Source organism: Pinus tabuliformis, chromosome X, assembly GCF_031772625.1.
Source record: "Pinus tabuliformis cultivar Carrire ecotype Pingquan chromosome X, CPIR1, whole genome shotgun sequence".
In the NCBI taxonomy this organism is placed as follows: Eukaryota; Viridiplantae; Streptophyta; class Pinopsida; order Pinales; family Pinaceae; genus Pinus; species Pinus tabuliformis.
Genome location: NC_142308.1, coordinates 1,418,386,527 through 1,418,458,615, shown reverse-complemented (window position 1 = coordinate 1,418,458,615; position 72,089 = coordinate 1,418,386,527). Strand labels below are relative to the sequence as shown.

At 36.7% G+C, this 72,089-nt stretch overlaps 1 protein-coding gene across 2 annotated transcripts; it reads right to left on the bottom strand.

Annotated features, from left to right (window-relative positions):
* Positions 1-21,684: 21,684 nt before the first annotated feature.
* LOC149145352 (RNA-binding (RRM/RBD/RNP motifs) family protein) lies at positions 21,685-54,217 on the bottom strand. 2 transcript variants are annotated; one of them, XM_089453230.1, is made up of 9 exons: positions 53,964-54,217; positions 51,282-51,461; positions 51,091-51,166; positions 33,202-33,319; positions 32,985-33,093; positions 23,093-23,184; positions 22,860-22,929; positions 22,512-22,594; positions 21,685-22,417 (listed from the first exon to the last, which is right to left on the bottom strand). In XM_089453230.1, the coding sequence occupies exons 1-9, from the start codon at positions 54,072-54,074 to the stop codon at positions 22,294-22,296; spliced, it is 963 nt and encodes a 320-aa protein (XP_089309356.1). In that variant the 5' UTR covers positions 54,075-54,217; the 3' UTR covers positions 21,685-22,293. The 2 variants fall into 2 exon arrangements, with proteins under 2 accessions (XP_089309356.1, XP_089309355.1); XM_089453229.1 differs by having other exon boundaries at positions 33,202-33,325; positions 53,964-54,213.
* Between the last annotated feature and the right edge of the window lie 17,872 nt (positions 54,218-72,089).

Below are 72,089 nucleotides of genomic sequence, written 5' to 3'. Positions count from 1 at the left end.
ATAACCTTCCACTCATTACATAGCTATCAAAAGAGAATCTTAACTACCTATGAATCCACTTATAATAAGGGCCTACTAACAAAATCGGGCATTATTAATAAAGAGAGCATTTTCACAATTGGTGATTTCACTGACTATTTAGTGGGCCTTATTCAAGTAAGGTGACCTCATATATTAATGAAGTATCTTAATGGGGTTAGGGAAGGACCCTAACATACCCTCCCAATTCTAAAGCCTTATTATACTTAAAAGTAAATGGAGAAGAAATTATTGTCAAATAACTACCAATTACCATGACACATCTTTTGGATATGTATCCTTCCTCTGGATTGTACTTCCCCGACCATGCATTAGTGCAATTGATGATCTCTAGTATCCAATACTACCTCTTGTTGTAGTCAAAGGGGAACCTTCTTCATAAGGTTGTAGTAGGTTAGTCTACATTTTGAACCCTGGAGCAAATTAACAAATCTAACTTGTAGTCCACCTATCCAATGTGTTGTATGATATGACAAGGACCATAGAACTTGGGAGCTAGTTTCTACAAAACTTTATCTTTTAGCAATGTGTTTATGAGGTTGCAAGCAAATAAACACTCGATCCCATTCAAAAAAACAATGTTTATATTTGTATCAATCATCTTGTTGTTTCATTCAATTTTTCACCATAACCAAGTTGTCCTTGAGGGTACAAAGAATGGATTCTCTAGTGTGAATCATTATATCTATTTCATGAATCCTAGAGGTAACTAGTACATAGGATACGACTGGAAAGGGGTTTTCCACATAAACAAATTAATACAGTGTCATTTTGGTAGCTCCATGATAAGTGGTATTGAACCGCCATTGGACAAGGGCAAGTCATTGTGCCAATTGGTGCAACTTTTCGAAAGAATATGGTCTCTAATATGTTTATAATCATCTATTGACCACTTCTATTTGACCATTAGTTTGGAGATGATATGCAATGCTCATATTTAGCTATGTGTTGAAGCTTAAATAGCTCCTACCATAATTAGTTGGTGAATGTGGGGTCCCAATCTAAAACAATGGAAGTGGACATACTATGTAATTCAAAGATATGATCCATGAGTACTTGGACAACTAAGTAAAGAGTAGAAGGATGAGATAGGGTACAAAAAATTGCATTTGTTGAAAGACATTCAACAACCACAAAGATTATTAACTTGCTTTTAGAAGTCCCACAATAAAATTTGTTGAGATGTATGTCCAACTCCGTTTTACGATTTGTCGTGACTTGTTATTGGTGATGAATTTATTTCCTTTAAGACTCATTTATTTAGGGCTAACTCTTTTTCCAAAACAATGATCCCTTTATACCACAATGTATCTTATTTCCATGCATTATCTTCAAGTAGGCTTGGATCTTCCTCAAATGACTTGATGAACTGCCTTAAAAGTATTGTTTTATAACCATTCCATGCAAGTTTCCTTGAGTCATATTGAATTTGGTAAGAATAAGGCAAAGAGTGATCCATCCTCCTTGAATTGTTTGAATAGAGTATTTGCCACAATAATTTATTTACCCTTCTATATATGATATTATAATCATATTGTAGCATCTCAATGACCCACTTATGTTGCTCTGGTGAATACAATCATTGTTTGAGAAAGTACCTCAAACTATGACGGTCAATCTTGATCTACAAATGCCTCTTTATGAGATATGGGTTTCAAGTCTCCACTGCATGGAGGATAGCCATCACTTCCTTCTTATTTTCCCAAATTGCAGACACAACTACTTACTAATCAATGTCAAAGGGAATACTTCTTGCATCAATACTACTCCAAGGCCCCTGCCTAAGGCATCACATACCAAGACAAGTCTCACCAAATTCAAGGTTTGCTAATACTAGAGTAGTGCACATAACATCCTTTAAAGAAATGAAGACTTGTTCTACTACCTCACTTTAAACAAAGGCATTTCCTTTAAGGAAAAAAGATAGAAGAACTACAATTTTGCCATAATTTTCATAAATTTTCCATAATAGCCTATAAATCCTACGAATCCATCCAAGCTCTTTAGTGGTTTGGGACAAGAGCCAACATTGAATAACCAACATGTTCTTGGGATTGACTCATCCTCCAGCTTGACTCATATTGTGGCCTAAACATTCAATCTTGAGCACTACAAAAGTACATCTAGAGTGCTGCAAGAATAATTAATTGTCCCTTCAAATTTGCAAGGATTTATTGACGCAGTTTACATGTGATTCCCATCCTCTATTGTAGATAAAGATATCATCGAAAAAGACACATAAAAATTGCATAAGAAGGGTTTGAAAATCTTGTTCATGAAGCTTTCGATGTAGCATTACAACGATCAAATGACATCACTAGAAATGTTAATAACCTTGATATGGTTGTCTTAGTAATGTATATCTCTTTCATCCTAATTGGTGATATCCTAAATGTAAATCAAGCTTAGTGTTTAATTATCTTCGTGATGTTCATAAAATAGATTTAATTTTGGAGACCTAAAATTAAGACACGTTCTAAGTGCCTTCCTTCTTTAGCACCATGACTATTGGAAATGAGGAAGGGCTTGTACTTCAATGTATGACCCCCACATCCAACCATATCTAAATGATTTTTTTTCTATATCACCATTTTGTGCAAAAGGGTCTTGAAAAGGATGTATATTGGTGGTTGACTTATTGGAATCACTGGAATATTGTGGTCATGCTCTACACAAGAAGGAATTAAACCCTTTGGTGTCTCGAATACCTAGTGATGCTTGTTGAGGACTAGAGGTAAGTCTAGATGGATTTGTTGTGCCAGATATTCCATAAGTCTAGATGGATTTCTTGTGCCAAATATTCCATAACCTATATGGCATTTTATTGGCAAATAATTCCATAGTGACATTTTTTAATAACTTCTCCATATGATAAGAGCTTACTATTTCAAGAGGGCTTCGTTGAAGCCCTTAAAATTTGCACCCCTAATCTTTTCTGGTGAAACTAATCTATAGTTCCATGACATCCATGGCGATCAATCCTAATGAGTGTAGCCATTCTACCTCTAATACTACATCACAACCCTCCATGTCAATGGAAAATAGATGGGTTTTCGATGACAGACTCCCATCTATAGTTTGACATTTTCACATATACCCCCACATTTCATCATACCTTCATTGACAATCATCATTTCAAAGTTGAGCAATAGTGAACAAAACAATGGGTTTCTTATGCCATTCTCTTGTGAATGAAATTATGAGTACTACCATTATCAACCGCAACTATCACATTTCTATGCTTGATATATCTTGTAAGTTTCAAGGTTTATGGAGTCGAAGTGCTTGATAGTGCATGCAAGAATATTAGGGATTCTTCCTAAGGAAATTGAAGTTCATTAATCACCTAATTCGGAGGGTCGACGTCTTCAACCAATAACTTCGATGTCTCTTCAATATCTATGTCTTTAGTCAAGGCCAAAATGGTCATATCGATTTGGAACAATTTATGTTCTACACACTTATGACCTAGAGCATATTTTTTATCGCAATTACAGTAGAGTCCATATCTCTGTCAATTTGCCTTTTTTCTTGGGCAAAATAAGATGGGAAGGGCGACTGCAAAAAGTGAAAGAGGGTTTTTTGGTTTGTCGATTGATCACCATCTCTACTTTTAGAACCCTATAAGACATTTCCAACCAAAGAGAGACACTACATTCCGACTTGTGCTTGAATCTCCTCCATGAGGCCACCAATGAAAAATTACTTATAAAAAGGATTTGTTTAGTCCTCAACAAGGATGACCAATTGTTCAAAGGTTGACATAAAGATTATGACTAACCATATTTGGCGTAACTTGGTAAGCCAACCCAAATAGTGAGTATCTCTCTCAAAAAGTGAATGGATAGCTTTAGTAAACTAATGCCATGTGATGTAGCCCACATAGCTTAATTTATGTCATTCACACCATTGTGATCATTTTGGATCTAAATACAATACCCCATTCTAATTTTCATCATGCCATCAGTAATGTCGAGGATGAAGTAATGTTCCATCTAGGTGACTCATCCTAACGGGTCTAAGGCATCAAACTTGTTTAAGTCCACTTTAAAAGTAAACATTGTCATATGTTATCATCTATTATTTGATGGTTGTGAGGATCAAAAAGGGCTTTTGGTGGATAAATAATCCCTAGTGAATTTGTTTTTCATTTCAAGGTACTTCTTCTAGTATGCCTTGAGTCGGCATAAATGTAAAATTCTCATTCAACATATTCTCAAAGTCAACTAGGGCCTAATAATTTGTATACTCCAACTTCTCATCCAAATTCTCATCCCAGCCTTTATGTTTTGTTCAAATTGTTGAAGTTAAGTTTCCAAGGTGTTTGACTTGCTAGAAGTAGAATAGTGATCATATTGTCTAGGGTGTTGGTATGAAGTGGTTTATAAAGCTCCACCATAGCTGAGCTCATTGAAAAATGTTTACAAGGTCCCATGGAAAAAGGAGTTTCAGGTGTTATAGTTCTTTCAAATAGGTGCACAGTCCAACAATAGTACTAAACCCAATATCTCAAGGCATTAACTAAGGAGGCTCAACAATGCCCTTAACCATAGTACTTGACTACTAAGGTAGTGGAAAGTGGTCTTCGCAAGTGTTATTCTTAGTGTACTATAGCAACAAGATAGTCAATTAGTTTATTTGAAGTTGGTTTTAGGCATACATAAGAGACTTCATATATACCTAAAGGTATGTGAAAGTGAGATTCCATATACAAGAATTATCTTATGCAGAACTACTCGAAGGGGTGCCGATAAGTGTTACAAGAATTTCAAATAATGTGATTATGCTTGTATTTGTTGGGTATATTCTTCCCCAACCATAATGTTACCCATTAATAACAAATAATTATATTATTCAAAAACGTCCAAACGTCTCTCTAAAAATTCAAAAATTAAGGAGATTTTTCACCTAATAAAAGATTTTAAAATCACCTTCTTTTTAAGGTAGGGTTTGAAACAATGTAAAACAATTGTAGCTTCCATTATAATTATTATGACCCCAATTATAAAATTTTATGGCTCTCAAGTTTGATTGAAATCCTTGCTTTCTATGACAGTATATCCAATTCATTGAATGCATTGCTATCATAAAAGAAAATTTTATATTAACTTTTAATTAATGGTATCTCCACTTCACAAACTATATTTTGGATAATTTTGTTTTCTAAACTTGGGTATCTTTTCAAGAGGAATTCAATATATGTGACTAACTTCTTTAAGTTCAACACAAAATGTTCCAAAAATAAATCTAAACTATATCCTCCTCTTCTTCCTATCAAAAAATTGCAAAAATATAAAAGAAAATTCATCCCTACATTAGCCCACAAAAGAGCTCCAATACTACTTGTAATGCTTTTAACCATAAAAATACATATAAGTCATATAGACAAAAAAAAAATGACACGAGAAACTAGTTCAACTCTATGAAAGATCTATTATATTAATGATAATCAAAATAGAGAACCATGTTCAATTGCATCTTCAAACAAGCAACCTCTTAAAACAAAGCTCCAAATACAACAAAAACCCTCAAAAAAAAACATTACATAACATTCTATTCAATATATAAATATCAAAAGAGAAATTTAACTACATGCAGTCCACTTACAATGAAGGCTTACTAATTAATTTGGACCTTATTAATAAAATGGATGAATTAATTATATAGTGAGACTTATTTAAGAAATGTGGCCTCATACATCAATAAATTATCCTAATTAAGGTATTTTTTCAAACTATCACTATTTAAGTTGTCACTGAACTTTGGTATTTGTGAGAACTCCACATCTTAATAGATCATGTACTAGTCTTTCGCTTTATGGTGATGAGGAGATATGTATGGTTTAATAGTAACAAGGGTCATGACAAGTCTTACCTCAATCATGTGCTCGATTCTTCTTGGTGGTAATTCCATGGGTAGGTCTTCTAGAATATTCTCTAATGTTTCTAAATTGGACGTAAAATCTCTAGGTTTTCATAACATTATTTCTTAATCTAATTTAACTTTTCTACAATTTTATATGCCTATAAAGTAATGAGTACTCCCTATATCTAAGTATCATGGCATTGCCTTTTCCACACGCCCTCATAGTTTCAATCTTTGTGGTTGTGCAAAACACATCATTGCAACAAAATATATTTTACTTATTACCTCTTTGGATTCCATATTGGTGTCATCGTTTTCCTCTATGCTTTCTTCTTCATTGAAATTATTAATCGATATGTATATTCCCTCTTAGCTCCACAATATCTAATTGTTTAGTTGTTTATCCATATCTGACATTATTGTTTTTCATCCTCCCTCATGTCAAGTGGTATATACTTGTTCACTCTATGGAGAATTACTTGATTCTTCATTAAAATACTTATTGATCTTAATAGGCTTGTAAATGACGCCTCGTTGATTCTTTTTGTTCAAATAATTTGTTGCTTCTCTAACCTTTTAGGTAGTGTTGAATCTCCAAGGTTTTAATTCACTATGAATGTGATCCTTCAACCCATCAATGTATATCTTCAACAATTGTTCATCAAGGAAACCAATTTGTGTTGTTTATAGAACTTCTTATTAATGTGTATAGTTGATTGCATTTTTTTGCCTTAAATTAGTGGACTTAGTGTAATCATTAATTTCGTCTGTCATAAAACCTTTTTAATAATTTAACAGTGCAATTTTATCGTTTGAAATAACAAGTATTATATTTTCTAGACCACCATAAAAACCAATCATAGTCCTCTCCGTCCAAATTATTTGATGTTGTCATAAATTTTATTCTCCATATAAAAGATCTATTCAAAAATACCCTTCATTTTGTTGATCCAAATGTTGGCACCACTATGATCTTCTCTGAAACTTGAATTTCGTGTCACCAAAGAGAAACAATTCCTATACTCTTTGATCTAGGCCATTGTCTAAAAAGATTATGTTCAATTTTTCACCATCTTATTGATCATAATATCATTTTTTAATCAATCGTGTATTTCTTTTCTCTCATCATTTTGTAATAATTTAAGATAATTTATGTGATTGTTTGATTCATTACTTGTCTCATCATTCATCCCTATCATTGTCTCTCTAATCAATGTGTTCTTTGATTTAGTAAGTTATGGGCCTTTAATCAAATTGAATTTTATTTTCGGACATGTTTAACTAGTACAACCCTCTATAGTTGGTACAAAAATATGGAATGGAAATTGAGTATGACACTTAATGTTGTAACATTCTAATATACAACTAGTACGAAATGTGGTGTAACATTGTGACAAATGCATATGACCATTATGACTATAGTGTAGTATGCTAAGAACTTAATCAACACAATGTTATTTGATATGATATCAAATAGAGCAAATAAGTTGAATATCGAATTTTGCTCAAAATGAAAAGCAATAAATATGAATATAACATGATTGAATAATAAGATGGAAAAAGCCCAAACTAAATAGTCTTGGGGGTTACCTTAAAGGGTTTGTCATTTAATCAAATTATTAATTCATTTATTTTATGTTTCTCTTTATCTTTAATTGTTTTCATCAATATGTATTTATTTAATGTTGGAAAAACTGAGAGGGGGGATTAATCTGTATTTCCTTTTACAATTGTTATTTATTACCATTTAAGATCACTTAAAAACAGAACACAAAATGAACAACAACATCAACAAAAAGTATTACTCAGAAAAACAACTCTAATCCTCTTTTACAACAATTCAAGTTCCAATCAGTACAATCACACCTATGATTTCTTTAGGGCTCCAACCCTAGATGAACACTGCAATCTTTCAATCAACCAAGCTCCAATCCTCTCAACTTGAGGACTCTGATCATCTCAACTTGCTAAGGCTTCAACCTGGTCTTCCATGAGGCTCCAACCTTGTGTGAGGAATCCAATCCTCAAGGGCTCCAATCCTTAGCTTTAGTGCTTCAAGATGTGTTTAGTTACTTCATTAGGACTTCCAATTTTCTCTTCAACAAGTCTAAGATTTGCTTCAACAATTCTCCAACGTTCCAACGGCTAGCCCATCAAGGTCATCTTCAACATGGCTTCGTATGTGTTTCCAATACTCTTCATGTCTGCATGAACAAGTTTCTTCAAAGACTACTTCATGAGGACTTTAACAATGTTGCTACTAATGTCTTCAAGTGCTCTTCAACTATACTTCTGCAAGTGGCCTTGAAGAAAACCTACAATAGCCCTTCAACCATGCTTCAACAATTTTCTAGCAATGTTCCAAGAATATCTTCAATATTGTTTGCTACAATACAATCTTCAAGAACTGCTTGATCTTTCAAAAAATTCCCAATATGTCTTTACAAGGATGTCTTCTTAAGAACACCTGAAGGTTACTTCAAAAAGTCTCTTCCAAGGTTGATCAATCTTCAAGGTCTTCAAGGTCTGCACAACAAACTTACTAGAAGTTGCTGCAACAAGGACTTCAAAAACGGCTTCCAAAGACTGTTTTAACAAAGATTTCAAAATGCTCCAAACAAGTCTTCGATGTTGTCTCCAATAGGGCTTCAACATGTCTTCAAGAGTAGCTCCAAAGGATCTCCAAGATTGCTATGGAACTTTGCTTCACAAGGGACTTTAACTTTTTAGATCACATGTCCAAGCCTTCATTGTTTAGGTCTGAGATTACCAGGCCAAAATTCAAAGATTTTTCATCCTCAAACTTAAGTCTTTTATGCTCCACAGGTCAAGGTCTTCCATTACATGATCGAGACTTTTCTCCTTTCTACAGGGCTGAAATAACTTCAAAGGAAAGATTTGAATCATGAAAGAATTTATGTTGCAAAGGAAGCCCTTCAAGAATTGACGTCCCACAAGGTTTGTTAAAGAACAACTCAAGGTATGTCTTAGACTACAAGTTTTGTTATAAGGTTCTCTCCATACAAAAGGTATGATCATTCTCTTTTGAAATTTGTTTTACATTACTAACATTCTTATGTCTAGGGTTTTGAATCATAAAAAGATTCTTATTAGGATGATAAATCATTAGATTGAATCTACCCTTATCATATTATCTCTTGTTTGATCATTTTTGTGAAACCTTAACCCTTAGGTTCACTATAAAACCCTTGAACGTCTTTTCCTCAAATCTGGACTAGTGTACGCTTTGTAGCTTATGTTGTTTGGTTAGGGCTTTTAACAAACCTTGTTAGCTCTGTCTAAATGCTCCCCAAGTCCTCCTATAGTTGTACCTTCACTCCTCTATGGATCTGAAACTTCTAATCACCAAAATAAGGCTCTCATCCCTCTTGAAACAACCCAACTCAAGCTCAACCTACCTACAATCTAATCAGAATTCCTGCAACCCCACAATAGAGAGAACACATGCCACAAGCCCTCACCAAAATCAACCCAAACCTACTCCTTTGGCCTCAGCGTACTTGCTCCTGTACTCGGCCCTCCAAACAATCATGAAATGTCAAAAATATGTGCTCCTTTTCTCCTTCAATGGGGTTCCTTAGCTCTGCAACCTACTTAGATCAAAATGCATTCTTTTTCTTTGTACTTGCTTGACCGAATTGGTGACTCAGAATGACAAGTTTAGTTTGGTATTTATAATTGTTTGTGTATATGAACAGACATGCGTGTTGATCGTGGGGCCGACTTGTGAAGAGGAATATTGAGCTTACTCAAGTAAGCCAACAGACTTTGCCCTTTTTAACATACATAAATTTCAAAAATTAATATCTCCCCAACGCAAGGAATTAGAGGGCAAGTAGGTACTCGTTAGAAAGGTCCTAGAGCCCTCTATCAAATAGTGTAAGAGGCATATCAAGATTTTGTCTCTAATGTCACAAATAAATTGTTCTTTATGACTATCATTAGAATTTTGTGACAATCCTTAAGGATTTATGGTATGATTATCTAGAATAGGACTTAGGATTTGGATATGAGGATCAAGGCTAAGGTATCATTATCATGGACCCAAGTCATTAGGGGTAGGGCTTCTTCATCATATGGATATAGGGTATAAGGATTAATCTATTAGGGCTAGGGCATCATCAAGAGCAAGGTTTCATTGATGTACAAAGGAATTTGTCATCATATCAACATACCTACGGTTTCATCATATGGCTTGGACAATGTTAGAGCTTCTTCCATGCTAGGGCTTCCAAGATAAGGGCTCCTAGGATCAAGGAATTTTATCCATTCGGCCTTATTTCAACAAAACTAGGGTATCATATAAAAATCTAAGGTTTACATCAATCATATTGATAAGGCATCATATATTGCTAGAGTTTCATCATATGCATTTGGCACCCAGGATTATCATCTTCAACAATGCTAGGGTTTGCACTTAGGGTTTTGCACCTAGGGGTTTTCATCATAATGACATCAATGACAACTTTACCAACAAATAATTTACGCTTGTAACGCTACAAGGCTTTAATGCTCCTCAAGCAAGCTCCAACACTCCTTCATAGGCATCCAATGCTCCAAGGCACCTCCTAAGCCATATATACCTCTAAGTCCACCATATCTACATGATCAAGCATCAACCTCATTGTCCTTAAATCAAGGCCAAGCCTCCCTGTAAACAATAGTGGATAATTAAGGCAAATGCATGAGCAAATTTACAAGCCCTAAATCAAGGAGATGAGCATTTTAGTGATAACTTCTTGCATTTTTCACGTCTCATGTCATTGCTTAATAAAAACCAATCCTCAACAAGATCAACTAACACATCAAAGTAGAGCTATGATGGAAATGGCTCCTTGTACATTTTGTTCAAGTCATATCATCAACCAAAGATTTTATTGTGAATGATGATAAACAAAAATCCCTTACCTTAATCAAGGTCATCAAAAGATTGAAATTACCAGCCATGCCACACCCCTCACCATACCCTATCAATTTGTTGACCCAAGGATGAGACATATGCAATAACGAGCAATTCCCCCCACCCTAAGACATCAAGCCCTTCAAAGATGAGGTTCCATGAGATGTTCCCCAATTGAAATTTATGGTATTCTTTTAAGAAAAACACATCTGACGAAGCATCATGTTGTTTACGAGTCTCGACCCCATAGCATCATTGTTACTTTTGAGGAGTCAATACTACAAAGTCCCAAAGCCAATTCCATCCACTACAATTTTCTTGATCTTAGCAAAGGCAACGCAAAGAGGTTATCTCTCATATTGACATATTCATCATCTTCATAACTCAATCAAAAGGTGAACAAAAGATTGTTGCAACTACCAAGGACTGTACACAAGGTCTCTCTACATAATGGAAGTATGTGCACAAGACCAAGGAAGAATACAAAGACATCTTTTTCTTCACCTGCAAAGGTATCTCTGCACTGCCAAGTCATGCATTCAACTATTTTGATATATGGAACTCCTTTACCTATGGCATAGCATTTAAACACTCCCTTCACAACTCAATCAAGCTCCAAAAACTTGAAGGGGGGCATTCGAAGGATTGAACATGGCTACCCTATATTGATTACAAATATCTAAACAAAATCATAATCAAAACCCAATATCCAATTTTCCTGAATCGCTAATCTTCTAGATCAACTCAAAGGCACTGACCTTTTCAATAAGATTTATATAAAATCAGGTTCCCACCAAGGACTAATTGACCAAATTAATATATGGAATATAGCTTTCAAGTCCTAAAAAGGCCTTTTGAGTGATTGTTCATATGTTTTGGCTTGAGCAATACTCCAATAATATTCATTAGAATGATGGACAATATCTTATGATCTTTCAAAAAAAAAAATTGTATATTTAGATGTTAGTGTTATCTTCAGAAAAAGTCAAACATAACAATTGCAACATATTTATTGAGACGTTGTCACTCTTTTTATGCAATTACAATTGCTTCATTCTTTTATGCAACTTCAAATTTCAAATACTCAAACTCTCTACACCCTAGATATATTGTAGTGATTTAGGATCAAAAATTACAAGCCAATGCCTATTGCTTCAAGGATAATTAGCGAGCCAATTGCCCTTCACAAATGTTTGATGCACTACATTATCTTTTCTCAACAATGTGTTTTATCTCACAGAATCTCAACCAAATATACTCTTTGCATTTGGCATGTGTCCTTGCTACATGCTTAAACCTCATGAATGTCACTACCAAGTTGTGCAATGTATTTTGTCTTACATATGGATGCCTTATATAGGCATTCTCTACTCAATTTGCACCAACATTCATCAGCTTCGTTTTTCTAACAAAAACTAGACAAGTGATCATAAAGAGCAACCCCTACCTTAAGATACTTTTCTTGGCTTTGTGTTGATTTGTCAGTGTTCCAAAATCTAACAAATTGTGGATCTCTCTATTAAAGCCAAATATGCTAGTGTAGTGCATGCCAAGAATCATATTGCCTACATATGGATGAACTTAATCTACTAAGTCTCCCTCAACAACCTTCTTTCAACTTATTTCACGATAATCTTAGTGACAACGAGTCAATTTGCAATCTCACGAATCATCAAAAGCCAAAGCAAATTTATATTTGGATGCATTAAAATCATCATCTTCTTGCTCAAGGACAACCTTTGTCAATCTTTGTCACTTTCATAGATCAATGTGTCAATATCTGTTAAAATTGGCAACTAGGGCCAAACTCCATGTGGGTCATCTTATTTATGGCAACTGATATTTTTATTGGATCCCTCTCATCGAGAGGTGTAAGATTGCTCTAAAGATCATCCGATTTCATGGAGTTATGAATTTATTTGTGTTATAAAACAAATTGTCAAGACAGTCAGCATCTTATGTAGGCTCAGAAGCTCAATAGTCATGTCTATTCATCATCTACAATTTAGTATAAACAGAAGAGGACTTCAAGTCATTTGAGACATACACTCTTCATGTGATCTCCTCCTCTCCACGTCTTTGGGTTTTTGGTGAAGGAGAGAGACACTAAGAGTATGCTGGGCTAAGTAGATAATGCCCTAGCCACAGTCGCTGATTCCCTATCGTAGGTCTAGAAGAGACCCTAATCCGTTGTAAGGAGAAGCCCTAAACGCAGCTAAAGAAGAGACTTTTATCCGCTGCTCTAAGAGGAATAAATCTGCAGTCTATTAGACCCTAATACGCAGCTTCAGGACGAGACATAATCTGTTGTCAAGAGAGTCACATACGCAGTTCTTAGAGGCTTCTATTTGTTGTCATAAAAAGGCCTTACACAGCACACCTAGCCGCAATTTGTGAGGCCCTAAAAGGAAGCCTAAAACCGCAGTTAGAAGAGACCTAATCTCAGCTTGAAAGGGACCCTAAGTAACAGCTAGAAGGTTGGACCTAGCCACAGCAAAGCAGTTATACTACAGCGTGAAGGATCCGTGTTAATGCCACGTAGTTGTAGGTGACAGCGTGGTAAAATCCAAGGCTATTTATGGAAAGAAGCAGTCTTGACACCAGATCTCGATGGTTCTTCTGTAGCTGCTTAAGCATATTGGATAGCAGTATGAAGATGATCCAAGTAACGTATCTATTGCATAATACAACAGTGATCTGAATTACAAGAAGTGACAAGGATAACATCCCTACATCTATGTCTCAACATTCGGATCTGTATAGGTATATCACATGACATGTGCATACTTGTAAGGATCTCGGTTGGATGAAAAACTCAGACGAAGGGGCTGTGTTATTTCACACAGCAGTCCTACGAAGGGGCTGTGTTATCTCACACAGCAGTCCTGAGATATAGATCTCAGTGAAATCCTTATGGCAGTACAAACATCTTGTACAGCAGTGACGTGGAGTATTAAATGATGTTCCAATATGCAGTAATGAAAGAAACAATGATCACCTCAGTAAAGAGTGTCAGTCTCATCAAAGAGACTAGGATCATAATCATACAGTACAGTAAGGTGCAGTTATGATCATTACAGTCCTGGCATAACTCTGATAACGAAATAGGTTTCAATGATGGTCAAGAGATCCTTGAAAGGACACCGTCTCAACACAATGAAAATGATAAGGATGAACAATCTCAGATCACGATGATGAAAGACTCAGCATGATGGGCATGTTAGTAAAGGGCAGCATGATGGGCATGTTAGTAAAGGGCAGCATGATGATGAATGAGACAGCGTGATGATGAATGAAGCAGCATGATGGGCATATGAGTAAGGAGCAGCATGATGATGAATGAGACAGCATGATGATGAATGAAGCAGCATGATGGGCATGCTAGTAAAGAGCAGCATCATGATGAATGATAAGGATGATCAATCTCAGATCATGATGATGAAAGACTCAGCATGATGGGCATGTTAGTAAAGGGCAACATGATGATGAATGAAATAGCATGATGATGAATGAGACAGCATGATGATGAATAAAATAGCATGATGATGAATGAGACAGCATGATGATGAATGATGCAACGTGATGGGCATATTAGTAAGGAGCAGCATGATGATGGGAGCAGATGGGAGCAGCTCAGTGACTAGGTGCAACACAGTGACGGGTGCAACATGAGTACAAGCTGCAACACTATGTTAGGCGAAGCTGTCACCTTGGAGAATCAGTTGAAGCAAAATGTCTTCAACTGATCTCATGTATCATCATTATAAGAGATGATCTATGCTCATATCTAGATAAGTCAAAGTGTTGACTTTTTTGTAAATGTATTATCTCTCTCTCTGTTGAACTTTGAATAACATAAAAGAAGAATTGATCAAAGGTTCCCCCACATTGGTCCCTGACTGGCGCCACATCTTGTGTCCTCTTGTCTTGGCTTGTCTTCTGCGATTTATGTTTATGTTTTATCTGCAGTTTACTTTAATGCTGATGTGATTGCTAATCTGAAGAATAAAGATAATATATATATATATATATATATATATGAAGCTTACTATGAAAATTGAAATAAATTGCTCTAAGCAAAACATACCTAAAATTAACAATATCTTAAACAAATCTTTTCTAGATCCCACATTCACAATCCTAAAAGCACAAACAAATATAAGCAAGATACAATTATAGGTTGAAACATGACATATTGTATTGTCCTCTCTTTGTGGCTACATGTTTTAATAAAGTGGGTACAATCCATTATACTCAGTTTACCTTTATGGAATTTACATGTGGACACCTAAACAACCCATTAAATCTACTTTATATATTTGAATAAATAAACTTATCCTCCTAGTAAGATATGACCCTAGCCCCAAATGATGTTTACATAGAAAAAGATACAATCCTCATTTGGATCATCTCATTGAAGTGAACTCATTCATTTTTTAACCAACACCACCTCTACATATTGTGCTATACTTGTGTGCATTTGCTACATTTATGCCACTTATTATTCTAAGATGAAAATATGACAGGTTAACATCTTTATTGTAATCTATATTAAGGGCATCTATAAATATATTGTTTTGATTATTGAAATAGAATTTCTTAAAGACATTAGTATAAGTCTACCATGTGCTCCTGATTTCAAGGCCCAAGGCCCTTCACCATTCCACTTCATAAACTTACACCTATAACAAAACTACAAACTATATATATATAATTCTCTCTCTCTCTCTCTCTCTCTCTATATATATATATATATATATATATATATAGTTCTCTAAGAAGAAATTATACTTTGTTATATTTTCCATTCTTCCCCATATACCAAACTGCATTGAATTTTTTACCACAACCAATCACTCCAATATTTCTTTCTACAAAACACATGCTCAAGTTCTATCATTAAGTTATAATCTCATCTATCAATGCAATTGACAATATAACCTCTAATCCGCAGACCTTAAATCATAACCTAACACTCTTAGTACCCATGCAACCAAGCTCCTTAACCAAATTGTCCACCATATCTACAACTTCTGTGACAACAAAATACTTATTAATTATAAAGTTATCACAAATGGTCACACCATCTAATTATTCATGAGAATTTCATCTCCATTTTTTTTAAACACAAAGTTTCAAACAAGCAACCAAGTTATATCAAAGAAAAACAAATTTACAAAACATTTGTCAATTACAAACGTCAAACCACCAACTACAAATTGATGAAGTCGACATGTTAATAAGCATCACACTAAAAACCAGAAGTTGCTGACAGTCGTTTGTATTTAAAGGCATGTAAGGTTATTATCACTGCCCATACATAATGACCAAATATACGACATTAATAATTTCCTACCAAAAGACCAAACATACTACATTAATAATTTCCAAATTAAATAACATAATTACTTAACAAGATAACTACTCAAATGATCCTATGTCCACCTTTCAACATATAAACCTAGACCATAAGAGAATATAACGACCTTCCAATAAATAATTACAGTTCACATTTACTTTTCTAGTCTTCGTAAGTCTTCGTAGTTTTGCAATGCTTTTCTTTGAATTAAGGCACTAAGCAGCTCTACAAGGTCGTTAATTTGGTTTTATTATTTGTATTTTAATGGTCTATTACAATGTCTTTCATGTACCTTGGCAATTTTATCCTAAGCCTAGTATTATATCATTAACTATTCATCGGTCCTCTTGTGTGAATTGGACCTTCAATATTATGTAAAAACCATATATCCTATCAAGGTTAACATTGTTGACATCAAAATTAATTAGTGCTACTCAACGTCCCCGAAAGGACATCTATCATACTATAATCTCCAACGTTGGTTGAATGGTTGATTCCAATTTAACACACTGGACACCATCCACGCCGCAATCTAGACATTGGTTGTGATACAATGTAGTTTTACATCATTATTAGCTATATACTTGGTATGATATGATAAAACAACTCCATTTATCGTAAGAATTGGACACGTTCATGTAAACTATAACTCCAATACAGAATTACACATAATTGCTCACTTGCACTACACAAAAGCAAAACTATTACGAATTACTTCAGACTGAACTTTCATAAAATATAATCAACTATCAATGCATTTGAAAAAATATGCCATATCTCAGCATAATTTCTGTTCGATACATTTTTGTATCTTTGATTATTCAATTCATAAAATTACAAATTTTATCCTATTATACCAACAGTATTCACCTTTCAACAACACCCATGTTCTACATAAAGAGGTATGGGTAATATTTTATGCCTTGGACCTAGCCAGCATGACAGATTTAGCTAACGACACCCTACTTTGGAAACACATTCTCCCCACCAATTTTTCTTGTCTTCAACTATTTTCGTCCTCCGACACAACACCTACGTTGTACATAACACGAAAGGGTAATATTTTATGTCATGGTCCTCGCCAGCATGACAGATTTGGCAAATAATAGCCCCCGGCCCCGCTTTCCCTTCCGGGACAGTCTCCCTACCGTGTGAGTATCAACCTAGTAGCATAGACTAGGGATGAAACCATACTTCCCAATCAATCTACACCCTCACGGGTGATAATGGACTATAATTCAGTAGTAGTGACGAACAATTGATACCGACATGAAAAATTTGTTAGATCTCAAGCTCTATTTTGGAAGAGTGTGAATGACAAGTATGATGACAATTTTGGACTAATTCTGAAACCCTCCTAAAACTCTATTTCGAAGCCAAGTATAATGAGAACTGTTAAGAGTTCCAAAACCCTTTTAAAATACAAGAGCATAACTTTAGTTGGTTTACCAAATATACCCTAACCACTGGAGATGAAAAGTTCCACTCAAACCATCAACACAAAAAGAATGATATTTCCACCCTTTCCATCAAGATCCTTTTCATCCACAACAAATAAACAATTGCCTACCCAAACCAAAACAGGGAACAATTTATCACATGCTTATATATTCACTGTACCTAAAACACAAAAGAGATGGCAATGTTCAACAAGACCACAATAATTTTGCCCAGATGGCAAAATTCTCACTAAAATCTCGCGAAATTTTTTTCAAGAAATCCAATCCTGGGAGTGTTTGCATCAATTGTTTTGATGGTAGAAATGCATTAAGCACCATCAAGAACAACCCCTGGGCACCCAAAATGCTTAAGCTTGACAGCTGTAACCTGGATTTCCAAAAATTTCTGCCGGAATTTCCATTGTTTTCCAAGCGAAAATGTGACCTCGTTAGACTACAGCCAAAAAATAAATTCCAATAATTGAAGATTATCTATATCGAATTTGAAAAAAAACACAGGGCATAACAATTTTACCCTATAACTCTAACCTTTCGAACCTAAAATTTCAAATTTGCCCCACAGTATGGTTTGCAAAATCACTTTTACACAGCAAACATTCTATTCTCCATAATGATCAGGAGTAAGATTGAAATTCCAAGGTTTCAGGTAATTCCATTGCCCATCACTAGGAAAGGATAGAAAGTATCAAATCAATAACGAATTCACTTTCTGAAAGTATCCCATTTAAGGATACAGACACTATTTTTAGTTCTTTAAATAAAATGTTTATCATCCAAGTTTTTGCCCACTAGTATATGCAAATAGATTCCATCGACTCTACCCTTACAGGTTCCGATTTCAGCTTCACCACTGCCTTTTGCCATGCTTAGTAGTTTTTACTGCTGACCATCTGTAAGAACAAGACGAATGCTTCCATCTAACGTGGACTGTTAACTTGCTATTCACTAGAAAATCCAACATTATTCAATATACTTTTATCCTCATTTTTTGAGCCAAAGTTCTCTGTTATCAGGATACACATGCATATCCAGATATGGGAACAGATGCAGATTAGTCATTTTTATTAAATTGTGGATTACAAGCTAGATATAGTTCATATACAAACACACATGCATATGTAAATCTGATTGTATAAGATAAAGCTCAACTGTCCTAACCTTGATGATGCTCAGTTCAACCAAACATTCCAGAAATAAAGAAAATTAAATAGACAAAGTGGCTTGTCAATTAGGTAGTTGAGGCAACTTTTAGTTTGTCTAGTTTGAGGGCTTTACAGGTGTTATCCAAATCAATTTGACCAAATCATTTTTCTGTAATGATTAAAGTTGCTTTCTGTGTTGACAGTGGTTTCCAATCTCCATGGTTACTTGAAAACATCTCAACTGCAAGCAAAAACCTAAATGCAAACTAGACTGGGAACTGCTGTTCCAGGAGACATAAAATAACTAAATAGAGTTTCATTAGAATTCATCCTTCATGAACATGCGATTTACTTTACAAATTTTCATGGGAATAATACCTTATTTTACAGGTAACAACATTTAAAAGACTTTTATTATCAGAAAATATTCACTGGGCATAGTTAAACAGCTCCATCAATATTGAAATTACCCGACATCCTTTGAATAGCTTCTGCATTTTGTGCTCATTATTGTCTAGAAAAGAAAAATGGAAACAATCAAAACACAGCATACTTCAACAGCAGTGAATCTCTAACAGACTCCTGCACTTTCACTGTTTGCCTGGTAAAAGCTCAAGCAAGTAAATTTTTGCTCATTAGTAAACCAATTTGATAAACTTTGCTTTCAATTGATGTTTGCTTATTTGAAAACTACAGACACTGAATCAAAATATCACTTTTTAAAACATCAGACTTTTGAGTAGTTACAGTTGCACCTACTTTAATTTGAAACAAAAAAGTGGACATGAAAAGCTCAATCTAAAAGAAACCCAAATTAGCAGAACACTGAATCTAATACTAAAATTGGTGAACAAAGACAAACATTCAAAAGAAAGGTTCCATTTAAATAAAATATCATATGCCTGACTACATCACTAAATCATTAATATCCATGTACGAGTAAAGTACAAAGGTCCTGCTAGCCCGGATAATTTCAAGTGTCTCAATAGGCTTCTACATTCAGAGCTCAGATGGGTAGCTAAGCACTAGCTAAACTTGCTTGAAATTGTTTAGCATAATCATGACCTACTAATCTACAGTAGGTCAGAATAGAATATCCTATCATGTGTTTTCCCGCAGAGTCCATAACTTGGAACTTATTATGCCACGAATCAAACACTAAACCTGGTAGATAAATTCAGCATTCACACCTTAAGTAAAACCCATGGCTAGAAATTAAAGAAAAATGAATCCATAAAACAAGATGTTAAAACTGCATCATTCTAAATCAACCCTTCTGATTATAATAAACTATGTTCCTAAATCATTAGTTGCAAATCGACAGAACCCTAAAATTATGAAATTTCCTTAGTGGTTGAAAATTTAAGATGATAGTGACACCTATTAACATTTAAACATTCAACGTAAAAAGAGGAAACTCGTAATCAACAGCCTAACCACCAAACTTACAGAACAAAGAAATATTACAAGAGTGGAGTTATCTCTAGCATTCAATATTTAATTGGAAAATCACCTATTTTGACCCATTATTAGTAGAGCATCATCGTCAAAGACAATTTCAAATTCTACCATATACGCATTGAAACAGTCCTATGGACATGATGTGCTTTCTCAAGTTGTTAATACAAAAGTGGATATTGCTGAACGATCTCCAAGGTTCTGGTTCATGAATCAGAATATGTCTGAAGGCCAAAGGTGTGATTAGTTTTCTTTCAAAAAAAGAAAGTCAGTTTCTTTAATGAACAGGCAAAACATTTTCAGCGTGCAAAAAAAGCAGAATCAAGGAGCACACCTAGAAGCGCATAGAAACTTGTAAAACGTATAGGATCGTTCAAATCTGACCATAAAAAATTAAAATGAAATATGTGAAAAATGGCATGCACAGAAGTAGAAACTTACATAAAACAAACAATGTGGATTACGCTTGCAAACAAAGATAACAGACGGATAGCTTTGTAAAGAAATCAAAGTCCAGACTGTTGAACAGGAAAGTAAAACATATCATACAAAAATATTGATCTGAATCCATATTATACTATGTGAACTGGAATCCTACCTCTCAAATAACCAAAACCTGGAAACACAATTATGCTTGCAAGCAAAGATATATACAGCTGGCTTTCTGGGTAAGCAAATTATCATTGCTCAAACAGGAAAGCAAAACACAACATAATCATATTATATTATGGGACCTGGAAAACCTACCTCTCAAACAATCAAAAAAAAAAGCAGGTAGAAAAAGGTAAAGCCTTCCACTTCTGTTACAAATGAAGGCACAAACAATCTGAATGTTGCATTAAAGCCTTGCAGAAAGTCTAAGTACAAAGAAATCATATAAACCAAAAAGAAAAATACAAGTTAAATTCAGTAGAATAAATAGCATGGAGGCAGAATGTTCCAAGCTTGCTCACCATAAAACAATCCATAATGAGGAACAGCTACACGACCTTTTATAGACAGTTCAAAACTCAAGAGTCAAGACACAATGTTGCCTAGAATGAGCTGGAGACAGATAGATAAGTTACCGTAGGAATTTTGTACTCTGCAGGTACTTCCAGCTCTCTTGATGCAACTTTCCTTGGCATAGTCTTCAAAAAGTGGACAGTCATAGTATTCCACTATCATTATTTTCATACCAATTGTCCTACTTAGAGATGAATAAAATTGTGCAGTATGCTACTTGAAACAGGCACCCCCAATAGAAATTGATCTATCATGATATAAGTGGATATTAAAAGATGCATAAATACCCTATGATAAGCATTTGAAGTTAAGGTGTAGATACATACTACTGAAGAAAAAACACAAATTATTTTTCAAACGATAACACTAAGAAATGCATAGTCAATCAGAGCACTACTATGAATAAATGAAGCTTTAAAATATGAGACAATGCTATGTATGAAAAGATGCATATATACGAAAGATCTTTTGGGCAAGCAGCCAAATAAAACAAAATCCTGAACCTACAATGTAGATGATCAAGGTGCTAACAAGTTGCATAATCAAGCACAACATGAGTATGGATTGATCATCTTGCATGGTGCATGCAGATGTTCCTACAAAAATATTTAGTCCTAATGCCAATGCCAGTATGCCAATATGAAGAACTATTGTTCCTGCATGGATGATGATGGCACAAAATGTCTCCAATATGATTCTGATGCACCTCCCCTCCCACGAATAGAAAATATTATTCTTCAGCCTTTCTCCATGCTTGACCGATGCATATCTCCATAATACCCCTAACAGATGCAGCATACACCATCCTACCTATTATATTATGGATGATAATGGCACAAATGATAGCAATAACGACCACATGCAAAAAAAAATGGAGGATATGCTGACAACAACAACATCAATGATAACAGCTAACAATGATGCAACCTGATGCACCAACATGATGCTGATGATGGCATTGATTTCTAATTTCATGCTTCAAAAGGAGCATTAAAGAGTAGAATACGTCCCTCATAATGTTGTTGCTGTCAACATAATCTGGTATCACTGTGATGCTGACGAGGATACACCATTGATATCTGCTAAAGGAACACCAGGAGCTCCATCAACTGCATGTCCCATAGGTCCAGATGAATCTTTCTTTCTTCCAAAGGGATTCTTTGAATACGTGTTTATGTCAAGGAATAAACAGATATGTTATGTAGCCAATTTTAAAACTACTCATACTACAATGAAATCATTCTTAAAGCAAAAAAGGATATTGTATTCTCATGCCACCTCGATCTGAGCTGGTGAGAACTGCACCTTGCAAGTTGTTGTGGACAGCCACAGCACTATGTAGATCCTGAAAAAGACAGGAAAAGGGATTACAATAATCAATCAAAATTTGTCAACACCTAGACAGCATCAATATTGCTTCAAGCTTATGTTCTGTTTCAAGCTGAGACTCTTCAACATAATCATAGTAGGCTTTGTAAATACAAGACACATGTTCAAAAAGATGGTATATACTATAGACAAACAAAATAGAATATCTCGTCATTTAAGCACATAAAATAACCTTTAATTCAATATCTATATTATAGTATCATTTGTTTAAGGACTCATACCTCGAATTCTATAAAGCAAACTGTGCTCCTTCCCTGCCGCAAGACTTTCATCTGTCGGAAACCAGGTTGTCTGCATAATAATTCAACAATAAGAAGTACTAAGGCTTCAATCTATGATTCCAATTTAGCAAATTATAATGACAAATTATAATGAAAATAGGAAAAATAGCAGGTAACATTATCAGCAAACTATCAAGGAATTTCACTGAGAGAAGATAAGGTAATCCACATACCCACTAAAAAGCCCTCGCAGCTCAGTCTCACTTGTACTCTCACCAAGATTGCCAATGAATAAAGTATTACAGGGGGGATTGTCCTTCATATTCTGCGGTACAACAGAAAAATGTAAGCCCAAAGAATTATGAAATTCAAACAGCATTAATATTTAATCCTAATGGTGAAGTCTTCTTGTTCTGATGGAATCCAATTGACCTTTTCAAGAAATCAGACCAAGGATAAGTAATTGTTGTATCACAAAGACGCAGAAAAACAATTAGTCCAAAGGGGGTTTCAAAGGCTGGAATCGACTTTAGATCATTATAAGACTTGAAATAGTTACATAGAAAGAAAAAATCGTGTTACTAAGGGATTTTATTGTTTCCAAGTGATTTAAGTTTATATGAACTGTTGGAGTGTTGCGTAGTAGATCTTGGGGAACACAGAGCCAGGGCAACGACAGTTTATTTTACTCAAAGATTGGAAAATATGAGACCTACCATAGTTTATGCTAATTTTGATATAACAGTGGAATAAAATGAACTTAGATATGATAAGTTAATATAATTAGGATAAATATTTAATTTTAGCCTGACTTTCAGATACTCGATTCATTTCAACCATTACAAAGACTCCTTCACAAAATTCATGAATTGTTTTATTACCTGAATAAAAATTATGGTTTTTAGGATTTACTTCTGAATAATCTTTTTTAATCAACCTATACCTTTTCCTAGGAATTTAGTCTTCACATAATCCATAACATATAGTAACACTTTTCAAATGTTTTCCTCCTTGGTTGGACTACAAAGACAGGAGGAACAATCCTTGCATCTCCCCAATTCAATCTTCTTGATCTTAAAGGAAGTTAAGAATGTGAAGACTTAGAAGAATAAGTGAATAGTTATAAGCCTAATCAATTTTGACAACATCATACTTCCAAATTTATAAAATCATGAAAATGTGATGCATAACACTAATTGGTAATAAATAACTGACAAGTACATTAATCCCATGCCACAATTTGATTGCCATCAACAAAGTTCAAAATTTTTTGGCATGTGCAAGCGAATTTCTGTTTAAAATCGTCTTTTCCATCGTAGTCCTCGGAGAGATCTTTCCAATGGGTTATCATGCACGTCAAACGGAGATAATATGACCAAGTCGCAACCCCAGGAAGTTGGTTGTCCAACTCACCCCCAACGAGGCCCATAAACTCTTGGTGTTACATCTCCTCAGGTTAGGGTTTTGGTTGTTTAGGGTTTGCTCTTATTGTTCAATAATAAAAAGGTACTTGAGCCTCATTGTAAGGCAATTCAGAGGCATGTAGCCACCACATCTCTTCTCAGAGATAAAGCTACCATCGCACTAGCTCGTTTATTTCCATTTTTGTTTGTAAGCAGATTTCAGTATTTTACATTAATGAAATGAAGTATTATTTCCGTTGCATCTTTGTATTATGGTTATTTCTGTAATTTGTTGCATTCCTATTTAAATCCGGATCAGTGGTATCAGAGCGGTTTGTTTTTTCTCAGTTTTTCTTTGCATGTCCCCAATGAAGTCGGGATATAAGGAGTTAGGGCTTGAACTGGTCGAACCTTTGCAAGACCAGCCTCGCAAATCTCAATAGCCTCCCATGGCGAATGAAAAGAAAGACGAGGGGGCAAGAGATCCTATCAAAATCTTGCTCGAAGAAGCCCTCGAGCGACAAAGGAACACGATGTTGGACAGCTTTGCCCAGATCCTTCAGCGGCTACCCAGAGGCAACGCATCAGCTTCCAACAGCGACTCTAGAAATGCCACATCGTTTAAGGTACAAGTTAATTTTGAAATACCCATATTCGAGGGTTAAACAGACGCAGATGTCGTAGGTAAATGGTTAAATCTGCTAGAAGAGTATTTTTCTATTCATGAATTTTCGAGTCAGGAAAAGATTATTTTCGCTCTTCTCAAAGCAGCCCCCCACGTCAAGGACTGGTGGGGAACCTACTGCGAGCAAAAGGATGAAAGTACAGGCTCACTATTTTCAACCGCACCCACTTGGAATTCATTCCGGGACGCCATCAAAGAGCAGTATTACCCTGTCAAAAGCTACGAGGACAAATACATAAAGTGGACCACGTTGCGGCAGGGAAGGGACCAAGATGTGCCAGAGTTCACAAACATTTTTCATACCCTTCGCACACAGTTGGGTATCAAGGATTCTAAGCTACATTTGGTACTCAAATACTGCGGCTGCCTACACAGGTACATCCAGGAAGAGATGGAGTTCCTGAACATCTCCTCGCTCGGCACGACATACCGATACGCTGTCAAAATCGAGCAAAAGTTTAAACAAAAGAAGCGAGACTTTGGATCTGCAAATCTGAAGACCAAAGGACAAAGCCAAGGCGGGGTGACCCAAGACAACCCGTCGAAGCCGCAAGAAAAGAACAACACCACGAAGTCGAAGAAGGACACAGGAAAGTGGTGTGAATTCCATAAGATCCCCACTCACAACACAAGTGAGTGTCGAACCAAGCAGTCGTTGGTGGCCGAGTTCAAGGCTTCCAAATCAGATGCATTATCTGACCCTGAGTCAGAACCCGACAAGGGGAATGGCAAAGGGAAGCAGATCATTAACGTAGAGCCCAGTGCCACTGTTACCACCGCCAAGATCCAGAAGAATGAGCCCAAAGATCCAAAGGAGGGGGAGCGACTTTTCCACTCACAAATGTGGGTGAAGGGTTCGCCGCTGCAATTCATTGTTGACAGTGGAAGCCAAAAGAACCTCATTTCAGCAGAGGTCGTGAAGCGGTTGGGCCTACCGACTACACCACACCCATAGCCGTACAGTATCAAGTGGCTTCACCAAGGACGAGATCTCCAAGTTCGCCAGAAGTGTCGCCTTCCCTACAGCATCAAACCCTTCACAGACGAGATATTGTGTGACATTGCACCTCTGGATGTTTGTGATGTATTATTAGGCCAGCCATACTTGTGGAGGCCACATGTTGTGTATGAGTCAAGACCTCGCGTTGTTATTATTTCTTTGGGTAATTCATTATATAGGATACCGGAGGTAGCCCCACCTACCGCCACCTCTTTGATCTCTGCTAAGAAATGCAGTAAGATCATCTCACAGACTAGGAAATTTATTTTCTGTCTGGTTCGATCCCAAAGTAAGGGGATCATCGCCACATCCATGACCCCCGCAAAGGGTTCCTCCACGCAGCAACAGCAGCAGCAAAGGGATGCGGTCATGAAAGAACACAGGAACTACTTATCCTCACCCACAGGGGTACCACACAAGTTTCAGATGGGGACAAAGTTTGGTTACATCTGGAGAAAGAACGCCTTACAAGAGCCCATTAGAAGCTCTGACCACTCCGATATGGTCCCTACACCATTACTAAGGTTGTGGGAAAAAATGCTTTGGAGCACAACATTCCCCCATTTCTTCGCTTGTTCAATGTGGAATGCCATCGACCATGCTTTCCACCATTACTAGACACATCCGACATTGCAAAACAGCTCACACCCACAGAGTTAAATCCAGATTGCATGAAACAAGCTGCAAGTGATTGGATCAAGGACACACAGATCATGCACAATCACCACCAAAATATCCAACTGTATCGAGTTGTCAAAGCAAACCAACTCCTTCACCAGGGCAAGTGGCTCACTAGGGACCAAGTTCAACAAAAGTTTCCTCATCTCATGGAGGAACTCAACGCAATGGGGACCATTGCTTCCTAAGGGGGGAGGAATGATCTAGGTGGATATTTGTGGCCACCCACCAATTCCACTTGGACCCCCACCATTGCTTCTTTCAGTTTTTCAATTTTCTTAATTGTAGCACAATTTACTATTTTTAGCAATTTTTCGGGCCCTAAACTTTCGGAGCCGTTTTGAGGCCCTAAACGACGTTTTTTTGGAAATCTACTGCCAACGATTTTTTGTCTAAAATCATCTTTTCTATCGTAGTCCTCAGAGAGATCTTTCCAACGGGTTATCATGCACGTCAAACGGATGAAGAAATTTTTGTTTTCCCACCCCGATTTTCAGTTTCACCTTATTTCTCCCATGTAGTTAAATGCCCTTTCCCATAACCATACATTCAACAAGCTGGAAAAAATAAATTTGCTGAAAACACAAATTCTGGAAATTTTACAGAATGTTGGAAATTGCAGAAATAAAAATCAGCAGTAATAAACAGCCATTAAATCACATTTAAACACTGAGATTTTTGGTCAATGTGACCCTGGAAAAACCCCCTACAACTCTTGGGGAAAACCAGTTTGAGAGCTCTTCTTTATTTCTGGAAAATGCCTTTTACAGTGAGAAAATTTTCAGCAAAAATTTCAGCAAAACAAATTTTTCCAGCAAGCAAACTTATCTGTTTTTCAGCCTAATAGACAATCTGGAAACTTTTTGTACGAGTTGTACGGACCGTACGGATTATACAGACGTACAAGTGTGCGAACCGTACGGACTGTACGGACGGCCATACAAACTGTACGGGAAGACCTCGGTTTCCGTGCAGAAAATCGCCTCCTCGAAATTCGTGCCCAAAAATCAATTTTTCTCTGTTTTCTCAGCAAAAATCTGCCTCTTTCTGCTTGTTCTTTCAGCTATACGGATTTGCTTAAGTGCTGCCTTGGTATGTGTGCCAAGCTGTTGCTTCCTTCTCCTTCCTATCCAAAAATCTCCCTTGCTCTCTTGCTCTCCTTCTCCCAATCTGCTCATGAAAGAAAAAAATGATATTTTCCTCCTTTTCCTTCCTTAATCCAACCCTAAGTGACTTTTGGGTGATCCCTAAATCCAATCGCTAGAATAGATTTAGATCAATGGCTGAGATTAAATGCTCATTTAAATCTCACTTTCTATTTTTTAATTCACCCCACTTTAATAAAGACCTACTTAGTCATTTTATTTCGAAAGTCACTTTTCCTTTCTAATTTTTCATTGACTTTATAAAAGTCACTTTAAATTTTCTCAGCAAAAATCTGCCTTTTTCTGCTTATTCTTTCAGCTATACGGATTTGCTTAAGTGCTGCCTTGGTATGTGTGCCAAGCTGTTGCTTCCTTCTCCTTCCTGTCCAAAAATCTCCCTTGCTCTCTTGCTCTCCTTCTCCCAATCTGCTCATGAAAGAAAAAAATGATATTTTCCTCCTTTTCCTTCCTTAATCCAACCCTAAGTGACTTTTGGGTGATCCCTAAATCCAATGGCTAGAATAGATTTAGATCAATGGCTGAGATTAAATGCTCATTTAAATCTCACTTTCTATTTTTTAATTCACCCCACTTTAATAAAGACCTACTTAGTCATTTTATTTCGAAAGTCACTTTTCCTTTCTAATTTTTCATTGACTTTATAAAAGTCACTTTAAAATTAGACTTAGTAACTTTATCACTTAAAGTCACTTTTAAATTAGATTTAACTTTATAAAAATTATAAAGTTACTTTAGGAGAAAAATTAAATTCTTTTGGACACTTTTCCCTAGGCCAAAGATCAAAGCCTTAAGGAACCACCTGTCCTCCGGTACCAAATTTCAACAACGGATATAATATGACCAAGTCGCGACCCCAGGAAGTTGGTTGTCCAACTCACCCCAACAGGACCCATAAACTCTTGGTGTTACATCTCCTCGGGTTAGGGTTTTGGTTGTTTAGGGTTTGCTCTTATTGTTCAATAATAAAAAGGCCCTTGAGCCTCATTATAAGGTAGCTCAGAGGCATGTAGCCGCCACATCTCTTCTCAAAGATAAAGCTACCATCGCCCTAGTTGGTTTATTTCCATTTCTATTTGTAAGCATATTTCAATATTTTACATTAATGAAATGAAGTATTATTTCCGCTGCATCTTTGTATTTATGGTTATTTCTGTAAATTGTTGCGTCCCTGTTTAAATCCGGATCAACCTATCAAACCATAAAACATCGAGCCAATTATAGCTTCCTCTTTTCATCTAAGGAAAAGTGAACTTCTTGATCAATATTAAACCCATCATATCATCATGTGATCAACAAACTATCTCATGACTTCTTGTATCAGTTTGTTCTCTTTCCTGCCTTTATAGAGTACACACTTTTGCTATATATTCTTCCTGGAAGTCATACCATATCCCAAACATTATGGTGACATTCCTTATCATTAGAGTTGCCAAAACAAGTGATTTTACTTCAAATTTCAAACTGTAAGATCCTTCAAGCCGCTTTGTGCTTCTAGCTCCCTCTAAAGTTGTCATAACTTCCTTCCTCACATCATAATAATGTTAATATCTTTTCTGCCAATCTTGTTATGTTGCTATATATCAAACAACTATACAAAAGAGTCTTAACTTTTCCTATCTGATCATATCATGCTAATGCTTCCCAAGTATATTTTTTATTTATATGCATCAAGCTCTTACTTTTAACTCCCTCTGAAGATATGCATACCTCTTCCTTTCATATTGTCCTTTAGTTGACTTTCTTTGCTATTTTAATATTCTTTGAAGATGATGTCCATGAATGATGAAACTTGTTCTTTATGATGAGAAATGCTTCATTTATGCTTGCATACTACTCCTAGACTATCTTCATATCTTCAGACTTCTAGGTTGCTTCAATGTTGCTTCCAAGATCTTCTAGTGGAATATACTTCTGCCATCTTACTTTGATTCTTCCATTCTTTGAAACAAAATACCATACTTGTAGAAACTTCTATAATGTTGCATAATGACCTTGACTCTGCTAATGGTTTTGCTTCTATAATAGATCCTTGTAGTCCTTTTCTGCTAAATCACTACTTCTAGATCAACATGATACAACTATAATTGTTGCATTAACTGTAAAGTACTTGATGACCCAAATCATTCTATCCTTGCTTTGCTATATGATTAGATGATTGCCTCCAACCTTTTGTGATAAGATGCAACTTGACAATGTAGACTCTAATTCTTCCAATGCTATATGCTTCTTTCCAAGATACCATAATTTGCAAATCCCAATACTCTTCTACAAACGTAACTGCAATTGCTACTCTAGCTGTGATATTCTAATAAAAGAGAAAACAAACTGCTTATAAACTTGGTAGCAATAGAATCCTTCAAAAGTAAATATCCTTATGATCTTCAATTTTTGGTTTCTTCTTAAGTTCTTCATCTTCTTCTGTAATGTGGGCTCCACTTTTCTCCTCCCTCTTGTTGTTCTTCCAGATCTTAGGATCCTTGGGACAATCCCTTTTGAAGTGTCCATATTCATTGAACCAAAGCATTGCACTTTGGACATGTCCCGGCCTCCACGTGGCTGATTGTTCTTGTTGTTGTTGTTGTTTCGACGGGGTTCAAATCTTCCAAATCTTCCTGACTTCTTCTTTGATCTAGTAGTAAAAGCTTGAGATTGTTCATTGTTGGGTTCGATGTCATCCTTGGCTTTCAATCGTGTTTCTTCTAGAACACATAAAGCCCATAGTTCATTAAAAAGATAGAGTATCTTTCCTTGAATAGATGCTAGTCACAAAATTGCTCTAATCTACAAGCAGTTAGTTCAGAGTCAGATACGACTTCTACAAGCCCTTGTAGTTGATCTTTCAATTTCGAGATTTTCATAAGGTATGAGTCCAAGTCTTCATCTTTTGATAGACTTGTTTTGTAAAGTTGATTCCTTAAAGATATTTTTTAACCTGTAGTATTGACAGCATATAACTTCACCAATTTGTCATAGACTTCTTTTGATGTGACCAAATCTACAACAAAGGGAATAAGATGATCTTTGATGGACTCAATGAGAATTCTATGAGCCCTAACTTCTCCTTTATTCTACCTGGCCAATTCTTGATTTTTGTCCTTATATGGTTCTGAAACTTTTCCTAAAACGTGATCCATGACTTCATTTTCTATGAGAACTAAATCAATCTGCTTCTTCTAGGCTCTGAAATATGATGACCCATCAAGTTTGTTGCCTTCCTTACAAAAAGATGCCATTGGTTTTGAAGTTTGAGGCATGGAGGGTAATAGGGTAGTTATTTGCCAAATATTATGCCTTCAAGTAACTTGATGTTACCAAGGGTCTTCGAAGATGTCCTCCAAGGATGGTTAGAACAATAATATCTCCAAGTTGCTTCAATGATGATCATTTCAAGAATGTAGATGATGTTCCCAAGAATCTTGATGTTTCTTGAGTGAAGTCTTCTATAGAGTGATGATCAAGAATTTTCCAATATAGTCAAAAGAGAGAGATTGTTAAGATGATTGTCTTCTTCAAAACGACGACTGCTAATGATGATGATCCTTGTGCTTCCTCCTTTGTAATAAGTGATCTTCAAGTTGCCTTCTCATTACCTTAGCTCTGAAACCATGTTGAGAAGCCAATAGGCTAGCAATTTAGGATGAGTTCTCTTACTTGATAATTGTTTGTGAATGTTTGTTGGCTTCTTATTTCTTTTATCATGTTTTCTTCATCAAACAATTACCAAAAACATAAACATGAAGATCACAAAAAGACAATGAACACAAGATATAGGCTCCAACCCAGGGAAAAACCCCACAAGGGAGAAAACCCAACCAACTTCTCTTCTTATAGAATCAGATCAAAGTGAGAAATCCAAAACCAAGACCTCCCACAAGACCCAAGATAAGTGATCTTCAAGTTGCCTTCTCATTACCTTAGCTCTGAAACCATGTTGAGAAACCAATAGGCTAGCAATTTAGGATGAGTTCTTTTACTTGATAATTGTTTGTGAATGTTTGTTGGCTTCTTATTTCTTTTATCATGTTTTCTTCATCAAACAATTAACAAAAACATAAACATGAAGATCGCAAAAAGACAATGAACACAATATATAGGCTCCAACCCAGGGAAAAACCCCACAAGGGAGAAAACCCAGCCAACTTCTCTTCTTATAGAATCAGATCACAAGGGAGAAAACCCAACCAACTTCTCTTCTTATAGAATCAGATCAAAGTGAGAAATCCAAAACCAAAACCTCCCACAAGACCCAAGTCAGCCCTCCTTCACACCTTCCTAAACCAAGTCAAATCCAACCAAGTCAATGATGGTCAAAGGTCTTAAAATCTTGTCAAACTCTGATTTTTGGCCTCTGCAACTGATCTGAAATTTTCGGCACCTGCAACTGTTTGAAATTCTCACACATGTGGCAGTATTAGGACACAAAATCACAAAAATTTCCTTCTTAGACCATCACTCTTTCTCCTTTGACTTTCACTCTTCTTTCCTTGTCTTCTTGCTCCTTCTTGCACAGAAATCAATGTTCTGAATTGGTGCTACAATGAGGTTGAACTGTTCTTATATATACACATCCAATAGGTCGAATTTGTCCCTTGCAGGGCCGCCTTGGTCTTGTGGGTGACAAAATGACTCTTTTGACTCTAATAAAATTAGTTTTCCTTTTTCATCCAAAAGTCCAAATGGGACTTGACTCAAGTACAATAAATTGACTCATGACAAAAAAAAATTGACTCAATAAATCCTAGAAGCATGAAGAACATGCTTAACTAATGAAATAATGATAATAATAATAATAATTTATTTTTCTTCTTTTTGTTTTGTACATGAAATACATATTGATACAAGTACAATGATAATTATGAAGACCGAACCTTGTTACATTTTTCAACACACCATTCATCACAACAGATGAAGCCAGTCTTTTTCTAAAGACATAGTCAAACCAAAATAACAACTCGGAAAGAAGAATCTTTCTCAAGCATCCAGTAGAAGTGCTACTAAAGTCATGACCAATCGAGATATTGAACCACGGCTTGGTGCTCAAGTTAATATCTATAATCAGGAACTAACCTAAAATACTGGACAATTAATCAAAAAAAATCAATTTACATGCTCTTCCTGAAAGATTAAAGGATACATCCACTGCACAATTAAATAAAGAACTTTACAACCCAGGGTTTCTAAACAATGTCATACCTGAACAGGTGCATAGCCTGCAGGAGCAACAGGAATTGGAACTGGTGGGACTTGGGGAACTGGATATCCACCATATGGATCATAAGATGCAGTCGAAGATGCCAAATAGCTGAAAATATAATGGCATGAAAACAAATGTCCAACACGTGATTGACAACAGAAAGAATATACTTTCAAAACAAGCATTCAAATTAAACTTTTATAAATAAAGTCTAACCTCTGAGGACCCCAGACAGTGGCAGAGGGACTGACAAACGTGCCAGGGGGATGGTAAGCGGCAGGAGTGTAGTCTCCACCAGTTCTCATTCGTTTACTTGGGTCAAAATTGTTTGTGTCTGACACTACACCAATTACAATTGAAAACATCAGAAACAGATTTTGAACCAAAAGATGAACAACAAATTTGTAAAATGCAAATTTCAAACATAGCAGTTGTGATATCAAGTTATAAGCTCATGTGTAGCAATGCAATGGCAAAATTTTCTTACAGAACCTAGAAGCAGTAATCATTTATTCCATCATTTGTAGCGAATCAGTCTCAAGAAATAAATGAACTAAACAAGCATTTTCAATGGCACCAATGAGACACAAGCAGTTTAACGATAAACTAGTTACCATAAGATGACAAATGCAAATAATTTTCTATCACCAGTAAATGAGATTTCAAGAATCAGTGTCTTTCATAAAAAACTATACAATTGGAACAAAGGAAACAAGCTGAAATAAAATCACACAGACAATCAGCCCCAATTTTCTAAACTTCTGATGTTGAATACTATAGCAAAGAAATATTAAGGGAGAACAAGAATGTGAAAGACAGAAGCCTCGACCTAATGTTGGAAATCATAGAATTTAAAACCCCTAACTGCTAAATTACAGAACATTTTCACATCAGCCTCAAGGAAGCTTTCAGAAACACAAATGCAAACACTGGAATAGGAGACCATGGTTGCTCATTGCAACTACAGAATCAATCTTGAAACAATCAAGTGGTGGATAGTCCACAAACAGTAGAATTCACTTGGGTGTACACAAACAGTAGAATTATAGACATAAGGAATTGGGTGTAGATTCCTACCACTCCTCGACTTCAAAAGAAGAGAAAAATATGCACCTACAAAAGTAAGACAAGTAAAACATATAGGGAACCTGTGTTCTCATCCTCTTTGGTAGAATATTTAAAGTAAAATCACCCAACATTGACAGAGAAGGCTGACGGAACAAATTTACTAACAGGCTTACATCCATAGTCAATTACAGAGAAGGTTGAAGGAACAAAAGTGACAGACTTACATGGGGTATATATAAGAGCCATTTGTTGGGGTTGCAGTAAAAAACAGCAACAAAAATTATCCAATAACAGTGGAGAGGAAGCTAACATAGTTGAAATATTACTGACAAACACACACTAATCAGCCAAATAATTGATCTTAAAACTTATATAGCCTAATAAGTGAGCTCAATTGGTTGAATGGACTATTGTAAGGAGGTGTTTGCCCTGAGACCTCTGGTTCTGGTTTGGTTCAGTCATGTAGGGTTACCAGCTGGTATAATAGTTGGCAGTTCAACTGCCCTCTATCCAGGTATTCTGTAGGGGGGTTATCCCACATGGTGCTCCATAGAAAATGTGGTGGGAGGGTGAAGGGGGGAATATATAATTTGCTTTCAAGTCCTTTTATTTGTGACGGCTCTATGTCACGACCATCATGTCTATTACAAGTGGTATCTTCATCTAAGCAATGTGTTTTTGGGCCAAGTGACGAAACATCGGGCCTATTACAGCTCATATTTTATGAGGCTCCACTTTATGTTTCTCATCATACTGATGTAAATTTGCTACTGGTTACTTGGAGCTACTGGACCAACTTGGGGAGATTCACCTTTCTGGAGCCCCTTATCTTCAGGCCTTCTGGGTCTACCAACAAAACATCAGGCCTATTAAATTTACACCTGGTTACTTGGAGCTATTGGACAAACTTGAGGAGATTCATTTTATGAAGCCCCTTATCTTCATGCCTTTTGGGTCAAGTTACAAAACCTCAGGACTATTACACCTCATATTGTATGAGGCTCCACTTTGTGATTTTCATCACATTGATGGAAATATGCCGGCGGTTATGTGGAACTATTGGACCAACTTGGGGAGATTCATATTTATGGAGGGCCCTATCTCCATGCCATCATATCATTTGATGTAGGTCTTAGGTTGGGGGAGTCTGACAGAGTCTGACTTTTCCTTGGTTTGATGATTGTGCTTGCTGCTTGGTGGTCTTCTCACATATGCTTGTCTTGTTCATCAGCTCTTAGTTGGACTTTTGATGGAAGTGGAGCATGCTATCTTATCATGGTGATTTGGTTTATATGCTTATCTTTAATATGAATGGCGGTTCTAGCTCCCCAAGGATTTAATGATGATGGTGGTAGGATATATACTTGTCTTGGAAATCTTGGATATGTATGCTTATCTTGGATATGGATGATGGGATTGATAAGTTATTTCTGGAGTCTGAATAAGAAAGGATGTTACTACATATGATTTGATGGTGATCTAAACTTTTCCTAAGGATGGATAATAATTTTTTATGTAATAATCCATTGGTGGTGCACATTAGGTTGGGCTTTGTGTTTTGTTGTTATCATCATGGAGTCTTGCTATGAAGAATATCTTTTATTTACAAGGTATAACACTTTATTAGAATGCACACTTCATTCAAGACATGTTCATGGTGATTTAATCAGTTGTGCACACATATTGAGGTTGATTTAACTGCTCAAAGGTTAAACTAATCTGATTTATCCAAGTTAAGGTAAATAGCTTGGGCACCCTATTTTATATAATTCATTTCAGTGTTGCGGGGGAGTGCCCCCCCCCCCCCAATCGATCTCGCTCCCAATCCGCGTTCCGAGCGGGAGCGACTCGAGAGCGGGTTGGGAGCGCACTCCCTAAAAAAACGCTCCCTGCCTTTTCGGGAGTGTTTTTGGGAGCATTTAGCCATTTTTGCAACAACAAAAAAAATTGCAGTAATGTTCCAAATGCAATTTTTTTCAAAGAAACAAAATTGAGTGGGGCAACTTAATGATCAAGCCTATGGCCCTAGTATTGATATGTGATTCATGGTAATGTTAAATTCTTAAAGTAAAAGTGACATCACTTTTACTTAAATTTTTAACATTACCATAAAATGACTCAGGATGCTTGAGAGTGGTTCCAACCTCATTGGATTTCATATGGAGAAAGTAGAATTTTAGATTTCATTCAAAATCTAGCAGACTTATCAGTTTTTCAGGATTTCAGGATTGTAATGTTTCCATTGAATTTTGTCATGTATTAGGGTATGGAACTCGTATTTAATCAAGAGAACCAATCCCTCTATGTACCTTGATGTTAGTGACATTGGTTGTCGAACTCCTCCATCATGACCCTCCTAAAAATGTACGCATCACTCAAACAAAATCTTGACTTGACATGCTACGCTTTTTCTATCTTATGTTAATGCTTAGACGGTGATATTAATGACAAAGATCCTTATACAGATACAGAGGTAATGACAAAGATATCTCTGGATTAATGCTTAGAGGGTGATATTAATGACAAAGATCCTGATTTTCCAACATGACTAAAAAACTAGACATTTCTCGTGGTGGCAAGAGGCCCAAGCATAAGCAATAGATAATAGATTTACTTGCCTTTTGCAGTTTCTAGTAGTTTTTATAACTATTGACTCTTTCATATTTATTATGATATTTTTTAAACAATATATGACAAATTAAGTTTGAAGTTGGCAATTATAACTCATTAGTAATGAATTATGAATATGATGCTTCATGAAAGTTGAAAGTTGTTTCATTTCATTTTATATCATTTCATTTCATGTTAGATATTATTTGTTGTTTACACTTAGCTTACAAGTACAACTTTGGTGATCAATGATGATAAATGTTATCTATTGAATTTTGAGAGCTTGAAAGTTTAAGATTGATGAATCACGAGACTCAATATGTTGTATGTTACTATGTTACTAACTTGTGGACGTGGTTGATGAAGATTATAACTTCTAGATGATTGTTGTTATATGGTTCAATCTATGTTTTTTATGTTATTTATATCTAATTCATAATTCTACATGTTTTTGTTGACCTATATGTATCAAAATATAAATATATATATATATATATATATATATATATATATACACTCCGGGATTCGCGCCCAAACCGGGAGCTTTTGAAAATGTCGCTCCCGCACCCGTTTTTGCTCCCACTCCCAAGTAACACTAACCCAAGGTTTATTTCATGTCAAACTTGTTTTAGGGGCTTCATTAGTTAGAATTCATTGAGGTAGACCTCCTATAAATAGAAGTCACTTCACTTTCATTTTTCATCATCATTTGTGGAGAATTTGGCCTCCTGAGAGTATTTCATACTAGCTAAAAGTGTTGTATACTTGTGGAGATGTGATCTATTGTGGATGTTTTGCTTTTGTAGACTCTCTTGTTGTGGAGACATCATTTTGGGATAATAGAGGATTTTTTCATGTATTTCTTGTAAGTACTCTATATGTTGATTATCCTTTTATAGTTATCGCATGGAATGGTTGTTGTTAAGGTTTCTATGTTCTAGTTTTAATAAAATTTTCACTATGAAATCTTGGCAAAGTATTGTATGCATTATCCTAAAGAATGTATGACAATCCCTTGAATGAATCTTCATGTTAAGCTCTCTTCATGACTTTATCACCTCAAAGTGATAGTTAGGGCTTTCCTTGCCCTTACTCCACACTAGGGTTTGATTTCTCCATTAGTAGGTCTCACTTAGACTCCATCACCCAAAGATCAAGCACTAGCCATCCACATAGATGATCACACCATATAAATATCTTTTAAACTTATTTTCCTCTCTCCCTTACATTTTCCACCCTTCAAGGCAAGCCACTAGGCTAAGGCTATGGTGGATTTCAACTAGGAGTGTGCTAGCCTTTAGGAGCCTTCTTCACATCATTTGAGCCTCATTACATCAATGTTCATCCTTTTCCATAGCAAATTCTTCCATTTTAGGGTTGATGTCACGAGCCTTAGGTAAATTTTCCCTAGGGTAAGCCCTAGCCTAATCCTAGGCTTCAACTTAGGGCTTTTTGAAGGCTTGTTGCTCCAATTGTTGATCATATCTATCTTTAGCAAGCCTCCTCCTAGCCTTATGCACCTTTGTAGGCCTTTGTCCTTTCCTATTCATTAAACCCTAGATGATAAGTGCCCTAAATAAGCCTCTTGGAGGGTATGCTTTGCCTTGTTTTGTTGGATTGAGCCTTGTTCTTAAGTTGAGTGCCATTCCTAAGCCTATCCTTGTCACCTCTAAGCCATATATTTGAATATCTATTAGGTGACCTACATAGCGAAGCCTCCCTTGTGGTGAAAGTCCACTAAGGAGCAAGAAGTGGTGAGTTGTGGTGACAGTGGGCCTCCACCGCATGGTGTTGTCCCTTATTTTGGCTCTTGTCTTGTGAGGCCTCTCAAAATACTTGCTAGATTTTGAGGCAACAAGCCTTATTGGAAATTGGAAAAAAATACACTTAAATTTCCTAAAGCTAAACTGCATTTTTTCCTCATATTAGCAGCCAATAATTGATTGACACTCATCCCTTGTTTAAATTGCTCGAAATGTTTCAAAATTGACGTGTAGTGGTTGTGCATAATAGTATATAGTGTAGCTTGTTCTACTTACAAGCTTGGAGCAACTACAAATGTTATATATATGTGTGTGTGTGTGTGTGTGGATTATTGTCATCCCCAACTTGTCGTCCCATAACCCATCAACCATTTATCGACTATATGCAAGATTTATTGTCTTACAACTACCCATTGACTGAGCAATCTAATCTACTATCCGCCACCTACCGATTGACTAAGCAATTCAATCTATTGTCTACTAACTACATACATGATCGATTGTTGTTGACTGTATAGATGGATTTTTGTACGCCAACTTCCATCAACTATATAAATGAATCTATTATCCATCAACTGTATGCACAAAGTCATTGTCCTAACCATCTTGGTCACATTAACAAACTTAATTCCACCCCTAAGGTACCTTTAGTACCATAATTCAAATTGTTCATGAATGTCACATGCATACTACCATGTTATGAATCAATTAACATAATAAGGACAATAAAAATATGCATAAACAAATAGAATATATACACAACATGTACAGACAAGAATAAACACACCCTTGAGCATTTAAACACATAATGCAAACAATTATCTTTCGTAAATCATCGGCTAGATGCAGGCATTAAACATTCCACCCAGCCATAGACCTCATTATTCTTGAAGAATTTCAACCCCTACTCCACTATCAGTTTTCCTTATCATTCCATGCATTTAGTTTTAAATCCAAGCATGATAAAAATTCTAAAATCTGGAAATGACAATATTTTTTGAAAACACAAATTTAGAGATTTCACAACTGCGGAAATTGCAAAAATAAAACACAGTAAAATTATGACAGTCACACACCGAAAATAACACAGTGATTTTTGGTCAATGTGATCCTGGAAAAACCCCCCTACAACTCTTGGGGAAAACCATTTTGAGAGCTCTTCTTTATTTCTGAAAATGCTTTTACAAAAAAACTGAAATACACGGTAAAAATTCCAGCAACCACAAATTACAACTTATCTTGATTTATGTGCTTGAACTCCGCCTCAAAAATCATGCCAATCAGAAAACTGCCAAAACAAAAAAAAAAAAAATTCCAACAATAAAACAGCATTAAATGTTGTACCGCCTGCCTCAAAAATTGTGCTTGAAACCTGTTGTACGAACCGTACAAATTTTAGTAGTACGGCTACCTCGGAAATCGTGCCCAAAACCTACCTCAAAATTTGTGCCCATGTTGTTGCCCCTCTTCCTCGATTCTTGTGCCATTCTCCTTATCTATGGTTTTGCCTTGGGATGTGTGCCGATAAATGTTGTTGCCCAAATTTGCTGAAATGTCTTCTTACTGCTCTCCTTCACTTCCTCACAGTTCAAAAATTTTCTCCTTGCTCTCTCTTCTCTTTCTCTCAAATGCTCATGAAAGAATGAATTGATCTTTTTCTCTTCTCTTCTCCTTTTACTCTCTAAATGACCTTTTGAGTTACCATAAGATCTAATGGTTGGGATTCATTTAGATCTAGGGATGAGAATAAATATGCATTTAATTCTCACTTTTTATTTTTTAACTCACCCACCTAAATAAAGACCCACTTAGCCTTTTATTTCCATAGTCACTTTTTCACTTTTTAATTCTTCAATGACTTTAATAAAGTCACCTTTAAATTAGAATGTAATTTTACCACTTATAAAGTCACTTTTAAATTAAATTGACTTTACCACTTATAAAGTCACTTTAGGAAAAGTACAAATAAATTTGGACACATTTCCCTAGGCCAAAGATCAAAGCCTTAGGGAACCACTTGTCCTATGGTACCCAAATTTTAACAATCCCTCTTACCAAGGAAAGTGTTGCTCACCACTCCCATCTTGTCTTTGAAGTAGACATGCTTGCCCCGTGGTAAGGCTTTGGTGAAAATTTCCACTACGTACTCATTTGTGGAAATATACTCAAGCTTGACAGCTCCCTTTTGGACATAGTATCTAATGAAGTGATAATTGATCTCAATATGCTTTGACCTGTCATGAAAAACTGGATTCTCCGTGAGTTTTATGCAACTCTGATTATCACAGTAAATTACTGAAGGTCTCAATCCCTGACCAAATAGACCAAACAACATCTTGCGAAGCCATATGGCCTCACAACTAGCCAAACTAGCAGCCATATACTTTGCCTCAGCTAAGCTCAATGCAAATGATTGTTTTTTCCGGCTGATCCACGACACAACTGCCGAACCCAACCCAAAACAACACCCGGAAGTACTCTTCCTATCTGAAGCACAACCTGCCCAATCTAAATCTGTGTACCCTACCTATCTCACTCCATAACCCTGTCTATAATCTAGAGAAAAATTCACAGTCCCCTCCAAGTAACGAAGAATGTGCTTTGCAACGACCCAGTGCACTCTCTTGGGCTCACACATGAACTGACTCATAGTGTTAACTTCTAGTTAGTGATCATAGGTGTAGACATGGGTTTGCAGTCCTCCATGTGAAATATGCGCAAAACATATATCTGGTCGAGTGTTGACCAAATACATCAATTTACCAATCAGTGGTAGAGTAGGATCCACCAACTCGGAATCAGAAGCGTGAAGCTTCTTCCAATTAGTGATAATAGGTGTAGACATGGGTTTGCAGACCTCCATGTGAAATCTACTAAGAATATCGACGACGTACTTCCCTTGTCCCGGGAAGAAATGCCCCTCTTTCTGCCACACCTCCAATCCCAGAAAATAATGCATCATGCCGATATCTTCATTTCAAACTTTGAAGCAAGATCTCTCTTGCAACCCTCAATGAGTCTCTCTGCACCAGTGATGATCAAGTCATCAACATACAACACCAAAATGAGAGGCTCCTCACCCACCACAATGAAGTATAGGTTCGGATCAGCCTCACTCTTTGTGAAACCCAACTGTTGCAAGTATGTATCAATCCTCGAGTACCAAGCTCTAGGAGCTTGCTTTAGGCCATAGAGTGCCTTTTTCAATCTGCATACATAGGACTCCTTCCCATGCACCTCAAAGCCCTACAGTTGCTCAATATAAACCTCCTCCTGAATGAAGCCATTGAAAAATGCGGTCTTCACATCCATTTGGTGGATCTTCCAACCCATATTTGCTGCAATCGATATAATGGAGTGAATAGATGTATACCGAGCTACGGGAGCGAAAGTCTCCTCATAGTCAACTCCCTCTACCTGTGAGAACCTTCTCACCACAAATCGAGCCTTGAACTTCTCGATGCTGCCATCTGCAGCATGCTTTATCTTGTAGAGCCATCGGGAAGTAACAATTGATTTACCTTCAAGCCTCGGCACTACCTCCCAAACATCATTCTTCATAATAGAAGAATACTTCTCCATCATGGCCTCTCTCTAGACCTGCTGATTAGCTGCCTCCTCATAACTAGAAGGCTCAGAGTCAACAATGCTTATTACTAATGCCATATAACTACATAACCGCTCAGGTGGTTTACTCTCTCTAACCTGTCTCTTTGGCCCAACAACTGATGTGGCCTCGCGCAAGGTATCTTGAAGCCACTTGGGCTTCCTCTTCCCTGAGCATACTTCTCCCACCGGAGTGAAAGAATCCTCATCATCATCAAAAGCCTGAACTCCTGAAGACCTGCCAACTAACCTCATGCCTGAATCTGTGCCTGTAGATGTTGAAGCACCGTGCGAACAGTCCATTAGTGGACTACCCTATGAACCGCTCTGTGGACTACCCTGCATGCTGCCCGAAGAACCACCCACCTAACTCTAAGAGCCATTGCTCACTGATGGACCTGACACTGTAATCAATGTACCTCCTGATCCCTGTGACTGACTCAGCTTCTCCTGAGGGTCTAGTGACTCTGGATACTCTAACTCCCGTGACCTCCTAAAAGCTCTCTCCTCCTCGAACTTCACATCCCGCCTGACAACCACTTTCCTCTGCGCAGGAATATAAATCTGATAAGCTTTCGAGGTCTCGCTATAAGCCACAAAGACGCCCTTGTCTACAGTGGGCTCTAGCTTGTTCCTGTTCTCCTTGGGGACATAGGAATATGTAAGGCACCCAAATTCACTCTTGGTCTTCAAGAAATAAATTCAAGTCTTCTTGGAGTGGTCATCAATGACTAAAACATAGTACTCATAGCCACTCAAGGATACATGAGACATCCGACCACTCACATCAGTATGAATCAAGTCAAGGATCCCGATCGCTCTTCTGTCACTGCTGGGAAAAGGGGATCTCGCAAACTTCCCCATAACACATCCTCTGCATACATCAAGGTGATCAGAACTGAAATCTGGCACACTAGTGGTGATCTCCCACAATGTACTCAAGGCCCCATGATATATGTGCCCCATCTTGTGGTGCAAAATCTCACCCAACTCTAAACTGCTAGATCTGTTGTTGGTCCTGTCTCGGGTGTTGCTACTCAATGCCATGAGGGGATGGAATGAGAACTTGTACACCTTGTCATGGCGCACACCAATCACTCTAACTGAAGAAGCTGGAGTTCCCCTAAGATATATAAGCGACTGCCCTCTCTTGAACAACACATCATACCCTCTGTCCTCAAGTGCTGAGACAGATATCAAGTTCTTCTTCATTCCAGACACATATAGAACATCTGACACTTTCAAGGGAGGTTTGGGTTTTAACCATGTTGTCATCACCAAGTACTACCTTCATATCAGTATCATCCTTTGAAAGCTCTAAGAAGTACTCTCTAACTCCTGTCATGTGGTGGGAAGTGCCACTATCAACATACCAAATGCTAGAAGATGCTCTGCTAGTAGGGGAGAGTGCACACTCCCTCTGAACCTGTATGGCAGGTGATCCTGCACTAGTGGCCTCGCAAGCTATGAACCCAAACTCCTGATCAAAGCTCTCTGAGAAGCTCTCTGCCAGAAATCCTGAGTGGAAACCCAGTCGGGGGGACCTGAGAGGCAAAGCCACTCCAACCTAGACCGAGGGGGCAAGAGATTAGAACTATCGCAGGCATGTTGCTAGAATCAAGGAGGGGTTGCAAGTTAGCTTGGGCTGGGAAGGGATGACCTGTATACAAACATTGGTAAGGGGGATGGGAACAAAGGCGGTCCAAGGGGTAAGGGACAAGGACCTTCCCTTTTGGCATTGCGGGGTTTGGCCCAACCCAGCATGAATACGGTGAGGAATGGACGAGAGAAGAATCATGTAATGGCAATGTGGTGTATAACGAAAAGTCTGTGTTTTATTCTAATTTATTCTAGGTGTCATCAGTGTTCTGGAAAACAGGTTATGGCAGGAGCTACGAGAGGTCAGGGGCGTGGCAAGAGAGAGGCTCGACAACCAGGAAAGATAAGGGGTCGAGCACGTCGAAAACATGCAAGGGCCGAAAATCAATAGAAAACCTCATCACCGAAGTTGCAGAGGCTTACTGCGAGGGGACGAATGCCGGCATCCGAAAATTGCTGGAAGAATGGGAAGAGGAGGTAAAATGAGGAAGCGAGACGAAGGAAGAGATGGATAACTAGAGGACTCTAGTTCCGGATCTAGGTAACACCCATGGGAGAATCACATAGTTCAAGCAAACACTATACTTGTATTGGTTAATGAAGAGTTTACTAGGCAAGGCAGTGGAGCAGATATCCGTGGGCATGGCGGTGACTCTACAAGGAATGCCAAACTATAAGAAGGATATGGAGAAAATACTCTTCTATCTGCATAAACAGGATATCAAGATGGACAGAATCAACCGTCACATCCCTTGCATTTTGTCGTTGTATGGTATGCATCTCCCGTCGCATCTACCTCAGAGGATCAAAAAAATTAGACTCCTAACCATGCATAACTTTGTTTCATGCGGTTAGCTTTTACTTTTCATGTTGCAAGTGTTAGTTTTTTCAGTTATGTAGTGTATGGACATGAGATAGAGACATATCTAGCCTGGCTGGAAAGGTTAAGACAGTATTGTTTTTGGATGGCTTATAACGCTGACCGGTGGCCAACAGACTTGGTTTCCCTTCGGGGCAAGTTAAGGCCCCCTAGTTAATCTGTGTGGTGTAAACTTGCTAATCATATGATAGAAAATGGAATGGACCTGCCAAGCTTAACAAAAAAAAAATGTTACCCTAGATCCAACAAACTGAATAAGATACCTGTATTCAGATTGTTCTAAGAGAGCTAATGATTGATAGTTTTCACATAATATTAAGCAGAAATTAAAACAATGTTACCATAAATTCATGAAGAGGAACACCACCGCAAATTGAAACCCCAAATACTTTTGCATTTATTCCAGAAAATAGACAAGAGAGCTTGAGATCTTAGTACACAATTCAAAGATCGAATGAAACAATACACTGACACCGACCTCTAATTTATAGATAAATTCTCCAACGACTAATTCGCCTGATCCCCGTCAAAGTAATCTCGACAGTTGAAAAAGATTTGATTATTTAATCTCGTTCGTCGAGGTTATTTATTTTTTGAGGAATTATTTCAAATTTTTCATTTAATTCCTTTTTAATTATCTCAAAAATAGTAATTTTGAGTTAATTACCTCAAAAAATTGACTTTGACTTAACTACCAAGGTCCAACGGTCCAAGATTTCTTAAAATTTTCAATATTCCCATGGCCACCTTTAAAAAAATATTTCTTTAAGACCCACGAATTTTGCCTTTTGAGAATTTAAATTTATCTAGGACATAAAATTAATTAAATTTCTGGCTTAGGATTTTTAATTTAATTTGGCCAGAAAATTTAATTAATTGACTTATGAGGGGATTAATTATTTTTCCAACCCTCTAATACTTAGCCATGGTGTCTAATTATGAGGGACCATGCACTAAATATTTTTTACATCAAGATTTTACATTTTAATACATGAAGGGGGAAAACCCGTTCGTTATAGACCCTCAAAAATACTCATTTCTGCGACACAAAATATAATCCAGTAGACCAAGTGACTTGTAATAAAATAATCTAACCAATTAGCTAGGATTATTCCCAAATCACTTTTACATAGACTCGATCTAAAACACTAGGACTCACCTAAGATCTTAGCGACAAAATCCACTCTTGCTTTATGGTAAAAGTGGAGGGAAAAACTTTGTCGATCATTTGTGTCTAAAGACACAAATGAATCACTGAGACAAAAAAACTCCTAGAATGGAGATCGTCACCAAAACCAAAGGTTTACCTAGGCTGTTACATACAGACGCGGTCGGTTGATGATGAAGTCTGAATGGCACGGACACTCGAACATGATGGATCCCTTTTGCGAAAAAAGGGTTGTACTGCTATGGGGTAGCAATACACAGAATGGTCAACAAGTTGAAGACTCCAATCCAGTTTAATTTTCAAAACTTGAGTGAGGATTACACCACCTAAAGCTAGGAACTCTCCTATATATTGATTTAGCATGCTTTTAGGGTTTCTATTCTTGGATATTTCCTTCATACACTTCCATTCTCATTCTATAAGAGATAAAAAGCTGATTGAGATAGGTTGATGGGTTATTTGAGACCATTAATTTATTGATTCTTCTATCTCCTCTCTCTTCAATCCTTATATCTCAGATACTTGAACAAGCTTCCGTGTTGATCATCTCATTGTACCCCCAAAGCATTACGAGTAAAACACTTGAGAAGGGATCATCAATCCCGAAGAGTCCATTGGATTATCAATCTAATATATTCCAACTTTGTACTTACAACTCTAAAATTAAGGTGAAACTCTTCTGGTGGCCAACTATTTACCGTGGATGAGTTTGATGATTTGACATGGAATTTTCTAAATTAAAGAGCTTCAAGTAACACTCCCCTTACTAGTTTTATTATATTTTCTTTCTCTCAACACGTACCTGAACCCACATAATGGAAATGTACCATGCAACAGCTTCATCTATGTTGCTCAAATTAGAGATTTACCTCGATTTCAGGTACAGCAATCTGATTTTAACATGAAAAAAAAACCAACAATTAAAAAGCCTCAATAAGATTGCATTTAAAGTGGGCCCACCAGAATACCTAAAACAACTAATCCTTAGTACTGCTCCTTTTATACCTTTAAGCCCTGATCCCTTCAGGCTCCCTTATACATTTTCAATTTTGCCTGCAAACTTGGAAGATACCAGCAGAGATGAACAAAGGAAGTAGGGCAATTTTCATTGTTATTATTGCAGGATATTGGTATCCTTGCCAGAGGTTCAACATTAAGCATTCTTCATCATTATCAGCATTCCTGTCCCCAAATACCAAAAGTTCAATTTCATCAAGAAGTTTCAAGATTTTTGTCATTTCCACATCGAATCTGGAAATGGAAGGAATGTCAATTTTTTATGTTGAAACATGGATTTCAATTGATGAATGGTTGCACACTGGAAATATTGAATAGACTTTGAATCATGCTCATTTTCATTAATGCTAGTTCTCCCTTTCTCATATACTATCATATATATTAAATTTGATATATGTACCCCCATCCCCTATTTCAGAAAAGTGGCATGCCTGCACTTGTTCCTATGTACTCGTCGTACCTTGGCAACTTATCTTAAAATCGATAGTAGTCCCACCCTAAGTCTAGTAAACACTATCCCATACTGAGAGGGATTGTGCAAGATGACACTGGCCCCTTCCCTACATGTGCATCCAATCTCTTCTAGTTTCAAGTGATAACAAGATATATATAAGCAAGTTAATGCTACAGAAGGCAGTCTATGTAAGGCCAATTTTGAGTCAAAATAAAAATCAAACAGTGTTTATTACCTGTAACTCACAGAAATTATAGCTTTATTACATAAATCAAAATATTTTTGTTAGTAAATAAAAACACTGGTATGAAAGGTAATTGATCTCTTCATGACTTTTTAATTGTTGTATCCTTGTTCACTTGGCTCAAGAAATGATTGTACCTTTGAGACTTTGTTTCTATGTATTGGCATGGTTTTCTCCTTTCTTTTACAGGAGACTTACTTGTAACTGCTTCTATCTCATATCTTTGGTGTTGATGCCATTATGGGTTGCAGTGTTGAGGTTTTTCTTACTGAAGAAATGATTTTGTTCCTTCAACAGCAAGGAAGGACAACTCTGTCCAAAATTGCTGATCCAGGATCCACTACCATTTGGAAACAGATATGGCTAAATGCTGATCAATTGGGTCTACCTGAGGGTTGGAATCTGAGATGGTGGAGATTTGTTCATACTCTGGTTAGTGCCCACATTAGACTAACTAATAACAGGGATGAATTGGTTAAGGTGTATAACCCTTCGAATGGCTACTGTGACACTCACCAATGATATCAAGACCTTATTATTGCAAATCAGGTCCAGAACCAAGAATGTTGGTCGAAGCCAACTATGCGAGCTTGAGGCCCCTCCAAAAGGCAATGTCAATGGAAAGCTTTTGATGTGGAATGTGCTACAGAAAAGTAATATGAATGGGTCAGGCCTGTGTTTTGTGTGCAAAGAGAATAATTAAGATACACATCTCTTTGTTCAGTGCAGGTTCACAAAGGCGATCTGGTTTGAGGTGGCTCAAGTTTTCCACATTCAAGAACCTTGAGAAAAAGAAAGGGTGGTTACTTGTTTCCAAGAGTGGTTTGTTAGACGCAGTTTAAAATCTTTAAGAACTCTCTTTCAATAGTGAACAGCAGAATATGGGCTGCACAAACTTCTAATATCTTTGAGGGAAGGTTTATTCAACTAGAAGGGGTGGCATCCAGGGAAGGAATTCCTTTCAATTCATACCTCTCGAGGCCAAATATTGTTTCTGTAAGACAGGTGGGTCCTTTGGTTTTTTATTACAGTTAACCATGAGCATTTTTTGATGGGACATGCTAGGGAAATGATAACATATGCAGTTTGGGTTTTGCGGTTATGTCTTTGAACATTATTTATTTTCCTTCAGAGCATATGTTGGGTATGGAACAAACAATCACATTGAATTTCCAGCTTTGCTTTATGTACTGAAATTTTCCAGTTCTAAAGACTTGCATCAGATACAGGGGGGCTCATCCCTAGTTATTAATTTGATGAAGAACAATATTCAGATGCACAATGTCAACCTAGTGGCTCTGGCACATCATGTCAAAGAAATATCTTTGACTCTCTTGCAGATGAGTTACCAGCATATTTACCAAGAACAGATTGGCAAGGCAGATTCTTTGTGCAAGGAATTTCTGTGACTGACAGATGGATCATATCAATTAGTTACACACAAAGGCTCCTCTGAGTCTTTGACAAATTGACTGTTAAAACATATTATTGTAAGCTGGTAGTGGTTGATGTATCCTTTTTGGAAGTGGTTTTAGTTTTATAGTTTTTGAACCTCTTTAGAGCAGAATTTAACTGTTGATGTACAGAGCAGATGCGTTTTTGTCAAGACCTTTAAACAGTGCTATTTTGGATGTTGCTTTTTGGCTGCGTGGAATGCACCTTCAAATTGTTCTTTCTTTTTGACTCAAATATAAAGTACGTTTCTCCCTGGGGAAAAAGCCTCTATCTCTATCCACGTCATTATTTTTTTGTATGTAAGCCATGAAGTTATCTCTTGTCATATTTCTAGTTGCCTACTTATTTCATACAATGTGGCATCTGTGCTCACTGCTAACCACAATAATTTTTCTTGTGATATCTTAAAACATATATCCCTTGGACATTATAGAAAATTAGAATAGCTGACAACTGTTGTGTCTAAGTTATGTCTTTTCTATTTAGGAACATGTTCGAATCATAAGAATTACAACTAAATACTCTTAAACGTCTTTCAAAGCTTCCTTAGATGCCTATGTCCAAAGTATTTTGATTCTTTTGGCTTACGACATTCTGTTGTGGGAGAAAGATGTTATATATTATGTGTTGATGCCATATGCGTTGTAAAAATATGAAGTAGGTACTCACCACCACAATTTGACTTGATGTTAATACTTAATATTTCCCCACGATGATTCTCCAAGCTCCAACAAGCCCCAGGGTTTAATTTTGCTTAAACACATGAAAAGTTAATTATTTTGCCTTCCAACAATATACCCATGTCTTCCTTGAGAAATGATCAATAGATGTAACAAGATGTGTTGCCCTAATTGGAGACTGCACACTGAGAACCAACTAAATCAATATGCACCAGCTCCAAATGTGCTACAGATCTACTTGATCCGTCCCTTTGGAATTCACACGTGCATTCACCCTTTTGTACTACAAACAAACTGTAAACCATCTACCATATGAAGTCCTTCTGTAATTTAGAGCTTCAAAATTTGATCATTCAAATGAACATAATTTTGATGCCATAATTTCAAAAATTTCTTGAAATTAACTACGTAAAATCTTTTGAAACGTCCAGCATTTTGAGTGGACACCCACCCAACATCAGGGACAATAAGAGCTAAAGTATTACAAAAGAGTGCTAAATTGCTAATGAATAGATTTATATGGTAAAGTCTGGAGAAAGCAGTTGAAAAATTAAGTGTTGTTGTAAATGAATATTAAAATAAATAACGTTAAACATTAAAAATAATAAACTAGTTGTTCTGAGTGCAAGAAAGCTTTTAATTAACCAATTTAGCCATTGTGAAAACGCAAAAGGTTTAATTAGTTAATATTGAAAGAAAACAAATTAAGCCTGTGAATATCGGGATACCCCATGGTTGTATCGAATTTTTTGTTGCCAAATGAGCAAAGAAAATCCTACTCACACATTTGGATACCACCTTATACTTTTATCTTATCATGTATACTTTTATCACAAGAGATCTCCATCATAATAAATATTAAAACTAATAAATTAGTTGTGATGAGTGCAAGAAAGCTTTTAATTAACCAACTTAGCAATTGTGAAAACACAAAAGCAACTCATAAACATTGAAAGGAAAAAAAAAATTAGGCCCATGATTACCGCATGGTTGTATGGGATTTTTTGTTACAAAATGAGCAAAGAAACTATGCAATCCTACTCACAAATTTGGCTACCACCTTATACTTTTATCTTATCACAAGAGATCTCCATCATAATAATTCCTTGCCCCTCTACTTCATAACCTCAATCATCTCCAAGTATGTATTTCTAACCTTCTTCTATGCATTCAAATATTGTCGACCACTCTCCTTTGGAAGGGCATGTGTTTTAACATTGAAATGCACCATAAATTATTTCAATGTGTCTTGAAGAACAAAATATATAAATAGGTTTCTAAAAATAAGCATAACAGCTATAGAAATATCAAGATTTATCTAGCCCTAAGCTAGTCCACAAATAATATTATTCCAAAATAGAATTGACTGATACAAGTCCGTTGCTATATAGGAATAACTTGGTTCACTTATAACTTTTATGAACTTTCCATCTAAAATTTGAACATCTAAAAAAGCATATTTAATTTGACTTGACTATAACAATAACTCAGAGTAAAATCTGAATAGATAAAGCATAAAGACATCACGTATCATAAACAAGAAAAGCTTCGAGAAACTCACCTCTTTTCACATACAAATTTTTCTTAGCCATTTCCGCACGCAAAATAGAATTTGTTTCAGCATCAAATACCAAATTCTAGTGCACAAAACATCAAATCTTAGGTTGGTCATACACTGTAGTTTATAAACCAACCCATTATGAAGAACAATTAAGGTTACACTTATATAAAGATTTGGACTTAGTGACTCACCTGAAGAGCATCTCTAGCTTGCATTGCCATTTGTGATGTGGTGAAAAGTGCAAAACCCATCGCCTGGTCACCTTTGAAATTTAATTGTGATGCTTCATAACCTGGCCACCATCTTAACAGATTTTGGAGTTCTCGTTCCTTCACATCTTTTGGAAATCCTAGCACAAATATTGTCCTGACCTGCAAGAAGAGGATGAGTTTAAAAAATCAGTAAGGCAATATAAAAAACATGGAACTTAATCATTCGGGAAAATTTTGACTCCAAGAAGTGATGTTTTCAATTCAAGTTAGTTAAATTCGAAAATTAAACACCATTTCCCTGATATTAGCAGCAATTTCAGAAATCAGAATACCACATTCCACCTTAAAATAGAACTTGGCTGGAGCAGGAATTCTAGTGGTGACTCAAAATAAATTTGGTCTTGCTGGGACAATGGTCCAAAGATGACTTGGCTGTTCATAATTTGTTGATATGCCAATGGATCTCAGTTCATTGGTAAGGTCAGCAGAGTATTAACTTTTAAGCCACCCACCGGGGTTCCATTCTCACTGTGGTCTACCCCACCTAAATGGAATGTCCCAAGTAAAGGATGACAACAGGTGCAAGTACTGAGCAATTTCATCAGAACTCTAATTTAGTTATATGACATTTTCCTAATACACAAGGATTTAAGTGATCTGCATATCAAATTCAATCTTAAAATGGTGTGTGGTTACAAACGCAAATATTTCTAAAGAACAAATTTAAGCAAACGTACCTGACAATAAAGAAACTAGTTGAAAGTGGTGGAGAAATATATTTGGAAAGAAGATTGTTCAAGCAAAACAGGAAGCAAACAAGAGATAGACATATGCTTCCTGTTATCTCTTAAAGAACTCCCCCATTTCATTGGAATGTCTAGTCACTAGTCATGTACGACCATTTAAAGAGATCACATTTGAGCACCAGATACAAGTCATGGTTCAAAATGAACCAGGTTTGCTTAGACATTGATCCAAAGGTCCCTCAGCTGTTTGTAAGTTCTCAATATGCCAATGTACCTTGGCCTAGTAGTGAGGTCAACGCAAAGTTGCCTCAGCTGTTTGTAAGTTCTCAATATGCCAATGTACCTTGCCCTATCGGTGAGGTCAAAGCTGTATTAAGCCACCGTGCACCCACAAAGGTTCCATTCTCACCACTATCTGACCTACCCAAATGGCATGTTTCAAAGAAGGGATGAGACCAGCTGCAAGTACCGAGAGATTTTGGCAGAATTCTAATTTAGCCAAATTAAAAAGTAAACAACAGTTTTGCAACACACGGGTATTTCAGAGATTTGAAAATCATATTCGATTTTAGAGTTGTGGGTTTACAAACGCAGATACTTCCAAGAACAAATCAAAGCAAATGTAATTGCCAATAATAAAAAATTAGTTGCAAGTGGTGAAAAAATGTGTTTGCGGAAACAATTGTTCCAACCAAAGAGGAAGCATCCAAGAGACAGACAAATGATTCCGCTTGTCTCTTAAAGCAATCCATCAAGTCCCAGGTCGGAAATCTCTGTCATGTAAGAAGAGATCACATAAAACCTGAAATACAAGTGGTAGTTCAAAATGGGCCAAACGCTGGAACATTGATACCAGGTTGCATTAGCTGACCATAATTTTCGTCTGAGTTAAACATTCCCATGGATGCTAAACAGAGCATTAATCCATTCCCAAGGATTCCATTCTCACAGTAGTCTGCCAAACCGAGTCACATGTCTCAAAAAACCAGAGATGAGACAGTGTGCCAGACTTGATAGGACGTTGGATCAAAGTTGCGTTAGCTGTTCGTAATTTCTCTATATGCCAATGTACCATGGCTCATTTGTTGAGCCCTTAAATCACTTGAGAAGTCGACATAGTATTAAGCCACTAGCCGGGGTTCCATTCTCGCACCTGTTCAACTCCACCCAAATAATATGTCCCGAAAATGAAAGGGATGAGACCAGGTGCAAGTACTTGGAGATTTTAGCGAAATAGTTAACCCTCAGACCTGGGTCTAAAGCCGAAGGAATTCCTTTTAGCCAGCCCTTCAATCTCGCTTATGATAAAACCAGCTTATTTTATGTAAAATCCATGATTTCCCTATTTAAAGGGTCTTCTTTTGAAGGTTGTGGCTAACTCTTTGACCACAGCTTTCAAATGTTATGAAATGCAATGTCATCAAGATTAAACTAATGCGAGGTGTTATTTGAGACTAATTAAACAAATATCCCATTCTGGACGATTTCTGTTTGTATTTGAACAGTAAAGATCTTGTGGGCACCCATAGCAGGCACTGACCCTCGACTTTCCACAAACCCTGGCACCTGATTGGAATAGGTTTTTGCAGAGACTCGAACTGCTGCCATATCAACCATTGCATATTCATATGCACACGCCTTAAGCGCTAGGGGGGGCGGGGACCGGGGTGGGGAATACGACAACCCAGAAAGAGAAATACAACAACCAAGAAAAAAGTATACAAGAATTTTTACCAGAATCCCAGAAAAAGGAGGGTTGTGAAATGTAACTGTATAAAATAAAATTTTCAAACAAAAATAATAGTTCAATGGCCCGCAAACACACAGAGGAGGAACCGTAGCTGAATAAATAAGCACAGTGTGCCTTGAAAATAGAGGCATGATGCAGAGTGCCCTGCGAAATAGGTACGCGTACCTCTTCCATGAGGTTGTGTGATGGATAAGGTGAGTCCGCTTGCATAGAAGCCGCTGAAGCGATAGATGCCCATGGCTGATGGTACTGATGATGAAGCCCTGTTCCTGCCATGGCGCGATGGATTTGCAGAGAACAAAACCGTCGTCTTCTCCACACACGAGCGGACGAAGAGATGAATATCAAAATGGAAAGTCTCTAGAGTACCCTAGTAGAGTAGAGTGGCTTTGGCTTTTTCAGACTCTTAATGTTGGGAGAGAGTTAATAATTGGAATTGATGTTTTAGTAGCGTAGAGTGACTTTTTCATACTCCTAATTGTTCGGAGAGACTTAATAATTGGAATTGATGTTTATGCGAAGACTACATAAAGCATAAATAAGCATCTACACTCGTTCGTTGTAAAATTTTACCGAGCATGGTTGTATTTTTATATAAAAATTATTGTTATATTTTTATAGAGGACGTCTATAGTATTTGGTTTGTGTTGCCTTTAGTTTTGAGTTGGTTTAAATTTTTACCAGGTATGGTTGTATTTTTATATAAAAATTATTGTTATATTTTTTTATTTTTTTATAAAGGATGTCTATAGTATTTGGTTTGTGCTGCCTTTAGTTTTGAGTTGGTTTAAAAAAAATTAAATTTTATAGGAATGACTTGAAAATGGAATTTACTTATTAGGGAATGAGTTGAAAGTTGATTAAGTTTTTGTAGTTTAGGGAATGAGTTGAAAGTTGATTAAGTTTTTGTAGTTTAGTGATGTATCTGAAAGGGTGTTTAAGGTTAATTAAGCTTTCACAATTTTAGTGATAGTATCTTGTTATGGGTAAATTGTTAAAGAGAATGTTTATAGTTGGAATATAATTCTAGCCATAACATATTATTGTGGGTAAAATAGAAAGTTTATAGTTGAAATTTATGGGAGTCATTAGTTTGGGGCTTTAATTTATATTTGCAGGATAATAACGAGCCTAGATCCATCTTAACTCTGGATCTATCCAGTGTCCAGAGGGATCAAATTTCTGAAGGTGCAAACCTCTTTTCTGAGTGTAAAACTTGAAGAAAGGTTTGCACCTCGAGAAATTTAATGTCTCTGGAAGCTTGATAGATCCAAGAGTTAAGATGGATATAAGCTAGTTTAATTATTAATTTTATGTTTTTGTTTAATTCTTTTTATATAATTTCACTAAGTCAAAATGTTTTAATTAATAATTTTATTTTTTTATTTTTATGTAATTTAACTTGGTCAAAATATTTATACGACATAATATAACTGGACATTACAACAACTCTTCCATAGTGTGATGGAGAGTGTCGCTAGGCCCAAAAATGTAATAAAATTAAATTATAAAAAATATTTATAAAATATTTTGATTGTGAAATGACAGATGGATTTTGGGCATGTGGTATTGATTAGCCATATTATTGGCCAATGGTATGGTATTGTTAATAATATCCATGGTAAAGTGGGGTGAGTATCCATGGTTAAAAGTCTTGTTAATTGTAAGTATTATTTCGATTGTGAAATGAGGGAAGGTTTTTGGGCATGTGGTATTGATGAGCCATAGTATTCTCCCATGGTATGGTATGGTTAATAATATCCATGGTAAAGTGGTAGTGAATATCCATGGTTACAAATCTTGTTATTGATGAGGTTCGTCAATAGGTACATTATAAGGGTCATAATGTCATCCTCTAGCTTTAGAACTATCTCTTTCTCACATTTATTTATAATTTTTGTTATATTATGCTTAGTGAGAGGGGTAAAAGATGTTTTGCTATGTCATGTGGCCTAATATGGTTTAATTGCGGGAAATGGAGCATTTTTTAAATAATTTTCATGCAGGGGTTCGGAGTAGACAGTAGGGAGAGATTCTAGGAGGTTGTCCACCTCCTTAACTCCTTCGGTCAGCCCAAGATCACAACACTCTCTCCAAGAAAGACAAGGTCATTGGCAGCCAAGCAACTGCAGTTAATGAAGTTCAAGATCCACCATTCTCAAGTTATGGGAGACAAACATTCATATTTTCTAGGGAGATGCTAGTAGCTACCCTCTTGTATAAATAAACATGTAAAAGAGCTCATTAGATGGGAGTTTTGTTTTTAGCTAGGTCGTTATTGAGCTCAAGTACTTGGCACTGTTATTTTTTATTGTTATGTGATGTATTAGACATTGATGCAATGATAATGAGAAGCTGCTTATTTTTTCATCACTGAGTTAGTTCTAAATGACTAAGGCTCTTGGGTTTGGGCCCAACCCCAGTGCCTTCCTTCCTCTTGTGTATTTGTATCTCCTTTTAGTTCAGAGTGTTTATTAGTTTCTTGCATTTCATTAGAAAATAACCCATCAAATTTTTTTGATTGCAACCTATACCTCATCTCTCCCATGGGAGCATGAATAGAAGGATCTACAATCACAACCCATAAATATTATGTTTATGATTTCTTGTAAGAAGATGTATGTTAGTCATCTTGTTTATCATGTGTTTATTGTAGCTTAAGAGTTGATTTATTTACTAGGTCAGAGTTTTCGGCATAGATTAGATGGCATTTAAATTAAATTCATCTTTTCCACTATTAGTTATTTCATTTTGTCAATGATAAAAGGGTATATGCACGTGATGATTGCAAGGTTGTTTGGATCTGCAAGTAAGGGCACCTTCACCACCTCCATCTTGGACTTCCTTGCCCTCTTTCATGAATCCCAAATTATGTCTTCAAAGTTATGTTCTTGAGATCATTTTCCTATACCACTGTGAGCAACTCTCCTAGTGCAAAACAGACCTTCAAAAGGCTTTAAGCTTGGCTAGGGGCTTTGGCCACCCTTCATCCATTTACCTCAACCTACATCCACCTTGTCATCCCTTGAACCCATCATTTCCACCTCCTAAACCTTCTTGGCAGCGTTCCTGTACCATTATAGGCCTTCTTATAGCAATACAGGGCACCTGTAGCAGCCTCTTGTAGCACACCTATAGCAACATGTTTCCTCACCAATTTTGACCTTTGATGTAATTTGAACTTAGCTTAGAAGTAGTTTGACCCTCAATTGTGACTCCATGATCAAGGGCAACACCTAGGCCACTCCAAACCCTCATTTTCCTTCACAACAAAATAGAATAGTGTTAGTTTCTTTATCACGGGTTTGGCACAAATAGAACAATGATTTATATGCAAGTGTGAGCTAGATAGATGATACATGGAATCTTGAGTTATGATTTGGTGGGTTAGCTTCTTGTCCGCAAGTAGATTTGGTAGCTAGATGGGTGATTGCAAGATAATGTAGTTTCATTTCTACAAGTAGTGTAGCTCCTATCTTTTCATGATTTGATTCAATAAAGTTTGCAAGTTGAAGTTCATAGCATTTTCCTTTTCATGGTTGGAAGTAGCTTCTAAATTGCACCTTCATTAGCTAGTTGTCATTCTAATTCAGTAGGAGGAATTGCCTTGGAGCACTATTAATCAATTGTCCTAGTTGAGGGTGGCATGAATAGAATCTCGTCTATTGTGCATGTAGCATTATCACCTTGAAGTTTATACGAACCCTAGGTTGATAAATAGAGTTGAGGAGCCATTAGGAGTTGCAGCACTTTTGGTGCAATACCAAGGCTTACCACTTTTTGGTGTCGTTGTGGGGAGGTGTCTAGGTAGATGTTATTTCTGTTTAAGCATTGTTTATGTTTTGCATAAAAATAAATAAAAATAAAATTAAAGAATAAAGTAAAAAAAAAAAAAAATATATATATATATATATATATATATATATATATATATATATATGCCTCGTAGGAATAGAGATACTCAAGGAAAATTAATGCCAAACACCCCCACACCCTCAAGCACTCAACCTTCGTTCTTCTTGGATGACTGTCAACTTCCCTCTCTGACTACAGGGGAGTTAGAAGACCCTCTAGGTGAGCAACCTAAGATCTTTGAAGAACTTAATGGGGAAGAAGAAGAACCCACTTCACCTACCCAAACCATGGCTAAAAACAGGAACAATGAGGTTTCCCCTATTCGAGAGACTAATGGAGAGGCTAGAATGAAGAATATAAGCCCTATTGCCCTTCCACACTTCCATGGATTAACATTTCAGGATCTCGATACCTTCATGTTTGAATTTGTTGTTGTATATAGGACCTATGACTATGCCTTTGATTACCATAAGTTGAAGTTATTCCCATCTACCCTTAAGGATGCAGCGTTGCGCTGGTTTATGGGTCTGCCTGGGGTAGCATCACTACCTGGGCTCAAATGCAACAAGCCTTTAATAACAAGTACATGGACAATTGTAGGTCCAAAGAAACCAAGGAAGAAATCTTTAGAATGACTCTTAGACCTGATGAATCCCTAGAGGACTATGAGGAGAGATTTCAACTCAGTTATAGGAGGGCCAAATGCACCCTTGATCCTGAATTACTCAAGCTAGTTCTTCTCCGAGGGATAAGGGAGGACATGTTGGAAACCCTCAACATGTTGTCTAGGGGAGATATCTATCAGTTATCCTATGATGACATTAAAAATGTGTTCAAGAATCACTCTAGGGTTGCTAGAAAGAAGGGTAGGGCTAGTCAAGGCTTGATCAGTTCCTCTCCTTCCATAACATCCATCAAGAATGAGATTAGGAACATGTTGGAGGACTTTAAAAGTGAAATGTTACATACCTTTGCTTTGCAAATGGATACCATGTAGATCAAGAGGAAACAAGAGGAAGTAGAGAGAGCCCTAGCTATTTTCTGCCCTAAATGCACTAGAAGGCATCCCATAAATGAATGCCCATTAAATGTCATAGAGATTTGCTCAGTGTGTGAGGAAAACCATACCAAAAATAAATGCCCTTATTTTCTTGGTTTAAAAGTTGTATACCAAGGGGTAGAAGGTGGGGTTGAGCAACTCTGCTTTATAAATCAAAGGAGGCCTCAAGGACGTCGGCCACACCAGCAGGGTATGCAATGTGAATCTTACTCCTATTACCATCCCAATCATAATGCACCCTTGCCACCTGGATACTCTTCCACTCATCCATCATGGTCCACACCTCCTCCTTGGCCTTATGTTCCTCAATATCCTTCTCAACTTGTCAATCAACCATTTCAACCATATGCTCCCCAACCTCCTCAATGGAACAACCCATCACAAGGGTGGAGGCCTCAACTCAACCAACCTCCTACTCTATTTCCTCCACCTCAGCCTCAACCACAAATCCCTCATCCTACTCCACCCAACCAACCTCAGATGCTTGCTCAACCCAATATGAACCTGAATAACAAGCAGGCACAACAAATCTACAATGGAGAGACATATTATCCTACCAATGTTGTGGAGATCCAAGAAATCAACCTTAGGTCTGGAAGAGTGCTTCCAAATAACCAACCTCCATATCCACCTGAATAACTTGAAGACGAAAAGGAAGAGAGTACCCCTCAAGTAAATCCACCTTCTTTTCTTAAGAGATTGATCCACCCTAACCAGCACACCCCACAAGAGATTGAACTTATGGGAGGATTGAAGAATTTGTGTGTTAAAATAACCCTTCTCTAACCTATTAAGGATGTTACCATCTATGATAAGTTGATAAAGGAAAAATGTTTCAAACGCCCTGGAAGAAGAAAAAGTGACACCCCCACCATCAATGTTATTGGTCAATTATCTAATTTGATGTTGGGTAAAGTAATTTTTCTGAAATACTTTGACCCTGGAAGCTTAGCAGTGGATGCACACATCGATGGCATCATTGTCCCTCATACCCTGATTGATCTTGGGGCTACCATCAATGTGATGACTAAAGAAACCATGCTAAAACTAAACCTCCAAGGAGCCTAGAGAAAGACCACTACAGTGTTGCAACTTGCAAATAGATCCATAGTAGCTCCTGTGGGAGTTGTTGAGGATGTCATGGTCTCCATTGACTCCTGGGAGTATTGTTTGGTGATTTAATTATGAGTTAAATCCTTGTCATTAAATTTTCAACCTGAGGTTCATGAACTGATGAGGTATGCGTGTACTATATGTACTAGGTGATTATTTCTCATAATATATTAATCTAATGCAAGGAACTTGAAACTAATTACAAAGCAAATAATGAAAGCAAATGAAAAGCAAGTGCACACGTTCTCTCTCAAGTATGTTCTCTCTCAATCACATTCTCTCTCAAAGACTAGCTCTACGAAAACCAACAATTATAATCTAAGCTATGAAATGAAAAATAATTTAATCTAGTAGTCTATGAGATTACTAGCATGTTAATCGAATCCAAACATAAGGAAATTAAATCAATCTTAACAAAACAACATTAATGAAATAAACATAACAACATATAATAAAAAAGCCATAAAAAAAAAAAAAAAAAAAAAAAAAAAAAAAAAAAAAAAAAAAAAAACTAAACTAAACTTGCATAAATGAAATAACATAAATATTTACAACAAGCTGCAATTGATGGGGACCCTCCACTCCTCAACAAGTACACAGAACGATTATCAAAGCTTGGAGATCAAAGCAGCAACATGTATTCCATAAAATGAAGTTGGAGAAAGTTCCAAAGATATTACAATAATTAAACTCTCTTCCTCTCTATCCTCACTTTACAAATTACATTAATCATTTCTTCTCCATTATTCTCTATTATATAATATCTCTTATCTTGAATGGAACATCGTTCAATGAAGGATGCACTCATATTTATACAAAAACTTAAAATAACTAATCAATAAATGTAGATCCACAATTATCTCTAGTAGTTACAACCAATTACCTAAAAACATGATATACAAATCCTCTTACACATATTTAGGAGACATATATCAAAACATCCATGATTCTTCTCCTTTGAATATGCGTAGTCAATGATCCAAATCTCCTACAAATATTCCACAAATCTTCGTGAGTTTAAATTGAAATTCGAATTTGTGGTTGAGTGGCCAAATAAGACTCTTCTAGAATCTTCAAATATGCCTACAACATCATAAAACTCATCTCACTTTTAGATATATATGAAAACATGCTAATTTCATGATATTTAATCATAAATTCTCTTAAAATACTTAAAATAAATGCTTGGAAAATAATAATTATAAACCCACATGATCATGCAAATGGTATTAATGTAGGGTTATGGAGTTGCGGAAGATGGTAAAGAGCTACAAAATATGGTAAAATGATAGAAATGAGGGTGAAAGAGGATGACATTTTGGAGGCCCAACATTCCCCCCCAACTGAAGATGTTGCATGTCCTCATGCAACTTTGCATTGATTACTTTAATCATAACTTGATCTTCTTGAAATGTTTTGCTTCTATAAGAACTTTGGCTTTTATTGCTTCTCTTTTAACTTTGCATAATCAAATCTTTCAATAACTTTATTATCTTTGCAAAGTGTACTTTGAAAAACATTTAATTGCAACATATTTTTTTATGGTTGGTTCTTATGTGACAACCAAAAATTTATGAGTATTGGTTCTTGTGTAACAATATTTTTCTTATTTTTGTTGCATCAAAATAGTTGAACACATTGAGAAATCATTTTTAAGACCCCACAGTGGTTACCAGCCATTAATGTGATTATCAATTAATCACTGCAAAACATATAAACTTTTGGAATCAAAATGCAATAATAGTTGGTTGGAAAAAATATGTTGGTCAAAAATGTATGAGGAAAATTAATATGAAAAAAAAAGTAATGGATATTTCCCCTCCCCCACCAACTAAAGATATTTTTAGTTTTTTGCAAATGAAAAAGGGAATATAAATATGGTTAAGGATTGTCCAAAATCACAATTTTAGCATTTAGGGAATTACATGATTAAAAATTAGAAAATAACATACCTTCACCTACCTGAAAAGTGGACAAGTTATATATATGAAAGAGTGTGGTTGTTGTTGTTGGATCATAGAATGTGAAAAAAGAAAAAAGAAAAAAAAAAACAAAACAAAACTTATATGCTTCTTCTTTCTATTGGTTGTATGAATAGAGGATGAATCAGATCTGAAATTGGAATCTTTATTGCTAAGACAATGCTATTGTTGTCGAACTTTGGAGTTTAGTCCTGATTTATTAGAATTCTGTTGCAAGCTACTTGAATCATATAGTCTTCATTCATTCCCACTCAGTGGCATAATTCTTATCTATGTGAATAGATGCATCGATGTCGAACATAGAAAGAAATTCTTAGATTATCAGCCATCAATGAATGTCATTAACCAACACGAGACTACTCACAATTGATGTCAATGAGAGTCAAGATGCCTAAGTACATCTTACTAGGTATGAATAGATGTGTCGTAGTCGAGTCACCTAGAAGATCTGACAAACAGGGGGCATTGATGTATTCTCACAATTTATTGGCAAGAGAACTTGCCATTAAGGCATGCAAGCCTCAAAGTACTAGAAAGATCTCTAGTATTGATCCCAGATGATGTGTCAGAGTTGATGGGTCAAGACATGTTAGAAGGGAGGCCTTAATGAATCCTCCATCATCCAACGCAAGTATAAAATAATAATTTGAAGGACCATAGATGAAAATTTTGCATTATCAAGCAAGGTTTATTTGACAAAATGGAAGAGGAAAATGGGGTGACTCAGCATTGTAAGGGCACTGAATGACTTTATTTTTGGGTTAAGGGTGAGTGAAAATGAGGCAAGAAAGTATGAAGATTGTAAAGGGAAAATGAGTTTTGAAATTTAGCAGTAGGGAGATGGAAATTCATGGATGGATTGTAAGCTTAGAAAGAGGAAAATGAATAAGTTCATAATGACATTAGTGGCATTTTGAAAGGTTTCTTTGGCAGCAATTGACATGGTGGATGTGATCAAGTTATCACCTTCAAGATTTCTTTTGGAACATGCTTTTCTTTGAAAAATGTGGTCTTTGAAAACCACCCATGCATAAAGTAGTCTTGTTATCGTCCTTGATCCTGAAAAAAAACTTAGCACTAATCTGCAATAAAATGTAAGATCTGCAAAAATTCACAAATAGTGCTTAATGAAATAGATTCAAGGAAAAACGAAATGCATTTTTACTTGTCGGTAGTGGTGCATTTTAGACTATCTTGCTTTCCAAATACCTGTCTTGGTTGCTTAAAAAAAAACAAATTAGAGTAAATGCATGAAAAACATGACCTGATAATTTTATTTTTATTTTTAGGAATTTTCGAGGTCCATTTGCTACAAAATCCAAAAAAAAAATGACCAATTATTTTATTGTCTCAAATGCAAATTAAAATTATTCCATGGCTTAGATCTTGGCAAGACCTTTCCAACGACGCTTGAATCATAAAAAACGGATATCATATGAGAAAGTTATGGTTGTATGAAGTTTTGGCAAAAACATAGCGAGGGGTACAACGTGGCAGCGTCTGAAAATGTCATGTGGTAGTATAAACAAATGCCACGTGGATTGTTCAGATGTTGAAGTGAATGATGACATGGCAGTGAATGGTGACATGTCGTTCAATGATTGATCCAAAATGGATCTTGGATAGACTTCTAAGTCTAAAGTGTTCCTCACAGAGGAAAATGAAAGTCTAGGGTTGCTCCTGCAAATAGTCCCATTGCGTAGATCCTCTCATTATGAATCTACTGCAATTTGAATGGGCTAAAATGGACTTTGGATGAAGAAGTTATCGCAGAAATAAGATTGCCTTTGTCCTGTGAAAAAGGAGGCATTTCTTATAAAAATGGACTTAAGGACTTCTTAAAGGAAAAATCGCATCGCAAAAGGCTCAAAGGGCGGACTTAAGCCAAAGGCATGAAGGATTTACGATGAGCGATATGCAATTAAAGCAATTGGGCGATCAGAGGAGCAAAACCTAGACCCCTGCACTAATGCGATTAACGATTGCGATATCGACGATCGGAGGAGCAGGGACATAGACCCCCCGCCGATGCGATACGCGAGGTGCGATATCGGCGATCAGCAAATCGGCAGTCGGCATGGTCAAAGGGAAAACCCCCAGGCTGTTCCGATTGCGATGTGCGATATAGCGACGGGGCCGATAACGATACGCCGATATCGGCGATTGGCGATCGGGTGATCAGTGATCCCCGATACAAAGGGTCGTTGGGCACGCAACTTGCGATATGCCGAAAAGGGTCAGACCCAATGGGTTTATAGACCTGATTTCATAAGTTTTGAAATCCGGGAATGCGAGATTTCTTTGTATTTCCTGTGTATTGAGGCTTTGACCTCCTACCTAAGCGATTGCGATATTGCGATGGATGGCAGACCTGATAGGATTTTAAGCGCGATCCTATAATATTTGAAGTCCGGGAAAACGCTCAATCATGTGTTTTCATGAGTTTTGCCTGTGTATTTTCGTTATGTGTCTATTTCGGGAATTATGCAGGAAAAAGGCCGCCTGTGTATTTCCCACTGTAAAAACGGCTCCCATTCTCCTTGCCACACTGTAAGCGGGTGTTTGTAATAGGAATGCGTTACAGAACGCGCAGAGCCAGATGGCCAGACGTAGAGCCACAGAGCCAGAGGGGCCAAACGCAGAGCCACAGGGAGCAGAGGAAGCCGCAGAGGGATGATTATACACAGAGAAATGGACAGGAAGCCACAGAGCCAGAAGGATGCCTCAAGAAAGCCAGAGAGCTCAATTGACGAGGTAGTGGCTAGCGCAGAGCGGTTGAGGGAGTTTTTGGGAGTCGCTTGGAGGTCGAACAAAAAACCAGAGAGCTGAAAGTTGCTGAAAAGGGTCGCTGGAAGGTTGCCGAAGAGTCGCTTGGAGGTCAAGCGAATTACAGAGGCACGCAAAGGCCAAGAGAGAGCTCAAAGAAGCTAGAGCCAGAGTCGAGAACTAGAGCCAGAGCCAGAGCTAGAGCCATGAACCAGAACCAAGAGCCAAAGCCAGTGCCAGAGCCACGAGCCAGAGCCAGAGCCAGAGCCAAAGCCAGAGCCACAAGCTAGAGCCAGAGCCAAAAAGCCTGAGAGCTTCAGAGCCAGGGATAAGATGGAGTTCTAAGCCCATTGTGTTCTGTGTAAGCCAATGGAGTTGAGCGTGGAGTTGAGCCAGAGCCAGATCCAGAGCTAGAGCCAGAGCTAGAGCCATGAACCATAGCTAAGAGCCAGAGCCAGTGCCAGAGCCACGAGCCAGAGCCAGAGCCAGAGCCAGAGCCAGAGCCAGAGCCAGAGCTAGAGCCAGAGCCAGAGCCAGAGCTAGAGCCAGAGCCAAAGCCAGAGCCAAAGCCAGAGCCACGAGCCAGAGCCAGAGCTAGAACCAGAGCCAGAAAGCCTGAGAGCTTCAGAGCCAGGGATAAGATGGAGTTCTAAGCCCATTGTGTTCTGTGTAAGTCAATGGAGTTGAGCGTGGAGCTTGTAAAAGAACTTATGCCATAATTCCAAAGAGCCTAGTCGAGTTGACTAGAGCTCAAGGAGACGTAACCCAAGAGTTTTGGGTGAATTCCAAATTAATATTGTTGTTATGTGTGTTTGTTTTGTTGTTGCATTATTTATTGTCACATGTATTTATTATATCAGCATAAGCAACAGAATTCAAAACACATAAACAATTCAAAAACAAACATAAGCATACACCTATTTTTCAAGCATTATTAATTCCACAATTGGTTAATCATAATATCTTGGGAATATTTAAGCTTTGGAAGTGGGAGAGGTTCTTGTAAGCTTGACAAGAAACCTTTAGTGCCCCATTTTCAGATCAATGATGATGTGGCAGATTGAATGGATGGTGATTGAGCCTTTCGTGGGCAAATCACATGTTGCCATGTGGATGAATCATGGGTTGCCACATGGCAGCTTGAATTTGACCAAAATATAGTTAAATTCCAAAGTATATGGACGCAAGATTTGAGTATGAGACCTCATCCAAACAAATCAAAAGACATAACATTAAACCACCCAAGTTTATTATGAAATAAAGTGGAAATATTTCTTTTTAAAGTATATTTTGGTAGATTATGTGAGTAAAAGGTGGCTCAAAGAGTGGAGTGGATGGGGTTTGACCCCACAACCTTTGGCAAAAATTTCAAATCTTAACCATTATGCCACAAATCATTATTTTGATATGAATTGCATTCAAAATGCTTTTATTATTGTTCTTGTTGCAGGTTGTTACAAGCGTTTTATAGCAAACTTCGTGGGTTCATTTCCCACAAAGTATTGGTAAGATTTTCCTCAAGTTGTGTAGACATGTTCCTATTGTTCTTATCTCTATGCATGTCAAAAATCAACACCATCCAATGGACAGATCTTGAGATATAATCGAAACGGTTGTAGGTGATGATATGTTTTGACTGTTTTTTTTTTCAAACTTCATAAACTATTTTCTCACAAACTAAACATCAGATTGAGTTGAAATTTTGTACGAAGGTTCCTATGGTCCTAATTCTCGTGCACACAAAAAATCAGATCGATCTCATGCACGAATCTCGATATATAAGTGAAAGGGTTGAAAGTGATGATACTCATTTTCTCGAAAACTGTGAAGTAGATTGGGCTGAAATTTTCAGGGATTGTTCATTAGAATATTATGCGCTTTCAGTACAAAAATTATGAGAACCCATTTCCTAGTTTGTGAGGTATCTTCAATTTACTTTCTACATTTTGTATTTTGTTTTTGTTTTATTTTTAATTAATTAATATAGTTATTTTTTTCAATAAAACTACATATTTTTATGTAAGTTATACAAATCAAATTGAAGATTGAAGACGAAAATTAATTTAGGCATTTTAGTCAACAACTTAAATCATTCGTAAAAACTTTTCAAAGCCATTTATTCGATTCCTACTTTTTGATCTTCTAGGTCGCAACAAGGCACAAGAAGAGAGCATACTTTGAAATTTAACAGTTATTTTTATGTTTTAAAGTTTGAAACTTAGAAAGCATAGGAAAAAGATCATACCTCACATTTTTAGCTCTTCCTCTTTCATGAATGGCCATTTTCCTCATAAATCTTTCTGTCAATGGTTAGTGAATGAAGTGGCTCTTACTAGACTAGAATGAAATCACAAAACAAAAACAAAATCATGATTTGATTCCTTTATTCTACCTTGCTCTACCTAAAAAAAATGAAAACTTTTCTTCAAGTACATGCATATTTCCAATGTAACCATATATGAATCGAGATCTCTAATGTGCTCATATCCAATTCTAAAAAATATGTCTTTATGTCCTCTAGGATATGAGAGACCAGTTGTACTTTTGGTGACAAGATTTGTTGAAGAATGAAGGAATGTTGTGGCCTAATAACTGCTTGGAACCAATCTTCAATGTAGTCATTTCTTTCCTAGTTCTCTTCATTAGTTATCATGCCTTGAATTTATTCTGGAAGCTACCCTTTTATCTCTAAAGGGTACCAAGGATCTCGAGACAAACATGCTAAAAATTCTTCAATTTTTGGCTCAAATGGATGCTTCTCATCAGTTGTAGTCCATTGGATCTCTTGTTCTTTTACTGCTTCTTAGGATGCAACTCTATCCTTGGTGGCTATTCTCAAACTAGGACAAGGGCTTGAGAAGGCTCTTACAGGGGCATATCCTTTTCTTCCCAACAAATGCTTGAGCATGATTTTAGTTCCTTTGCTGGTCTAGAGCTCTTTCTTCACAAATGGATTAGTATTGAGACTCTTACATTATCCAAAAATAATTGAAATTCATGCATCATATATGATTTTAACATGCTTTTAACCATGCATCTAAAAATGGATGCAACTATCATGAGTTTTTCTAAAATTTCAAAACAAGAACCTATGTATACCTCCCCGGCAATGACGCCAAAATGTTGGGTGATTTAGTTGTGAGTTAAATCCCTGTCATTAAATTATCAACCCGAGGATCGTGAACTTATGAGGTATATGTGTACTATATGTATTAGGTGACTATTTCTCATAATAGATTAATCTAATGCAAGAAACTTGAAACAAATTACAAAGAAAATAATGAAAACAAATGAAAAGCAAGTGCACACGTTCTCTCCCAAGCATCTTCTCTCTCAATCACTTTCTCTCTCAAAGACTAGCTCTACAAAAACCAACAATTATAATCTAAGTTATGAAATGAAAAAGTAATTTAATCTAGTAGGCTATGAGATTACTAGTGTGAGATTACTAGTGTGCCAATCCAATCCAAACATAAAGAAATTAAATCAATCTTAACAAAACAACATTAATGAAATAAACATAAAAACATATAATTAAAATAACATAAAAGAAACTAAACGAAACTTGCATAAATGAAATAAAATAAATATTTACAACAAAGAAAAAAGGTGTGCAAGTTGCGTTTGATGGGGTCCCTCCACTCCTCAGCGAGCACACCAAACGATTATCAAAGCTTGGAGATCAAAGCAACAACATGTATTCCATAAAATAAAGTTGGAGAAAGTTCCAAAGATATTACATCAATTAAACTATCTTCCTCTCTATCCTCACTTTACAAATTGCGTTAATCATTTCTTCCCCATTCTTCTCTATTCTATAATATCTCATATCTTGGATGGAACATCTTTGAATGAAGTATGCACTCCTATTTATACAAAAAATTAAGATAACTAATCAATAAATGTAGATCCACAAATCTCTCCTAGATCCACAATTATCTCTTTTGGTTACAACCAATTACCTAAAAATATGAGATACAAATCCTCTCACACATCTTTAGGAGACACATATCAAAACATCCATGATTCTTCTCCTTTGAATGTGCTTAGTTAATGATTTAAATATTCTACAAATATTCCACAAATCTTCATGAGTTGAAATTGAAATTCGAATTTGTGGTTGAGTGGCCAAATAAGACTCTTATAGAATCTTCAAATAGGCCTACAACATCATAAAACTCATCCCACTTTTAGATATATTTGAAAACATGCCAATTTCCTAATATTTAATCATAAATTCTCTTAAAATACTTACGATAAATGACTTGGAAAATAATAATGATAAACCCATATGATCATGCAAATGGTATTAATGTAGGGTTATGGAGCCGCAGAAAATGGTAAGTAAATATAGTATATGGTAAAATGATAGAAATGAGGGTGAAATAGGATTACATTTTGGAGGCCCAACAAGTATCCTACTAACTTCTTGGTTATCCAACCCAAAACCAAATTTAATGGCTATCCTCTCATCTTGGGAAGGTCATGGTTAGCCATTGTTGATGCTTACATTAGTTGCAGGGCTAGGAACATGACCATTAAGAATGGGCATTTGTCCAAACAATTGGTATTGTATCCTCCTGCTTAGCCATCCATTGAGCATGACTTACCCTTGTGGTTAGAAGAGGAGGAAGATTAAGTGTCTCATACAACATCCTACCCATTCTATACCCTAGATGTTGTTATAGGAAGGGGGCAACCAAATGAAGATGACCTCATTGACCAGATCCTTCAAAACAACCCCCCAATATTATATCTCTTTATGAGCTAGTGAAAGAGTCTAAGAGTAGTCCTTGGACTGAATTATGCTCAGTTTGCCCAAGTCATGCCCATGTCAAAGTTGTAGAATTTAGCCCATCTAGAACCTTGAAGATTAACCCCTCTCTCTCAGCCAACCAAGAAGAGAAATTTTGCAAGATGTTGATATAACACTTAGATGCCTTTTCTTGGAAGTATAAAGAAATTAGAGGAGAATGAACCGAGCCCTCAAGGACATAGTAAATGAAGAGTTGAAAAATTTGATGGATGCAGGGTTCATATACCCCATCTAAGATAGTGAGTGGGTGTCCCCTCTAGTTTTAGTCCGAAAGAAGAATGGGAAGTGGATGATTTGTGTGGATTACAAAGAATTGAATAAGACGACAAAGAAAGTCCATTTCCCTTTGTCTTTCATTGATCAAGTTTTAGATGGTTTTGCAGGGAAGGAGTTCTTCGCTTTCCTGGATAGGTTCAGTGGTTACAATCAAATCCAGATCAACCCTGAGGATCAAGACAAGGCTACATTCACATGTCCTTGGGGTACCTTTGCTTGCAGGGTCATCCCTTTTGGTCTATGCAATGCCCCTGCCACTTTTCAAAGGGCAATTCTAAGCATATTTGCTGAGATTGTCCATGACTCTGTGAAGATCTACATGGATGATTTCACTCCCTCTGGGTGTGACTTCCTCGAGGATTCTTTAATCCAGGAAAAGTCCTAAGAAAATGCATTGAAATGAACCTCTCACTTAGTCCTGAGAAATGTGAATTCTTAATGAATGTATAGAATGTCCTTGGCCATTCCATATCTCAGGAAGGAATACAAGTGAACCCAAACAAGATTGTCATCATAAAAAGGGTCCCTACTCATCAAAAGTAGAGGGTCGGGAGTTTCTTCGGCTTCGATAGCTATTATGGGAGGTTTATCAAGGATTTCGGTAAAGTGGCTTCACCATTGTTTGGAATGCTGGCCAAGGACTCGGAATTTTGTTGGACAAGTAGCTGCCAAGAGGCCCTTGAAATTTTAAAAGAGAAATTGACCACTACACCCATACTTAGGGGTCCAAATTAGGATTTCTCTTTCCATATCCATGTTGATGCATCAGACAAAGTTGTGGGGGAAGCCTTGGGGAAAATAGATGATAAGTTACCCTATGCCATTTCTTTCATCAGTAAAAATTTGTCTAAGGTTGAATTGAACTACACTGTCACTGAAAAAGAGCTCTTAGTTGTTGTACACTCAAACAAATTTAGACCCTACATCACTGGATACCAAAATTTTGTGCACACTGATCATGCAACTATTAAATATTTGATGAATAAGCCTGTTGTAAATGCTAGAAACATTAGATGGTTGTTATTGTTACAACAATTTGATTTGACTATCAGTGACAAGCCAGGAAAAGAAAATGTAGTTGTAATTTTTTTGTCTGGACTTGCTTTGTCTGCAAGTGATGAATGGATGGTCGATGATTAGCTTCCAAACGAGCATCTATTTGCTATCTCACTTCTCTCTCCATGGTTTGCTGACATAGCCAACTGCTTAGTTGCTGGGAGATTTTCTCCAAATCTGTCATCCAGGTAGAAGAGTAGAATTGTAAGGAAAAGTGCCCCTTTCACTTGGATTGGAGGCAATATATTCAAGTTGGGACTTGATCAAATTTTAAGAAGATGTGTCAGGGCAGAGGAAGTTTTTGACATCCTCTTAGCCTGCCATGATGGGCCCTGTGGAGGTCATTTTGTTGCCAAGAGCACAAATTTCAAACCTCTACAAGTTGGTTATTATTGGCCTACTCACCACCAAGATGCAAGAAGGTATACCAGTAGATGTGATCAGTGCCAGAGGATGGGAAAACCCACACCTAGGGATGAAATGCCTCTACAACCTCAAGTGGTCTTAGATCCATTTGACAAGTGGAGCATGGATTTTATTGGGCCAATCGGTCCACCATCAGGGTAGAGAAAGTACATTATTGTGTGCACTAGTTATTTGACAATGTTGGCCAAGACAAAGGTTGTCAAGGCAACAAAAAAGGAGAAGGTGGCTAAGCTCTTAAGGGAAAATATTTTCTATAAGTTTAGGTACCCAAGGGGGATATTCACCAACCAGGGGGCTCAATTCACATCACATCTGATTGAGAATCTCCTAAGGCAACATCACATCAAACACAAAACATCTACTACCTATCACCCTCAGGAAAATGGGTAAGTAGAGGTTACAAATAGGCATTGGAGAGCATCCTCACCAAGTTTTTGAGCAAAAACAGGAGAGATTGGGCAGACAAATTAGTGGAGGCCACTTGGGCCTATAACACCACTTGGAAGACAACCACTGGGTTCACTCCGTATGATCTAGTTTATGGGAAGAAAGCTCTACTTTCTATTGAGTTTGAGTATAATACTTTGAGAATAACAGTCCAATTGGACTTAGATGTCACCAAAGCATAGCAAGAAAGGTTACTCCAATTGAATGGCTTTGATGAGTTCCAAATGCAGGCCCTCCTCCACACTGAAGTTATACAATTACAAAGGAAGGTCTAGCATGATAGGCATATTAGGGAAAATATTTTTCAAGAAGGGGATTGGGCATTATTATATGATTCTTGGTTCAAAAGTTTTAAAGGGAAACCAATGAAAATATGGCTAGGCACATACTTGATAGAAAAATGTCATGACAATGGAGCTGTTTAAATCAGGACCATTGATGAGGAAGGGATCCATTTGCTTGTAAATGGCTACAGGCTAAAGATATACATAAAA

What these genes read in the sequence shown, in the direction of transcription:
- LOC149145352 (XM_089453229.1), bottom strand. Translation starts at nt 54,074, where the DNA reads ATGGCAGGAACAGGGCTTCATCATCAGTACCATCAGCCATGGGCATCT. An exon ending in CAGGCTATGCACCTGTTCAG is followed by an intron (nt 23,185 to 32,984) that starts GTATGACATTGT and finishes GTTGTACCGCAG; the next exon opens with AATATGAAGGACAATCCCCC. An exon ending in CTGCGAGGGCTTTTTAGTGG is followed by an intron (nt 22,930 to 23,092) that starts GTATGTGGATTA and finishes ATTATTATGCAG; the next exon opens with ACAACCTGGTTTCCGACAGA.